General features: G+C 32.2%; 2 protein-coding genes across 2 annotated transcripts; one reads left to right on the forward strand and one right to left on the reverse strand.

Moving 5' to 3' along the window:
- The first annotated feature begins 5,894 nt into the window (after positions 1 to 5,894).
- LOC133187987 (fibropellin-3-like) lies at positions 5,895 to 22,090 on the forward strand. The gene is made up of 9 exons (XM_061323377.1): positions 5,895 to 6,060; positions 7,258 to 7,368; positions 9,182 to 9,292; positions 17,902 to 18,015; positions 18,403 to 18,513; positions 21,083 to 21,193; positions 21,314 to 21,424; positions 21,564 to 21,654; positions 21,766 to 22,090. Exons 1-9 carry the CDS (start codon positions 5,895 to 5,897, stop codon positions 21,920 to 21,922), a joined length of 1,083 nt encoding a protein of 360 aa, XP_061179361.1. The 3' UTR covers positions 21,923 to 22,090.
- A 7,373-nt stretch (positions 22,091 to 29,463) lies between these two features.
- On the reverse strand, positions 29,464 to 37,209 carry LOC133187714 (plasminogen-like). Its single transcript, XM_061323117.1, has 5 exons — positions 37,085 to 37,209; positions 31,342 to 31,581; positions 30,612 to 30,839; positions 30,042 to 30,143; positions 29,464 to 29,870 (listed from the first exon to the last, which is right to left on the reverse strand). Exons 1-5 carry the CDS (start codon positions 37,137 to 37,139, stop codon positions 29,608 to 29,610), a joined length of 888 nt encoding a protein of 295 aa, XP_061179101.1. The 5' UTR covers positions 37,140 to 37,209; the 3' UTR covers positions 29,464 to 29,607.
- Positions 37,210 to 61,530: the final 24,321 nt, after the last annotated feature.

Here is a 61,530-nt window from a genome sequence, read left to right on the forward strand (position 1 = left end):
TTACATTAAAAACTTTATGTATATTTCTGATTTATAATAAGCAGAGACGTTATGGTTGTTTTCTTTATGGTCATCTGTATCTGTATTTTTAATAGAGTCATTTATCATGATCATACAGAGAGTGTCATAGTTGAGTATCCTACAACAATACAATTGGACCTTTTTCAGAATCTTATCACCTAAAATTATGATACATTGCTTTCAAACAAAATGCCCATTTTTAATGATATATTTTATTAATATCCTTATAAAAATGAATTTAAAAAAAACCCAGCTAGAACTGAATAAGATTAACCTGTCATTCTGAGTTGTAAATAGAAAAAAATATAGTAAAATAATTCTCAATATTTTAATTCATTCAATCTATTCTACAGGAAGAGACTTCTTGACTGTCACGTCTTGATTTTCACTCAGATTCGTATTTCAAAGGACAAGTCCATCGGGTAACAACAGGAATGGTTTCTAACTCTGGAATATTGATTTAAAGAATTCAAATGAGTAAGCTGTTGCAGGCAACTTTTAAAAATGAACAAGTGTAGCATGATCTGGACCAAGGGTCATGGTATAAATGTCATCTGGTAACGAGATGTTGGAATCTTCTCCGGATCTAAGATAAAATTGAATGGAATGAAGGACAAGGTACATGTGTGATAAGCTACATGTATGATAAGGTACTTGTGTGATAAGGATAAAATTCGGTTTTTACCTTGGCATAAGCATCAGGCAAAGTCAACTTGGAAATGTTTGTAATTAAGAACTTAGTAGTGCCTGCATGTGAACTGTTCAAATTTAATATTGATTTGGGTCATGATTTAAAGCATTTATAGAGGAACATCAGGAAGGTTAGGGTTGAAAAGAAAAGAAAAAAAAAATGTTAAATTTCACCCTTTTGCTTGTTTTGTCAGCAAAAAGGCGTGCTTTGCTTTGGACACGATAGAGTGCAAATAAACATATCTGATTTTCACACACAAAGTTTGTCTTTTCCCATTGCATAAAATTACAGCAATTTCTTTCTTGAAACATTTCATGGAAATTAAAACAAATCATTCAAAATAGATATTAAACAAGGTCTTTACTTTTCTTTACTTTCTGTGCTTAAATTGTTTTTTTAAACAATTCTAATTTTGAAACGGATGTTTTAACAGCTTATAATAAACAATTGCATTGTTTTTGGCGACCACCAAACAATCTCAAAGAAGTACTTTGTTTTTGTTGTTGCTTATCAATCCAAGTCATATATTAAAGGTCAGTGTCATTGGGCTAAAGAATATGAAATCATAGATCATTTTAATTTCACGAATGTTCAAAAAAATATTAAATTTTTCAAAATGTCACAAAAAGATGTCATACTCTCGACATTTGAAGTATCATTTTTGGGCATACCGTTTTTGTGTGTCTTATGATTTGACTGGCATTTAGCCAGTATCAAAAGACATATGCTGAGACATAGAAATTTATTCACATTGCCTGAAGTTTTAGTGCAGGTTAACAATTATGTGTCCTGTCATTTTTTTTTAATTCACCCTTTCGATTTTTTAAAAAAAAATGCAATTCCTTTTTTCTTTTACAATTCATTGGATGTTTCAAAAATTATAATCAACAATTGCGTTGTTTTTGACGACCACTAAACAATTGCCAAGAAGGAATTTGTGTATGCTGTTGCTTATTAATCTAAGTCAGACAATGGAGGTCTAGGTCACCGGGATAAAGGATGAAGTATATGGAAATAAAGAACAGTATTCAAGCTCAAAAGTTCATTAAACAATACAAATCAGGAGCAGAGCAAACACGGACCTCGTTTCAGAAATTGGTCATACGTAGAGCATGCTCTTGCATATCGAATCAACTAAGAGATATAAATCCCGCATGCAGGTGATAAAGGTATATTGCTGCATAAGTAAGGGAAGTTGACGATTGAAAAGTTAAAGTCATCACGTTTATCATTAAGCTTTGATGTTAGATTACCATTAACCTCTTTTTCTAGTTAAATATCCAAATATGAAACATATGTGTCAGACTCTGTGGTATCTTTTATTTCAAGCTCATCAGAATACATATTATTGACATAAAAATGGAAATAACCATTGTTAATTGACGATATGTCGTCGATATATTTAAATGTCGAGTTGAAGGCCACAGCAGGTGTTCTCTTCTTTTCACCTATAAGATTTGGAACAAATTCTGCTTCATATGAATGCAAAAATAGGTCTGCTAATAACGGGGCGCAATTGGTACCCATGGGAATTGCAATAGGTTGTCGAAAACTCTGGTCTCCAAAAACCACATAGATATTGCCAATCAGAAACTCAAGCATTTTTTAATATCAACTTCAGAGCACTTGTGCGTACAATCAATATTTTTTAACAAAATAATTTTGCAAATGACCAGTGACAAGGTAAGTAAATTTACGAGCTCCATTTTTATTTAAAAAAAAAAAAAAAAACAGCTGTCAATGATGTCAAAAAGCCTGGATTTTAATTTATCGTGGAAAATGGTTGTATGTAAAGTTGAAAAGTCGTAAGTTTTTATGTTGTTGTTTATGGTAAAATTTTGCGATTTCAAATGTTTCAAAAGTTCCTTGGAATTTTTTAGTATCCACATCTGATTTACACCACTTCTCAAATATATTGTTGCACAGTACTCCTGAAGTTTCTCCTTCACCACTGTTTTTATTTTAGTGAGGAGTTAAGAAAGAGGCTTGGTAGAACATTTACTGGAACCCGCTATGTATCTCTGTAAGGATTTTTATGAAGTTTCGGAATCCAAAATAGATATGGTAATTCAAATTCATTTTGGTTTTTAGGAATATTAAAAATACATGTATTCAAAACTGACAATTGATTTTGAAGAATTTTCTCTTCAGAAAGGGAGCTTTGGGTATAAGTTAGATTACAATATGTAGAATTAAATCCCAGTTCCTCTAAAATACAATTTTAATTATGAGTCTTACAAACAAAGACAATATTGTAACCTGCTTTGTCAGCAAGGGCCAATATATACTGATCGTGTAAGCCACTAATTTTTTTTTCACTTCTGAACTATTGAACACTTAAGGACAGTTGGTTTTCATTTTGTCCCTAAATATATTTCAGGATATGTTGAAATTATGATCATGTCATTTAATTTGTAACCCTGATTGAAATGGAAAAAGACTATTTTCTTAGTTAATTATACTTTTTACGGTAAACCAGATTTATGATTAGTTAATATTACTCTTTTGTTCGTGTATGCAATTGATTAACCGGTATATATATATATATATATATTATTTTTAATAATTTCATCATGTTATTTATTTTGCATTTGAAATATATCTCTTGAATAATCCACTATTTAAATGAATCCCACGCCGATTCCGTTTGAAGGGATTTGATGCAAATAGAAGGGTCAAAGAATCCATATTCAACTTTGAATTGTTATACCAATATTTTATATCGTTTTTTTTATCCGTTTCCTTTTTTTCCTTCGATTTCTTCCAATGTACGTTTTTCTGCTAATTCTTTATATTACCTAAAATTACGCTATCAACTTCCTTCTGTCTTTGAGCCCTGATTGATCAGTTAACCTGTTTAAGTATTACTTATCAGCGCATATAAAAGGGAAGCAATATCAAAACCTCGAACGCTTGCAGAACTGTTCAATGACCGATGTTGAAATGATTATCATTCATCTTATTCCAACAGCTTATGTACTTTTCTTGGTCCATTTTGTCCTCCTTGGTAAGTTGATAGGATCAACATTTCTTTAAGGAGTGGATGACATACTGTAGACATACATTTTTTTCCGCGTGGGATTAATTATCGCTATGTACGCGGTCACAATTTTCCCGCTGAAATTTGTCACAGCGTCTTTAGATCCTAACAAGGACGTCGAATGAAAATCCAAGATCACCGCATTATTTTCTACGCACTGATTGACAGAAATTGTGATTAAACGGAATTCTGACTCCATAGAAAAAGTTTGTTAACTTCACAGAATATTGATTTATGTTCAAATTATAAAGAAACTTCTGTTTTTATGAGAAAAATGAGTGAAAAATGAAGACTCATGACATAAAACTGTGACGTGTCTTTAATGTCTGTCGCAAATGTTTTTCAATTCTTACATATAATGTTTTATGTTCATTACTTGAAAATAGAAACGCTGTAATACTCCTTATTTCCTTAAAGTAGAATGGCACTGTGATAAAGCTTAATGTTTTTATTAATAAAAAAGACCAATTATGCAAAATGTATTTTTTGCAAAGATGCTGTTGTCGTACCTGGAGAAATATCAAATGATGTCGCCAATCAGTTCTTAAACAGATATAAGCGTAGTGATTACAGATGTAATACAGATGAGCTTTATTGTGAAACTCACAAAGTCAGTTGTATGGTAAGTAAACCTAGTTAACTGAATTATATATGACATTGTTACATCCATTGCATATTCGACGAACATTTATTTATAATCATTTTTGAGTAATAAAGTGTTATATTTTGATATCATCGCTGTTAAATCGATAACTACCAATATCTTTATTTTGATATATTTATTCTTATTTTTTTAAATCCATAAATTGAAAAGTTCATATTATGTTTGAAAATTTTTGAGAGTCTAATGCATGCAAATTTATGCATAAAATTAAAAACATAAGCAAATAGTATAATGTACAAAATAGCAGATATTGATATTTAAAGATATGAAGTACTGTAGAAGCTCGACGTTTAGAATTTTTAAATCTCATTAAGCAACACAACGAGAACTCTAGGGAATACTACTGTGGCATAAATAATCCATGTACCTCGGGCCAGACATGTTACCTGTCAACTCCTTGTCCAGCACATTACAGTACTGGATGCACAAGTATGAAACTAAATCTTTACGAAAATGACAATATAAACTGACACGCTTTAAGTTATTTTTAATTACATTGAGCCAAAGCTTATACACCATACATGACAAGACACGAGAATTTCTCGGTTAAAATATATTTTTTGAAATTTTAATTTCGTCAGCAAATGACCCAGGTTATCTGATTTAACAAAATAAAACATTGCATTTCAACAAGAAAATAAAAAAAAATTGACAATTGACTATTAAGTCTTCTATTTATAACCCCATTTATTGATATTTACAATCAGATATTCAAAATGTGCAAGTAATTTGGGGTTGAGGAACAATATATGAGATTCTCTTATGGTTACTTAAATATATTCTTGTTTAAATAGTAGCATGTTACCTGTACTTATATTTATCAAATTTACATGCAGATTTGCTGATTTATATAAAGTTGCAACTTTATTTCTTACTTAGTAACGCAAATGTAGGTGAAAGATTAATTTATATTTAACTTCTGTTCAGGTAATGCTTGTTATGGACAACCTTGCCAGAATGGAGGAACATGCGCATTGGACTCATCTGTCAAAGGATACACCTGTCATTGTTTGAGAGGCTATGACCCAGATACAAATTGTAGAACCTGTGAGTTTGTCTAGCAACTAAGATAATTCCTTTTTATATGCAGTCTGGAGCTCCCATAAGTATTATTCCCTATCTACCATTAAATGTAAGAAGGGTGTGGTTTTTTGGTGTTTTGATATAAAACTTAGAATTTCATTTGAACAAGTAGTTTGTGTTTAATATTTTATTTTTTTATTTCTATGCATTTATTAAAACATTTATTTGAAGTATTCTCACATATATGAGCAGTTTATGCTTCAATTTTTTTTTTAAATGAAAATATAATTATGAAAAATCCAAAAGTCTGTTACTTTATCAAATATCAATCAAAAATATAAGGAACATTAAACCGTCCAAGGTACCAATGAAACTTAAATCATTTAATAAAATCATAATGAAAGGTTTTTTGAAGAGAGCTTCTATATCTCAAAGAACTTAGTTACCAAGTGAATATGCAAACTTTTCCTAAAACGTGTCACTCTGCTCAACAACCAATCATTACAGATATAGACTACTGTAGAAGCAATCCATGTCAGAATGGAGCTTCCTGTTCCTCAAGACTGAATGGTTATACCTGTAGCTGTTTGCCGGGATACAATGGTGTTCATTGTGAAAATAGTTAAGTACGATTATGCATGACGTTTTTACTTTTCATTCTTTTCAATTTATTATTGATTTTTTTGTCAAAATGACAGTACGTAGATGAAGACAAATTTTATTTTGTTATTGAAACGAAAATTATTCGCTTATAAAAGCTTCGTTCAACTTCACTTTTAGTGATTGGGGTTTTACCAGAATGTTTTATACTAATTTTATGCATGCAATATCGAAATAGTTAAATTAAGAGAACTTTTACCAAAAGTTAGTAACATATTTAAAAGTCCGTTTCGTATGTAGTCAACACGTTTATTTTTAAGACCAATCTTTAGAAAATAACGACGAAAAACCTTAAATAAAATGTATAATTTTCATTTATTGACACAAGTTAGAGAAAAAATGCGAAGTAGAATTTTGAATAGGACAATGCTTCTATAGGTTTCATTGTTAACAATGTTTTATTACATTTTACATACTCGCAATCGCTTATAGCTATGACGTCTCAACTGCTCAACTATGACGTCACAGCCTATGACACTTTGTTATGAAAAGATAGAGGCAAAGGAAAAATCTAAGAAAATGTACTAAACAGAAATTTCAATGTTTTGTAGATGAATATGGAATTTATTTCACTCGTGAGACAGAATTTTTGGTATTTTCACTCGTGCTTCGCACTCGTGAAATTATCAAAAAAATCCTGTCCCAATCGTGAAATAAATTCCATATTCATCTACAAAATATTGAATATCCTCTATTTATTTTGTATAATATAATTTTCGCTCACTCAACACTTCCTTTGTATTAAGAAGACGTAATTATTATGAGAAGATGAATGACCAGAAATCAGATGATAGGTTATCTTATCAAGGAATATGGTTTTGAAAGAATCAGTTGAGTCTAGAGCAATAGCATTCTTGTAAATACAAAATTAAAATCAATCACTATAAATTTACAATGAAAAGTAATCTGTAATGTGAGCCATGTGGTTAATAAACATGAAAAATATATTTAAAAGAAACTTCTTTTTTTTTTTTTAATCAAGCCAATACCCTTTGATCAAATCTAAATAAAATCCAAGTCTGATATCATGAAAAGCGCAAAAGGATACAATTGCATTCAAGGCAAGAACATAAGATGAGATCGCTTCTGAAAATGGAAACACGACTTTAAAATCAGGGAATGTAAATCTAGGTAACTTATATTTCTTTTCATATACAGATATAAATGAGTGTGCCAGTTCGCCGTGTAATCATGGTAGATGTGTAGATCATGTCAACAAATACACATGCACCTGTGATCCGGGATACACGGGAATCAACTGTCAAATAGGTGAGAGACCTGAAAAAAGGCGTAAAGCATATTGTCTTTCTTGGTATTTCCTCTGTGTATTACTCAGTTTTACTGTTGATTATACTCGATCAAGTGACGGTGTGATCCGACCTTCTGGATCACCACACCGTGGTTCATCATTCTCTGAAACTGACACAAAGCATACCGTTCTTTTGTTTTTGCATATCAGAAAAATCTTTTAAAATTATTAGGAGTAGCAAATAAACCTTGCTATAGGTAATATCAATTTATCTAACATAGATTTAGCATATAATGGAGGGGTATATAATATATTTAATCTAAAACAGTAACTTGTTTTGAGTAGGTTGATCTTATTAATTATCCATTTGGCCAGTGCGTATTTTACGATTAAATTCGATGCTCAGAGTCTCGCTGGATTAAATGATCTGCGCCTGTCAACTTGACGAAATCCGACTCCTCGAATTAAGTTACTATTAATATTATATGTTTTCTTTTTCCTTTTTAATTGATATGAGTATGGTTTCGTAACCCACCCTTTTCAACGAGATATGATCTTGTTCACTGTTGTGAATAGTGATACTTGATTTATTATTTACCTTGAACAAGATTAAACAAAGAATACAATTTTACTTAAAAATCGGAATGTTTTTGGAGAATTCAAATAAGAAGTTGACTTTTCAAGGAATTACTTTTTACTGCGCAAGAATTTAATGGAGTGGTCGATGAGTCATAACAGTAGTGGTTTTCCCCCTGTGGTTGTGAAATACAATAATTGTTAAATAATGGTACATTCCATCATGTGGGCGTTTTCAAATAATCCCTAGCTGATATAAAGAGATGAAAGGTGAATCGTTGGAATGGACATTGCCTCCTTCCAATGATTTTCTATATATTTAATCCAAATAGAATATTTTTTAAATTCAAAATCGTTGATACAGTCGACATTAGAGTTGTGGTGGGATTGTTGTGCAACAGCTTTACACGCATGATGGAAAAAGTCATTAGGTTTTAAATACATGTATTCAGAAAACACAGTGTGGAGATCCAAAAGGTCGAATCACACTCTGAAATATCAACAGAACAGGACAAAAGAACAAAACAAAAATTGATGGGTATATAGTAAAGACTCTTTCATCGTTTATCCCTCCCTTTTTCTGTCTGCTACTTGTTTTATTTTCTTTAACATTTTACTGATAGGGTTTGACATTGTTTGATTGGGATTTCTTGTTTCTTCCACATCAGTATATGGCTAAATTGCAGACTACCTTTGATTTTTGGTGGGGTCTAGGTTTTTTTGGACAAAATTATGACTAAGACAAAGCTTTTTTGATGTTTTTATGTTACTGTGACAAATATTCGGAATGCCCAATGAATAGAAAGGTGATGTTTACTCCTTTAGGCATCTGATCCCACCTTAGTGATCCAGTTGTCTATGTTTTTTATCCTTTCGTGATTTTGTATTTTTAGGATTTATGAAATTGATCACGGTTCGTTATTTTTACCTTTTCATTCTTTTAAATTCTTCTAGCTCAAACACTTCTCTTCTATGTAAGCAACTTCAAGATTAATACCGTATAAGTGGAAATTTTAGCGAGATAAAACTTATCCTAAAAAAATTGACATTTATTTTTAGCGAGAAGTAATTTTAGCGATTTTTAAATGCTAACTATAGAACCTATTACAAATAAAAGGCTATTAATTTTTAGCGATATTCAATTTTAGCAATCCCAGCAGCCTAGTTAATAATGCCAAAATTAAATCCTCGCTAAAAATTCTACTTATACGGTAATAGTATTCAGAAGAAATTCTCAATGATCATATTTCCTTATAGACATTAACGAATGTCAGAGTTCACCTTGTGTCCATGGCAACTGTACAGATCTTGTCAATATGTACACTTGTGAATGTCAACTCGGATATACTGGAGTCAACTGTGAAACAGGTATATAACTTTAAAATAAAATAAATCAGTTAAAAAATATACTTGAAATCCTCCGGGGTACATATTCAACTTTAAGTAGTTTAATCACTGATTGTTATATGATTAAGGGGAAATATTTTAATTCATTATAGATAATTTTTTTAAAATAGAAATCAACGAATGTGTAAGCTCACCATGTATTTATGGAGAATGTGTCGACGAAATCGCTAAATACACATGTACCTGTGATGTTTTGTTTGTCGGAAATCGTTGTGAAGAAGGTAATGTTTGTAAACTTGAGCAACAAAAATATTTTTTATTGTGATAATCATCTTTATAAAATAAATGAAACTTTTACTTATAATTTCCTAGTGAATGCAACATACATAATAACCATAGTGTTAGGATTATTGGGAATCATAACGACCATACTAGGATTGTTTATCATGTGGAGGAAAAAGAAGTAAGATTTGTAATGTTCTATTTTGATCAAGCAATACAAATCATATATCGTCATTATTGGAATATAAAAGCATGTTCCAGTATGATTATATTATATAATATGTTTTTCATTCTAGAAAGCAGATAGATTCCACACCGCCTTTTCCGTTTGAAAACATGAAACTTGGTCAAACGAAATCCCAGTTTCCTAGAAAAGCTGTACAGATGGGTAGTACTATCCCTCAACCAGATCCTATTTCGTTTCCAGATGGGAATCTTGGACAGCCAGAAATAAATTTCTGCAGCAACAGATAAACATTTTTCTCTATTTGACGAAGTCTTCAACTTTGTGACTTAAAGTGTTCGAGAACTGCATTTTAAAAAAAACACGTATATACTCGCCAATAAGCGCTTATACATGGAAGTCGGTGTTTTTTGTGGTTTTTTTTTTTTGTTTTTGTTTATGTTTTTGTTTTTTGTTGCCAGAATCTGTTTCCAAATTTATATATTAAACATTCGATGTATTAACCTCTGGTTCAAAGTATGTTTTTGATGTGAAATTAATATTTTATCCTTTATTAACAATATAAACAATATAACAATATATTAACAATATAAACCAATATAAGACCATTTGAATATGTAGGGTACTTGTGTTTTATGGATATGGTTACCTTAGAATTTTGACAGTCAAATATATCAGCAAAGAAAACTAGTGTTCCAAGGAATGCATGTGCCCTCTGCTTTATAGCATCATAAACAATTAAAATAAATCTAAGAGTGGTCAGCTTTTCATTTGCTACTAGCATTATACTTTTTCAGTCATTTGCCTGCAAAGAAAAAAAATCCATGGATAGCAAGACCAATATAATAGCACAATAAACTATCCTCCAAAAGATATTTCAGTCTGTCTTTACTGCAACTGTCAGTCTATAATGATCCTTTTTAAACTTAAATATTTTAAATTTTAGATTGTGGTTCCTGTATAGCATATAGTTTCAGAGTGCATGTACGATGCCATGAGCTCATAAACATGTGATATAAATACCAGTCATCAAAACTATATCACTCAAAATTAAAAAAAAAAAAAACAAACTAAGTTTAATCAACCGTCTAAGGTATTTTTGCAAAGAAAGTCAAAGGTCAAGGTCAAGTGGGCTGCAATGCTGATATTTTTCTATGATTTATTTATGGCAGATAGTGCATGTGCTAAATAGCATAATAGTGTACCTATCAAATGTCAAAAATATGCTATATATTTTGGTAACAAAGCCAAAGTACCAAGCAATATATGTGCGACATATCAAATCCATACCTCTTACAGTTCTCAATCTAAAAGGTGTGACAGGCGAACAGACAGAAAGACGCCGGGTAAAGTGATCCCTAAGTGTCGTTCTGCTCTGGAGGAGACACAAAAATCATGTACCAGTGGTCATTTGCATCAAACAAAATTACTTGCAAGCAAATCTTGTTTGTCGGACGCAGTAAATGCAAACGGCATGTTGTTAACCTGATCTGTCAATTTATTCATATGCAACATTTTTAAAGATACATCGTTATATGTGCGTATAATTATAATGATCGTAAGAATTATTTATCATGAGGGTAATCATCCTTTTGTTCCAGAGTAAAAGTTTCAAGTGAGCTTTCCTGATCAAATTTTGTCGGCGTCCCTCTGTAAACTCGTTTTTGAATTCTTCTCAATAATCAACAGGCTAATCTCCATCAAACTTGCCACAAAACATCATAGAGTAAATGGGATCTATAAAGGGCCACACCCTCTTTCAAGGGGAGATAATTAGGAATAAGTTAAAATTTAATGCGATCCTTTAAAAATTTTCTTCTAAAAGACCACCGAGCCAGAAAAATGAAACCTATCTGGAAGCATTCCCATTTAATGTAGATTCAAGTTTGTTCAAATCATGACGCCCATGAGTAGGATTGGGGCCATAATGGGCGATCAAAGTTTTACATAGGAATGTAGTGGAAAAACATCTTTTTAAAATCTTCTTTTCAAGAACCATTGGACCATAAAAGTTCAAACTTATGTGAAAGCTTCACTATCTAGTGTAGAATCAAATTTGTTCATATCATAGCCTCCGGAGTAGGATGGCGCCACAGTGGGCGATCAAAGTTTAAACAAAGCAATATATAGGAAAAATCTTTAAATATCTTCTTCGCAAGAAAAACCCATGATTAATCATATTTATATGGAAGCATCCTCATTTAGTGTAAATTCACTTTCGCTCAAATCATGACTCTCGGGGGAGGGTGGGGTCACAATGGGTGATAAAATATTTACATTGTAATATATATAGTTGAAAAATCTTGAAAAGTTTTCTTCTCGAGAACAGCGAAATTTTGATCATATATAATATAAATAGGAATTTTTTTTAAATCTTCTCAAGGACAGAAAAGCTATGAAGATTCATATTAATATGAAGTTTTTTTTAAAGTTTAGATTTATATTTTGTTTCAGAAAATAATCTTCAACACGACTGCAATTAAGTTGATACGAATATTTGAATATATGTATAGCGAATTCTTAAAAGAACTTATTTATGATTGCTAACATAAAATTCTCTTTCTCTTTTGATGATTATGATGTTTGTCATTATAACTTTTTTTGGTCAAATATAAAATGAATCTTTAATAGATGTGAATCATTTAAAATTTTACGTCATGACTTTATACCTTTGATTTTCAATTCGTAGATAATGTAAACGTAACAAATAAATATAACAAGAATTTATATGTTTGGTCAATGATTCCAGTGAATACTTGATTAATTCATGCAACATATTCATCCCATTACTTTACTATTTATAATTATAAAGGTTTGTCATACAATGACAATTTAAATGCAAGGAATGAATTGTTTTACAAAGCTGAAATAATCATCCAAACTACTTAAGCGCAACATCTTTAGGTATATTTTATGTCACCAGACTTCTGAACCACAGGTAATTTGGTCCTTTAAAAAATTTCTTTGATTTTATTTAATCACATATTTTTATAAACTATTTCCCAATAAAACTGTAAATCATTGTGTCCTTTAGTAGATAACTCGTTAAAAATTATACCTGATACTTACTTCACAGACTTCCTTTGTTATGCTGTTGACCCAGATTGATCAATTGACCTCGTTAAGTTAACTTATCAGTAAGTATAAAAAGTAAGCAAATGACGAAAATTTTATATTTTATTGCGTAGTTCATTGACCGATGTTGAAATGTTAATTTTCTTACCAATTCCAATTTCATATGTATTTTTACTGATCCAGTGTGCCCTTTGTGGTAAGTTATCACTTACAATTTCACGAGTTTTTAACACGAAAAGTTCAGAAACTTTAAATGATAACTGTGCATGAAATATGCATTTTTAAATAAATAATTATAAATTCAAATATCAAATAATAAAATTGATATTCCGTCTTTGCTGATTTTTACCGATAAAAGGTTTTACCAATTGATATTAATTATAATAAAAAAAAAATGTAAAATCAATTTAAAAATGGATTCCATCAGCGATTTGTATATTGCATACTGCAAAGTTTTCATACGTTATCTGATTTTTCTTGCCGCGAGGAACCTCTACATCCCGGCCTCATCAGCCAATGTAGAAAGATTATTCAACGTCGTTGAAAAAATGTTCCAGAGTGGATTGAGAACTTTTAAATTGCTACCGAAGGCGCTCTGTACTTATATGCAAGAAAGAGATTCATTTTGAGAGAAAAGTGGTAAAATTATTCCATAAATATACGTACGTAACAAACGAAAACTTTTGATTTTTTTCTTCATCTTTTCTCTTCAAAATTATTGAATTTTTTTTTTCGTCTTCTGGTTTGTTTTGGAGTATAATTAAATATTCAATCTCTCTAACCATCTCGCAAACATTGATTTTGTATGGATTTCATAGTATACAAATATTGACTGGGGTTGAGGGTAACATTGATTATGTTAGCCTGCAAGGGGTGAGCGGAGGGCAATATTTTTGTCCCGGGCGGGCTAACATAATTTTGCCCGTAAACACACACAAATATTGTTTTGTTATATGAAAAACAAATCAATATAATAGTATTCTGATTTTATTCAATAACATTCGGCAACTTAACTGTGTCCAATGCACGTTGATTGTATTTGTAACGAATCTTCAAGTTGCCATGATTGTGTTACTTGTCTTTTTTTTATGTGACATTATGTTTTTGGAAGAAGCGACGGTATTATACGTCACAATAAATCAGTTCACTAATCAGAATCAAAATCAATAATATAGTGGGAAAACTCTCTTTACCGGTCAATAATAACAATTAAATAACAGTCACTATCTTTCGGAGAAGGACTGTTAAAGAATATAGAGACTTTCCTTTACTACTTTACTAAATATAAAAAAAAATACTGCATACAATTTTAAATACTTTTTGGAACTCAAAAATATATGCATGGTATTTCAAAAAAAAACGTATCCTTTAAGAACATTTTGTAAATTTGTTTCTGGTACACTTTGAACCAATAAAGATGATGTTGATGTACAATACAACTTCCTCCTCTAAATTAAAAAACGCGCTTAATTGCATCAATATTTCCAATGCTTATCAAGTCTAACTCGCTTTTATTGAATTTTATTGACGTAAATCTTCTAGTGTCTTAAAGTATTAGAGAGAAAGAAAAATATGCAAAATCCATTTTTAAGCAGAAACTGTCGCTGTACCAGGGGAAATACAAGATGATGTTGCCAATCAGTTCTTAAACAGATATAAGCGTAGTGATTACAGATGTAATACGGATGAGCCTTATTGTGAAAGAAGCAAAGTCAGTTGTATGGTAAGCAGGAGTTATATAACATTTACTGCACTCGTTAAGAGATTCAACAAACACATTCTTTTTTTTTAATGCTAAAAATCCTTTGCAGTGATAATGTGTTCATTAGAATAAATAGTTATAAATAAAAATATTGTTTTAGTTTTATAATTTTGAGATATTTCTCGCTAATCCTTTAATCACATGTATGGTGAATCAGAAATTTTGATCCGAGTAAAAGCTTAAAACACATTTCAAGCAAAAAATTAGAGAGAGAAAACTTCGTGTATATTTTGAAAGACTGCTTCTTAATTTGAATTCAAATTGAAAAAGTAATATACCGGTATGTTACTTGATTTGTAGATCTTTCTGACCTAGTTTATACTTAGAACAATACAATTTATTTGTTTTCTTGTCAAAAATTGATAAAAATATTAAGTACTGATAACCATCCAAATTTATTGTTGTTTAAATTTTGATAAAGCAACACAACGAAAACTCCAGGGAATATTACTGTGGCCGCAATAATCCCTGTACCTCAGGGCAGACATGTTATCTGTCAACTCCTTGTCCAGCACACTACAGGACAGGCTGCACAAGTATGAACATATAATTGCATTTACCATAAATGTTTACATCACTTTATACACGTATTTAGTATTCATATGTACCCTTAATGGTTATACCACCAGATATCAATTAACAGATCTAAATCTTACACTCTGCACAGCCTCTTTCTTTAATCTTTGCCAAAATATGCAGTGAATGAGAAATTTGAGGAGAACTGTTCAACAATATATTAGAGAAGTGTTGTTAAATCAGATGCAGATAAAAACTCCAAAGAAGTTTTAGAAAATTTGAAGTCACAAAATTTTCAAAAATCAATAACATCAAAACATATGACTTTTCAACACTTTATACAACCATTGCCCACTAGAAATTAAAGTCCAGGCTTTCTTTCATAAAAACAGCTCCTTTTTCAATGAAAATGGAGCTTGTTAATTTACATACCTTGACACTCGTCATCTACAAATTAATTTTGTTAAATAACTTTTTGTTTGTACATACTCCGAATTTGATAATTAAAAAATGCTTGAGTTTCTGATTGACGATATCTATGTAAATTTTTGGAGATCAAGTCATCTAACAATCTTTCAGAAATCCATTAGTACTAATAGCGTCCTGTTATTAGCAGACCTTTTTATGTATAATTCATATATGAAGCAGAATTTATTTGAAACTTCTATTAAGAGAAGAAGCCTCTTGCTGTGGCCTTCACTTCGTCATCAAGATATAACATGACATTTTAGAAATCAACAATATTCATTTTCATTCCTATGTTGATTCGATATATCCCTTTGAACGCAAAATAGATACTTCACAGACTGACACATCTGTTTTATATTTTGATTATTCACTAGAAAAAGACATGAATGGCAAACTTAAGTATAAGAACTTCATGAAGATTTCAGCTTTTCTATCGTAAACGTCAATTATTTTGTAAGAATATACAATTATCACCTGCATGTGGAGTTTATGTCCCCATTAGATTCGATACGCAAGAGCAACCTCTACGTACGAAACATTTTTTAAACGAGACAAGTTATTGACAAAAACAATTGACGTAACAAGAATATCAACAGTCCCGTTTAAAATCATATTCTATGGCCGATGACCTAGTTAGCAAATACAGTCTATCGTTAAGTCAAATGTTGACAGACATTAGGCCATCAATTGTTAGGCCATCATTTTCACATTGAATCTACGGATTTTTCCGTTTTCCCGTTCAGGACAAGGAGCACACAGTGGATATAACCTGTCAACAGGGGATGTTTACTCCAACATGGCATCTGATCCTACTATGATGTTCTTGTTATTTGAAACAGAGATCAAAACTAAAGTAAAAAGAAAACACGGTTTTAGCATATAATGATCAAGTTTATTGTTGTTAAGAGCCATTACTTTTGTTAATCATGCAAACACCTTTGTACATATATAACTAAAATATGTACAGATAGCCAGCTGGATATATTTCATTCAAGGATCAATTAGAATAACAAAGAATGGACTAACAGGCCAGTGAACAATTTTCCCAAAAGTAACATTCCAATATCAGTATTCGTAGTTATATTTATCTATATGCCTGAATTCTCCAAATTTGCATTTTAAACATTAAATTGATTATTCGCAATTTCTAAGATGAGCCTTCCGTTTTGGCTTAAACAGAATTTTTCCTGTTTAAGTACAGATTTTTGAATGAAACTTTACCTTAAAGTCCTTCAGGTCTCCATCTAAATAGAATTCTGAAATTTTTATAGATTCCGATCTAAGGATTAATTTATTATGTTTTTAATAGGAGCATCCATCCCGTGTCAACCGGTCACACCCGCCGTGTGCTTATTGTCATGGCCGGGCAAACGGAAAAGTTTGTCAGTCAGCGTTCGACTTAGTGATAGATTGTATTTGCTGACTAGGTCATTGTATCGACCATAGAATTTAGGAAATGTTGACTTTAAACGAAATTGTTGATATCCATTTTTCATCACCAAGGTCTTGTCAATAGCTTCCCTTGTTTTAGAAATTGTCTGTACACTTTTGCGTTTACTTTAATTCAACTTGAGGAATAGTTGTATACAGTGCTGAAAAGTCATACGTTTTGAGGTTATTGATTTTGATTACAATTTTTTCTAAAAGTTCCTTGCAGTTTTTTTAAAAGACGAAAACCAAATCCGATCCAGTATCTTATTAAATACTGAAGTGGACCTTTGCAGAGTGGGAACTTTGTGTAGTACTTTAATACTCATTAAATTTTGATATTTGTTTGTTAAGGATAAATTCATATTGCACTTTTTTAGGTAACGCTTGTTACGGACAACCTTGTCAAAATAGCGGAACATGCACCCAAGACTCATCTGTCAAAGGATACAACTGTCGTTGCTTAAGAGGATATGATCCCGATACTGATTGTAGAACACGTGAGTTTAATATCTATTCAGAATTGACATGCGACCGAAAACCCACATACGTTACATCCCCTTACCGGACTTTAAATAAAACAAATAATATATTTCTTTTCTTCACAACTCGTACATAAATCAACAGGTTGTGCTTTTAGGATTTTAAAAATTGTATTGAGAAAAAAATCCAACTAATTTTTTTATCTTTCATAATTCCAATATTTGGTACATGTATATAAAATATCAAGTACACTTACTGCCTTTTCAAATACATGTCTGACAGAGCGTATAAACTTTGAAGGCCCCATTGAAATTTCAATCATTTAGTATATAACTAAGATAAATGTGTCCTATTGATTCATGATATCTCTAAGAATTCGTCAGATATCTGAATGCAAAGCTTTTTTTTTAATTTTAACAAAAACCTTTACAGATATAGACTACTGTAGAAGTAATCCATGTCGAAATGGAGCTTCGTGTTCATCAAGACGGAATGGTTATAACTGTAGCTGTTTGCCAGGATACAATGGTGTTCAGTGTGAAAATAGTAAGTATGATTGGGTAAATAATAATCTAAACTATATACATATATGTTCGAAATAAGTAGTATTAATATCATAAAAAGTATCCTATATTAGAACAAAGTGAAAACTGAAGGTGAAATGAAGACGACGATTAATTGCTTCAAAAGACTTTAAAAAGCACCACTTTTAGTGACTTTGGTCTTCGGAGTTTTAGTAGCCATTGCTCATAGTAAATTGATTCAATTAGACCTTAAATTACAGAAGTTAACATGGGCAACTAAATGAACTGAAGTATTGTACAACATTATGTAAACCAGCAGTTGCACCAGGAATCTTCATAATCATAGACAAATACATACATTCATATTTTTGGAGATGTAATCTTCTTAGATTTATTTCTTTTTATAAAGATATAAATGAATGTGCCAGTTCTCCATGTATTCATGGTAGATGTGTTGATCATGTCAACAAATACACATGTACCTGTGATCCGGGATACACGGGAATCAACTGTCACATAGGTAAGCTAAAGATAAATGTAAAATGTATTTTGTAAAATTCATTATTCCCAAATCAGAGAATCAAGGGTGGCTAAAGTCCTTTTCGTAGTCTCTCAATTCTAATTCCTGTCATTTCCTCATTTCTTTTTTCTATGTTGGAGATTTTTTTTCAAGATTTGGTATATTGTTGTATATTGTTCCTGTTCTAAAAATTAATAAGGAAAATTTTGAATAAAAGCAAAACTAAAAACAACAAAAACAACAAAAACAACAAAACAAAAACAAAAATGCAAAAACGAAAACAAATTATGCATTTTGCAAGAAGCAAAGTTAAAGACTGGGAAATAATTTTTTTTTAAAATTCATTTTGGCCTTCAGACATAACACTTATACGAATTTGAATGCAGGAAAATGTATGCATTTGTGACTTGTATTTTATATTGATAAGGAATTATCAAATACGAAGTATTTTAATATACCGGACTATCAAAACTACAAGCCAAAATAATTTTTTTTTTTAGATCAATCTGTAGCTGGCGATAACGCAATCGCTATTTCACTTTTTAACGAAAATCAACGGCAAATTTCAAATTAGGCATTTTGTTGAAGATTGTGCGTCCAGAAAATTATTAATACCTGTAAAAATAATTCTATTTAGTTATAAATTACATTTAAATATCTCCGAAAACCAATTTGTTGCCTCTCACTTTACAATAACCGATCAAAGATTTCTACATATCACATCAATTTACCCCATTGTTATATTTATATTTAACTGTAGAAATCGACGAGTGTTACAGTTCGCCATGTACATGTATCCCTGGAAACTGTAAAGACCGCATCAATATATATACTTAAAATTGTGAACTTAGTTATACTGTTATCAACTGTAAAACAAGTTATATCTTGTATCGCATCTTTACTGTATTGAACATATTGACAAATAACCAACAGAATCGGAATCTAGTTCTATCAACTTAGGAGTTTCTCTCATTATCTTTATAACTCGCACGTGTCTCGCAAACTTTTTCATTAAATTTCTCCCTCTAATTTTTATTAAGTCGCCCGAACAATTCCAGGCGACATATTGCTACTGCTAGACCAAAAATTTTGTTCTCTAATGTTCTAGCGGAGTGCCGGTAGAATCTTAATGAATCTTCACAGATATGTTAATCACCAACTTTCAATGTGCAATTTGTATACGGGGTTTATATCTCTCAGTTGATTCGATACGCAAGAACATGCTGTATGTGTGTGCAATTTCTAAAACGAGGTAAATTATTGACAAACAAGTTGATGAAACAAGAATGTCAGCAGTCTCGTTTAAAGTCATCATTTCGTAAGTTCTATGGTCGATACAATGACCTTCTCAGCAAATACAGTTTATTATTGAGCCAAATGCTGACTGACGTTTTTCATACTAATTGTTAGGCCATTATTTATACACTGAATTGTCGAAGGATTTTTCCGTTATTTCCCGATCATGACAAGGAGCACACGGCGGGTGTAACCTATCGACAGGGGATGTTCACTCCTCCATGGCACCTGATCTCACCTCTAATGTTTTGGAGGTCCGTGTTTGCTCTGCTCCTATTCTGTAATGTTTAATGGATTTTTGAGCTTGAATACCGTTCGTTATCTCCATATATTTCATTTAGATGCTAAATTTTAACTTTGGCAAAGAATTTAAAATGTTTGGTCCAGAGCTAAAATATCTATGAAAATAAATTATTTTCTGGATTTCAACATATAACACTAGAATGTGTTAAGGCTTAAAAGCTCCCATTTTATAATACATTATTCAACCATGATGTTAAGAAACCAGAAATCCAATCACATTTATGTCTTCCACTTCAGAAGAATTTATTTTCTTATTTTATCAAAGTAAGAATAAGTGCACATCAGTTGTGTATATTGTAGATATTGTAATTCTGTCATTTCCAGAGAAATAGATTTTGTTTCCATTGTAAAACTATTGTTGAAGACGAAAAACATTTTGTGCTTGATTGTCCTATGTATGAACATGCTAGAAAAAAGTTCAAAATTACTAGATGTCAATACCTTATTTTCTTTAGTAAATCCAATTAACCTTATATCTACAAAGCAAATCAGAGACTGATTTAATGTTAGGAACAAGCTTGCTACAGATTAATATTTTGTAATATGTCAATGAATTCCATGGAAATTTAATATTTCTCTGTGACTGCTCAGCCAAAATTTTTTGAAACTTAAAAGGATTGTACTCTGTCAAAGTGTTTCTTACCAAAACAATTGGAATCGGTTGCACAAAATTTGTAGCAATGTTATGGAAATAGCGAATTATGTCACGTGACAGTTGTGTAGGTACGTCGTTTTGGACAACGCTGTGCTTACTGTGCTTTCAACTCCAATAATGCAGTGTTGAGATAGGTTTGTGATGACATATGCTATTACTTGCAGAACAAAAAATTATGTTTTATTTCTCTTCAAATACTTTAACCGTCTACTATATCTTTGTGCTGTTACATAATTTGATCAGATAAATATTTTCCTTGCATCTAAGTAGCTTCAGTATAAATATTCACAGTCATCAAATATTTTGACCTTATAGACATCAATGAATGTCAGAGTTCACCATGTGTTCATGGCAACTGTACAGATCTTGTCAATATGTATACTTGTGAATGTCAACTCGGATATACTGGAGTCAACTGTGAAACAGGTGGGTGATTTACATGTAAGATACATAAGAGAAAAAAGAAATTTGTCAACTCTTAGTGAAACGTATTGAATGATGTTGATGATCATTTTTCTATTATATATACATTGTATAATTTTGAAGAAATCAACGAATGTGTAAGCTCACCATGTTTTTATGGAGAATGTTTCGACGAAATCGCCAAATATACATGTGTCTGTGACGTAATGTTTGTCGGAAATCTCTGCGAAAAAGGTAGGTTCATTGTAAATATCAGTTCATAGTAAAAAACACAAAAAAATATATTATTACAATTTTGCTATCAAAAATTGCGTTTGATGGAATAAATATTATTTTAACTCTTATCATGTCAATCTTCAAATGAATATTTTAGTGAATACAGCATATATAATAACCATAGCGCTAGGAATGCTGGGAATCATAACGACCATAATAGGATTGTTTATCATGTGGAGAAAAAAGAAGTAAGATATTTAATTTTCTAAACTTGAACAACCAATGCAAATGATATATACCAATATTTTGAATACGAAAGTTATCTCCATATATGTTTTTTCTCCATTAATTTATTTTAGAAATAAGATAGATTCTACACCACCTTTTCCGTTTGAAAACATGAAACTTGGCCAGCCGAAATCCCAGTTTCAGCGAAATGCTGTACAGATGGTTCGTACTATTCGGCAACCAGATCCCGTTTTGTTTCCGGATGGAAATCTTGGACAGCCAAATTAATTTAATTCTGCATCAACAGATAAAGGCTTCTTTCTTCTGTACATGAATAAGTTTTATACTCGTAGGCTTAAAGATGCTCGTGAAATGCATTTTAAATATTGATGAAAGGAAAGTTATTACTTTTTAGTAGTTTTCTTTTAATTTTGACACTGTCGAGACATATAAATAGAGAATAATCTACATGTATGTACTTCGTATCATGTGTATTAAATAAATCAGTCTTTTATTTTATTAAGTGATTGACAGCTAATGCATTTTTTACGTTTTGGTTGTGCTTTTAAATCATATTTTTATTAGCAGATATTTTAAAATTTAGAATAAAATAAAGCTCATTATGGGAATTTTTGTGTAATTTTAAGAACTTTAAGCATTGTAAAAAATCAAACTCTGCTTAATTTAAGTAAATCTTGCTACTTAATTAATACATCTACGTGGAAACATGTTTGAAAAAGGTTATGATAACAATGAGAATTTTTTTTTCTCGTATATCCTATGAACAATACAGATTGAATACAGGGCAAAGGTACGGACCTCTGGAAATATCAGATATAAACAGATGCACAGAGGGAATAAGTGTACCCATATCGACCGACCACGTCCGCCATGAACCCTCCAGATTAATAAGGTAGACTGTGTGGATTCACAATTGGTACGAAAGATATTTTTATTTGCAAGCATACGTTATAATAATGATAAATTTCTAAAACGAGGTAAGTTATTGACAAACAAATTGATGAAGGGCTTCAAATATGAATCTGTGCTCAGGACTCAGGGCTATTGAGAAGTGAGGGTTCTTAATCGTGCCAACGCCTACTGTGATATGAGACCCGGTTTTTAATGTCTCATCAGAATAACCGGTGACTTTCACTTCTAATGTCAGGCGCTTTGCAAAAGAACAGTCACTACCTATGTTTACGTCTGAGGCGACGTACGCGAATGAGAATCGAACCCGGTCCTCCCTATCACGAAGCCAATGTCCTTATAACCAGGCACCCACGACTGGTTTGATATTTGACTGGAGAATGTGCTTTGTTTAAAAACTCAGTAAAATAATTCTATTGATACTGATTTATTTGAGTAAATGTAATGTAAAAATTAAACATACATAGTTCGGGAATGTAAATATGTTATACTTTAAGATCTCTTTAAAGAAAATGTATGATTCAATTTTTACGCAAGATCAATAGAATTATTGAAATGAATCACAGATGAAAATGTGACATAATGAGGAAAATTGAGCCAGTGGTATCAGGTATTTTGCCTATTTAAAAAATCAATGAAAAAATTAAAAGAATCAGAAATGACGTCATAATGTACATAAGGAATGGATACACCTTTTATATGTATGTCCAAATATCACGTCTCTGCTGTTAATGAATCAAAAGTTACTTTGCATTTACTTTAATAACAGACGGTCAAATCACATGTAGACAACATAAATACATTCTAAATGGAGGCTCCCGAATAACCAGTATATAGGATGTCTATTTCTATGTCTATTTCGATGTCTATAGGATGTTTATTTTTACAAAATATAGGGGAAAAAAATGTCATATCTTTTAAATTTTCTTGAAAAGATCATCGATTATTGACATTATAGCGATTTCATTCCTTTTTGTCTGATTTGTCCTAGAAGAAATAAGTTAAACTTGATTTCAAGGAACTCCAGCATACTTTAAATATCAGCTTCACTTGTGTGTAGGAAGAGTCATATTTACAAAGTAATTTTGTTGATTTCAAGTACCTGCTAAAGAAAACAACCTTTCTTTATGTAGCAAAATATTGATTGAAGGCCAAAAACTCAAAGTTTAAAACAAAAAGTGCAACATCTATTTCAAAAAAGTTGCTTTGCAATTTATAAATGCATTGCAAAAATATATGTAAAAGGTGAAGATAACGAACAGTAATTAATCTCATAAATTCAGTAAAGAAAACGAATTGTGTATGATGGGATCATGCATGATGCATATGTTCAATATGCAAATGCGCACTGGGTTAAAATGTTCCATTTAAATCATTTGAATCATTCAGTTGTACGCTTAACTTTACAATAGACGCAAGTTTTCTTTTATAAACAACCGTCACGGTACATGTAGCTCAGTTGGTAGAGCGCTTCTCAGTGATCGAAAGGTCGTGTGTTCGAATCACGGATGTGACTGACCTAAGTCGATAAAAAATAGGTAGCAACTGTTCCTTCGCCAAGCGCTCGGCACTTCCTTCGGATGAGACCTTAAAAACCGAGGCCTCACGTTACGGTAGGCACGATAAAGAACCTTCACTGCTCAATGGTCCTGAATGCCGAGTCAAGGTCTAAATTTGAAGCCCTTCACCGATATATGGTGACGTCTCTACATGAGTGAAAAATTCTCGAATGGGATATTAAACAACATACAATCAATTAATAAATCAATCTTTTATAAACTTCATAAACGTCAATTTCTCATAATGAAGGTATTTCAAAAGATTTTGTTATGCTATACTTGTATTTAGCGTGGCATAATTCCAACCTAATTGTGACCTTCAACTATTGGTTACGGATCTTCTGAGGTATGAATTATCGACTGTGAACACAGCTTATTCTCTAAAAGAGTTTTGATTCAAGTTGTTTTTTTTCTCCATTTTTTAATTCGATTACAATGTCAACACTGAAGAAATCCGCAGCCAGACTTGAACAAAGGTTAACAGTTCAATTACAAAGTCAACAGGTTAGTACTTCAGATGTAGCGGTAATCTCGAATGTGTTATCTTGAAGGCTGCCTGAATGTATCCCAAAATCTTAAAAATAATAATATTATACAGGGGATTACTGTACGTGTACTTAAAAAAGCAGGCTTCATATTTTAGCGAAGGTCCTTATAATATATTTTTATGAAGTGGTAATTGAATAACACAGCAACCTTATTAATTGGTCGGGCAAAGTTAAATACAAAGACATTAGGGATGATATTGATAATAGTTTGAGTCTTAGTAAATTCATACAAAAAATTGAAATAAAAGCGCCCATACTACATTGACTTGACCATAGAAAATTTATATGTATTTAGCAACTCACAAATAGTATGTATGATATCCACAAAGAAATAAAAGCTCGACTCGACATCAAACTTGCAATAAGAGTCCCGAGTGCCACAGCAATTACATGAATCACCATTGCATCATTTTTGGCCTATCATTAAACCGGACACGGTAGCCTAGTGGTAGAGCGCTCGCTTCGTGATCGGGAGACCCGGTTCGATTCTCTTTCGCAGCGCCGCATCAAACCTAAGACACACATAAGTAGTGTCTGTTACTTTGCCAAGCACCCGGCACTAGAAGTGAAAGTCACAGGTCTTTTGGATGAGACCTTAAAAACTAAGGTCACATGCTATGGTAGGCTTTGGCAAGATTAAGAACGCTCACTGCTCGATGGCCCTGAGTGCCGAGTAAAGGTCTAAATTTGAAGCCCTTCACCGGCATATGGTGACGTCTCTATATGAGTAAAGAATTCTCGAATGGGACATTAAACAACGTATATACAATCAATCAATCAATCAATCAATCCTAGTGCATTGACTTTACCAACTTTAGGATGCTTAATTATGTTAGGAATTATTTCCTATTTTAAGTACAAGAGTGATGATATTTTTAAGAAATTATTTTTTAAAGTTTACCAATTTTGATTTTTATTTCAATGAATATAAGCTAACTATATATAGGTATATTGAAAATGTGTTGCTCAGTACAGTTGCACCTGTGATGATGTATTGTTTGTGAGAATCCAAGATAAGGACAAGTTACATAAATGTGTGTGAAAGTAATTAAAGTCATATATGGCGTATTTTTGATAAGTTCAGACAAACTAAAATTAAAAAGATCTTTCTATTTGTTTTATTACTTTATATTAAGATAGAATTTTCCTGTAAATTACACAATTTAAATCAATCGCATTTCATAGATATCAGAAATTTAAAACAATAACTGATTTATTTACCGACTCCCCATTTAAATATCAGACACAGTTTAAAGTCAATTTAACTATAGAAACGTGGGGTTATTCAAGTTCAAAACCGGTGAAAATTTTAATTTGAACGTAAATCACAAATACCATGATCATATACACTCAATCTCGTATTTTTATTTTTATCAGATACGCCATATATCGCTTTAATATTCGTAGAAACTCACTGTCTTACCTGTCATCGATCGCATTATTTTACAGTTGCCTCTATTATATAGAGCTGTTTTAAGGGAGAAACGTTTGAATACATGCATGATTGATTTCCTTGCGTGTATATAGACATTATTTATTTGTCTACAATGTACTCTAGAATAGAGCTTTATATCCATCTTGAATTTTGAATGTAGTTTGTAGGAAATTGTTATGCATAAAAGATTAAATGATATATTACATAAATTCATTATATTATCTTTGTAAACTTTAATTTTCAATATTTTGATATTTTGAATCGATTAACTCTTTTAATGAAGAACATAAATATCGTCAAGGAGTAAACATTATCTGGCTACAATGATAGACATGTTTATCATCAGGAAAAAAGTAAGACAATTAACTTTTTAAAATTTAAGTATGAAATTTACATAGAAGTAATACATCGATGACTTAATGTACATTTGTTTGTTAACATATGATGTTAATAATTGGTTTGGGTTTTATTCTAAAAGAAAAAGAAGTATGTTGTATCTTCTTTTCTATTTGAATAAAAAAAAGATTTGGACAATTTAATCACCTATCCACTTCCAATGAACTAGTCTAGATCCTTAACAATTGTCATTTCATTTTTCTTCATTATTGCATTTTACTTCTATTTCAGAGACTTTTTTCAGGACTTTTCCTTTTTTAATGTATAGTCTCTATAATAAATTTACACAGGATGAAAGGTGACTGAAAGTTTACTGAATGGTGACTGAATGACAGAGTTCTGCTTTTCGATCACATCTCCAAGCATTTCAGTGCCATTTAGTTGACTAATTGGCAAAGTTTCGTCCTGCTTTAAATAAAACAAAAAATATTAGCTGATGTCCAGTTTTAAAGATTTTCTCCCTTGACTAGAAAATCCGAATTCTGAAATTAACACACTCTCAGCGGAAACGAACTTTCATGTTTCTGCTCTGGATTCAAGCCTTTTAAGCTGATTGAATTATGAAAGAGAGCTATTTTGAAAAAAAAAAAAGTAAAGTAAAACGATTTTTGGACTTTTGAGCTTGGATGCTGTTCGTTATATCCATATTTCATTGCTCTAAAAATGATAAGGATGTACGTTACTGTAGTAACGTAAATTAGGACTGACCTCTAATGTCCTATTGTCACAAAATAACATCAACATTTGTGAGCAAAAGTAAGTCGCTGTTCTGCTCTCGATTTGTTTGAAAAAAAATTCTGTAAAAAGAAATTATTGAATCGTGACTTTTTAGCTGAAATATATTCCTTTGACCCCTATTTGAATACGCATAGGACTAGGTTTCCTCAGTTGAGTTTGAAGGACTTGAAAAACTTCAGTTATAATCTGCACGTATTGTAAATTGCCTTCCATTTTTCCTTGTAATTCTTGAAACAGAGAAAAGAGTGAGATATGTATGTGTAACAGTAATCGTTCTGTCTAACAGAGAAAAGTGTTGGATATGCATGTGTAACAGTAATCGTTCTGTCTAACAGAGAAAAGTGTTGGATATGCATGTGTAACAGTAATCGTTCTGTCTAACAGAGAAAAGTGTTGGATATGCATGTGTAACAGTAATCGTTCTGTCTAACAGAGAAAAGTGTTGGATATGCATGTGTAACAGTAATCGTTCTGTCTAACAAAGAAAAGTGTTGGATATGCATGTGTAACAGTAATCGTTCTTTCTAACAGAGAAAAGTGTTGGATATGCATGTGTAACAGTAATCGTTCTGTCTAACAGAGAAAAGTGTTGGATATGCATGTGTAACAGTAATCGTTCTGTCTAACAGAGAAAATAGTGAGATATGTATGTGTAACAGTAATCGTTCTGTCTAACAGAGAAAAGAGTGAGATATGTATGTATAACAGTAATCGTTCTGTCTAACAGAGAAAAGTGTGAGATATGTATGTGTAACAGTAATCGTTCTGTCTAACAGAGAAAAGTGTGAGATATGTATGTGTAACAGTAATCGTTCTGTCTAACAGAGAAAAGTGTGAGATATGTATGTGTAACAGTAATCGTTCTGTCTAACAGAGAAAAGAGTGAGATATGTATGTATAACAGTAATCGTTCTGTCTAACAGAGAAAATAGTGAGATATGTATGTGTAACAGTAATCGTTCTGTCTAACAGAGAAAAGTGTGAGATATGTATGTGTAACAGTAATCGTTCTGTCTAACAGAGAAAAGTGTGAGATATGTATGTGTAACAGTAATCGTTCTGTCTAACAGAGAAAATAGTGAGATATGTATGTGTAACAGTAATCGTTCTGTCTAACAGAGAAAAGTGTGAGATATGTATGTGTAACAGTAATCGTTCTGTCTAACAGAGAAAAGTGTGAGATATGTATGTGTAACAGTAATCGTTCTGTCTAACAGAGAAAATAGTGAGATATGTATGTGTAACAGTAATCGTTCTGTCTAACAGAGAAAATAGTGAGATATGTATGTATAACAGTAATCGTTCTGTCTAACAGAGAAAAGAGTGAGATATGTATGTGTAACAGTAATCGTTCTGTCTAACAGAGAAAAGAGTGAGATATGTATGTGTAACAGTAATCGTTCTGTCTAACAGAGAAAAGAGTGAGATATGTATGTGTAACAGTAATCGTTCTGTCTAACAGAGAAAAGAGTGAGATATGTATGTATAACAGTAATCGTTCTGTCTAACAGAGAAAAGTGTGAGATATGTATGTGTAACAGTAATCGTTCTGTCTAACAGAGAAAAGTGTGAGATATGTATGTGTAACAGTAATCGTTCTGTCTAACAGAGAAAAGTGTGAGATATGTATGTGTAACAGTAATCGTTCTGTCTAACAGAGAAAAGTGTGAGATATGTATGTGTAACAGTAATCGTTCTGTCTAACAACAAAATCACAAAATGCCTTTCCGTCTGAGATAAACCTTGAAATTGTTCAAGCTTTTAAAAATAACTCTTTTCAAAGGGAAAGCCAACCGCCCAATTTTTCTTAAATGATAATCCATAGCTCCTTGAATCAAATCTGTAGAAGGTTAGATTTTCAAATTACTCTAATAATGGTGTTTGTAGATTTACGAGTGAAAATACTGGACATTACTTTATTCACTGTGAAAATTATTATATATTAGAAGTTTCTAATGACCAGCATAGTCATTCCTAGTTCCTACAAGCCCTTTCCCATTCTATTCTTTGCACTCCATTTCCCTTCTCCCATCTCTTTGCATTCTAGAAGTATTTATTTGTTGGATTTTATATCACAATTCTTTATGTGTTTATTTTCTTTGTATTGGAGAGCACAATTTAAATATAACTTTACGTAGTACATTTTTATCGATTGTGTTTCAATAAAAAAAATTTTAAATCAAAATCATAAAATGTCGAAATGTTCAACCAAACCTTTGATTTATCTAGAAATTTACATTTATTTGGTATAGGATGACAAGAAGAGCATGTCATTCTGTGTACATCTTCAGCTTAAAACGATGATATTTTGATTGCATGTAAACAATATATTTGATAATTCTATATTCAGTCTTTCAAAATTTCACTCTAAGTGCGACTTTCTACTATAGGCTGCATATCGGAAATTCCAGTAAGGTATGTGTTATCTACCGTGAACACATCTTTTTCTCTGCCAGAATTTTGGTTCACGATTTCCACCTTTAACCGTCGTAAAACAATAGCAATGTAAACACTAAAGAAAACAGCAGCTAAAACACCAATAAGTGTAAACACTGCAATAACTAAATCGGCCGTTAAGCTTCTTTTGTTGCCACTGTCTTGAGTACATATGTTCTCAGTCTGAAGGCGACCTAGAAGTAGACGAGACTTTTATAATAAAATAGTGTAGTAGAACATTTATTGAAATTTAGCTAAAATTCGAGTGATTGGAATAGTTCTAATGATACGTTTAGCAGAGCAAGCTTTTAGCATTCCTTCTTTTTATTGCACTAATTCCTGTACACATCAAACAATGAAATTACCCTGTAATGATGGCTTTATTTCGGGATTTACTTGGGATGTTGACGATGTGGACGTTGAATGTGCAGTTGTTGAGATAGCTGATTTATTTGTCGTTGATTGCCCTGTTATTAATTGATAAATTATATACTACTAAACTGGAAAAACAAAACATAAAGCTATTTCACATTTTTATTTAGAATCTAACTCTTGCAATCAAAATAATTTTAAAATAAACTGCATTGGCATGCATTAAATAATGACATCTAACAACAAGGCTCACATTATTCGTCAAACTATTGATTGTGAATTATCCTTTTCTTTTAAAAATTGAGATGCAGAATAACATATACCAAGAAATATTTCATAAAGCCTGAACAGTACAGTAAACTCCTCAAAGAAAATCATTATCATATCCCTCTGCTTATTCAATTGATTTATATTGTATTTTTTTTAAATCAATGTTTTTTGCCTGATCCATCTAATAAAATAATGTATTGAGGCAGTAATATATTAAGTTGTTTATTTTTTTTAAGTAGGCGTTTCCGTCTCTTGATGCGTAAAGAATTTCAGAAAACATCTTGACTGCTTACCACAGACAGGTATGTTGCATCTTTCCCATCTTTTACCAGGAGCTGATGACAAACACCAGGGAAATTCTGCTCCATCTGGAGATCTGCAATAATTTTCCAATTCCCCGAAAACTGCATAAGCCTCCTCTGATTCCCAACGACGACATACATACCCCGTCTCCGTGATAGCAATTTTTCCTGTGTACATAAATCCGCTACCCTTTTCAAAGCAGTCATCATTTGAAATGGCTGGAAAAAAACAATGGAAAAATAGGGAAACGCGAATCTCTCTCTCTCTCTCTCTCTCTCTCTCTCGGTAGGGTTTTTGCTTCATGATCGGGAGGCCAGGGTTCGATTGTCGTTCCCGGCGCCGCGTCAATCCTAAAATGTAACTGTTCCTTCAGCAAGCGCCCGGCACTAGTAGTGAAAGTCTCTTGTCTTTCGAATTAGACCTCAAAAACCGAGGTCCATGCAGTAACACGGTGGGCGTTGGCAAGATTAAAAAAAACCCTACTGCCTCGGCTGTAAGCGTCATGCATAGGTCAAAATTTGGAGCATTTCACCTAATGCAGGTGCTGTCTCCATATGAGTGAAGAAATTCTCGAATTGGACGTTAATCAAAAAAATTAATCAATCAGTTTCTCTCTCTCTCTCTCTCCCTCTCTCTCGTCCATTTTTCTGTGTAAAACAACTTATGTTATTTGCTTTTTATATCTTTGAGATGCAGTTAAGTTTATGTGTACTATCTTACGACATAGTGGTATTCTACAATATTCCCATCTCTTATCTTCATCTGTCGTGTAGCACCAAGGGCCCTGTGGTTCTCTGTCGGGGTTTCTGCAGTAATTTTTACTATTCTTAAGGGTGTTATTAAACTTGTGTTGATGGGGATACTGCGAGGCCCAGGCTTGACAATCTCGTCCAGACAAGGTGTGATCCACGTTTCCAAAATACTCCATACCGAGTGTTGTCATTTTGCACTCCCTTTGTCCTGGAAAAGGGCAAGGAAAGGAATAACAACCACAATTGCTTTCTACAGTATATCTTCATTTTTATACTGTTTAAAACTGTCTTAGATGGTATTTTAAATGAGTAATATGTGAAAATAAAATAAAATTGATTCGATAAATCACAATGAATCAAAAGGTTATCTAATGCAAGCAAAGAAGCCTATTCAAGAACACTTATAAAGCCTCACGTAGTATCGTAGTATCTTTGATAAATAAACATTTTAATGAAGTTAATTAATGTGGCTAATTACTATTTCAAGAGTTATGAATTCTACATTTTTTTCTTTAAGTGTCGTCACCATCCAAAAGGAGGGGGGTGACTTGTTCTTATTTTTTTATATAATTCATTTTCTTTACCAAAAAAAAAAGAAAAGAATATAACATTTCTTTAAAGTACTAAAGTACTTTCTCTACAAGTTTCCTCTTCGTGATAATTGTTAAAAATTGTCGATACAAAAAGTAAGTGTTTGTTTTTAATTCCGGTTTTTTGTTTTTGTTTTTTGTTTTTTTTTTTTTTTTTTTTTTTTTTTTTTAATGGACTATGAGCTTGAAAACTGTTCGTTATCTCCATATTTCATATATCTCCTACAACGAAACACAGATAGGAACTAGCTAGAAAACAAAGATATGAAGTTCTCGAAAATGAAAACAAAATTGTCAATTTACAAGCCTAATACAGATGTATGAAGAAAGGTTTACTTTTTCTTACTCTTATGATAGCCGACCTATTTTATACTCTTATAATTTAATATTCTGATTGTAACGCGCAATTTGATTGGATAAAAAATTTACTTAATATTGTATAAATTGGGTTACCTACGTCACAATGACTTGCGTCAAAAACGTATCGATCCGCCTGACGTTACATTTAAATTCTGTACAATTTGATGTCATTTTTTATAGGCAATAATCTTTTTTCTTACACTAAATGAATGAAAATTAAATTATAAGGAATGATTTTAATAACTACCCAATTTCTACGGTATAAAATGGGTTGGAACAGTTTACGCTTTTTTTATAAACCGCTTCGCGGTTTATAAAGCGTAAACTGCCAAAACCAACTTTATACCGTATAAATCGGGTGGCTATTAAATTCATTCCTTAAATAATTTCTGAAAAATGTGAGAGGAAGAAAACTTGCATGTGGCCTTCCTCGACATTTAGATACTAGTCGATGAGGTTTTATTAATGAAGAATAGTTTTTCTCATTTATACATCGACTTGATATATCCCACTGAACATGAAAAGAGATGTCAGAGTCTGCACTTTTTTCATATTTGTACTTTTAACTGATTGAAGATTAGTGTCCAACTAACAACTTAACTACTGTAAAAGTAGGGGTGTTTTTTTTTTTACCGATGGTCATAATCAACGATTTTTCCTTAAAAAACGGTAGATTTTATTAGCGAGAAGTAATTTTAGCAACTTTATAAAATGTTTAGAAAGAAAAGTTTTACCTCCAATGCAGGATGAATTGTTAGCGATATTTTATGTCATAAAGGGAACAACTTCAGCTTTTTCATAGTCAACTTCCCCTATTGATTGAAAAAAAAATATTCCACTGTCACCTGCATATAGTATTTATGACTATCAACTGATTCAGTACAATTTTATTTTTCAAAACGAGGTAGGCTACTGACAAATAAAAAGATGTAACAGGCCTTTCAACAATATCGTATAAAAGCAGCTTTTTGCAAATTTTTTGGTCATTTCAATGACCTTGAATGCAAAAACAGCCTATCGTTGGGTCGCATTTGACTGACAAGGTTAATAAAATTGTTAGATCATTGTTTTTACACTGAGTTTGACTACAGGCTATTCAGTTTACCTGATCAAATACACAGAGCTCATGGAGGATATGACTGTCGAAGGGGGTTGCTTATTCCCCCAAGGCACCAGATCCCACCTCTTGTGTTTCTAGCGATCCGTGCTTTTGCCCTGTTTATTATAAGTCCCCTACCGATGAAACTGGAGGGGATTATAGGTTTCCTCTGAGTCTGTCCGTCCGTCTGTCTGTCTGTCTGTCTGTCTGTCAGTCTGTCCCACTTGAATTGGTTTTCTGCACTTTTTTCTAAACGCTTGCAGATATTGAGCTGATTTTTTGTATGTAAGTGTATCTTGATGAGTTACAGATCAAGTTTGCATTTTGCTACGTTTCAATGATTTTTGACGAAATTTAGATCTTTTCAATTTTTCAGGGTTTTCCGCATTTTTTTTTTCTAAACGCTTGCAGGTATTGAGCTGATTTTTTTGTATGTGACTTTACCTTGATGAGTTACAGATCAAGTTTGCATTTCGTTCCGCTTCATTGATTTTTGACGGAGTTATGGCATTTTCAATTTTTAACGGGAACCAGATTACACTTGCCGATAGGGGATTAGTATTGCTAATGCAATACTTTCAGAATGCTTGTTTGTATTGTTTACAGTTTTTAAGTGTTTAATCCCAGTATTTTCATTACTTTTATTTTTGTAGGGTTGTGTATATTGTGATATTACTGAACTTATAAGCAGCACTTTATGATGAAATGTGAAACTCACTGTACAGGTCCTTGACCTCTTTTGGTTCTAAGTAATGAGTTCTTTGACCCTAGCGTTAAGTATCGTTCATTAATATGAACTTTGAACTGTTAATGTTGAATATTTGACTTCAATATGAAAAATAAATAAATAATTATGACTTCTGAATAAAACAATGATGTCACTTGGGTATTGAAGTTGAATATAGCAGGAATGTAAATTGTTTACAAATAGTTCGATATAGTTATGTATATTCATCTACCTAACGTGCATCCAATAACAAAACCTAAAAAATTCATTTAAATGTAAAATATCTTTAAAAAGGATTTTGACATGCAGAGGAGAACCAGGACGTGTTGAAGTAGACTTTTAAAAAAAGAAAGCTATATGTAGAGGAGGCTCTTGACACGAATTATGGTAACAACAAAACCACATCTTGCCTCACAGTAATAACTACGAAATTATTAATGAGAACAAACCTATTTGGTTTGGCAAACGTTTATCATACATGTAACACTTAATGCTTTCAAGAACCTTGTTGCATTTGGTGAAAATATTAAAATAGGGCATGCTTTTTCATGAATATACTTCTAGAGTGGTATCGAAAACATAAAATGTGAAGATAACGAATAGTGACCAATCCCATAAATCCTGTCCAAAAAAATGAAGAATCATGAACAAGACTAAAACAGGTACCATGGAAACACCAGAGATGGGATCAGGTGCGAAGGTGGAAAAGAAAAACCTCGAGTTGACACAAAACATGTACATAGATGTATATCATGAGGCTCATCACCCACAATGCTCACCAGAAACACACTACAATCCTGTTTCCTTGGTACTGACTTTTACAACTTAAGAATGACTATTTGGTGCCTTGCTGTTGTATACGACATCTTTTAATATCCCTTACATTCATGTTATGCCAAACGTATTGCACCCTGTTCTACCTTACACCAATGGCAAAGAGTCCATGAGATAATCAAAGCTAAATATACAGAACATATTAGCTCTATTGATTTTAAAAGCGTTCAATTCATACATTTCTACATATTCATATTAGAAATTGAATGCATTTGCATACAAGGATGATTTGTGTAACGTTCGATTGATTAGTTAACTGCTTCTGGGAAGTCGAATGTGAAGAATTAAAAAGATGGCGGACATATTTAATTTTGTCCTAAAACATTTTTCACCTTTTGAATTCAGATAAAGTGACCTTTAAGCAAATGTAAAGAATTTTAAATAAATCTATAAGAATAATAACAAAATAATTCAAATTTATGAAGGTTGCGGGGTTATAAAAACTTGACAGTGTGTCTGTTCAATACAGATAGTAAATTATAAATGGTAATCGGAGTTATTGCAGCCCGGAGGACCGGGCTGCTCTATACATATAAGTTTAAGAGTTGGTATATGGGGATTGAGGTGGGAGAAGTTATTCAGAATTAAAGGTTTTCTAAACATTAAAAAGATTGTTAATCAGATGTTCTTTTCCTTTATAAATTACGAGATACACAATATATTTACTTCCATAAAGTGAATCTGTAAAAATATATATGTTTTTCATATTTAATATATAAAGATGCTTATCATTTACTATCGAAAAAACGACAGGTCCCTTTTTTTAGAACATCGAATTTTACTTATCGCATAAAAACGTAAAAATGTACTTTACACAGTTCGTGTTTTATATTCTTAAAGTGAAAGATATTTTTGAAAATAGGTGATGCATGTGTCTGGTTTCAAATTATATTTTATGCAGCCAACATTTACTTGAGGAATTGATAAAGTTTAAAAGGGTGTCGTTTTTGTTTGATTTTCATCCGACTATAAGTTTTCAAAATATTCTCGACTATCGTCTCCATCATTTAGACGCATGCCTTTTTCACACATATCGAAGCGGTTTGATGATAAAGACTCATTTCCATTGTTTACTTTATTTATTTCCCGGGCGACAATTGATGGTTACATCAATGTTTTCTTGTCAGATATGATATGTGCTTCCATTCTCAACCTAGAATAAATCGTCATGAAACACTGAACTACAACTAATTTTTTTTTTCTATAAATTATAATAACATACGCCTTAAGGTAAAAAAAAAATAGAGACTGAACTTGTTTTCTCATGAAAGTTTTTCAAATTATTATTACTAAATAAAATGGTCAAGGTAAAATACATACGTGGTGTACTTTAGAAATAATAGATCTGTCCTAGAACTATTATTCACACTTTATTACTATAGGTAGGTAACAATTATACGATTTATACAATAAGCAATAGAAAAAAATCAGTCTAGTTATCCTCAAGGCTGGAACAAAATTCAAGGAGTTATTATTTCAATAGTTACCCCTTATCCTGTTAGGAGAAGTTATATTGTATAAATTGCATAAAAGGGTTGAGAAAAAAGCTTAAATTATGGAACATCTATAGAATGAGGAGTGAATAGCGGGTTCTTAAGTATATTCATCAAATTCATCCACAGTACAAAAAATGTATACATTTGGAGTTTTTAATTTTAAGAGTATCGTGTCATCCTTTTTCAAGATTTAGATTATAATCATATAAGATTTCGAGTATGTAGAGAATTTTGTTACTGAGTATGTAGAGAATTTTGTTACTATTATAGTTATTGTGGTGCAAAATTTAAGAATGTATTCATAGCATAAAGATTGTTAATAATAAGCAACATAGGCAATCTCACTTGCAGACATGGCCACAAAGACATTTGTTTTGAATAAAGACCATGTCGATATGAAACGTGCTGTATATATTAACTTAAATAATTTTATTGTGTTCATGGTGTATTTAAGTTATTTATTGCATAAATAACGCTATGTGCAAATTTTAGCATGACATTGTGGACAATATATCCAGTGTATTTAAACCTTTAATCCCAAAATAATAATTTGATGCAAATGACATGATGTCTCTTATGACTTACCCTACTAAAATGTTACCTACCTGAGCACATGCGCCCCATTAAAAGAAACAGTATTATCCGGTTTCTTGATGCCATATTGAAAGATATTTTAGTCCAGTTTTAAGAGGAGTCAAGTAATGTTATTTGATGCGTAAACACAATGCTGTGTATGTTTAATTGTGATATGTAAGACCTTTATAAAACAGTGGAGCTAGAGATGATTAATCATGTAACATTCTTATTAAAAAAAAAAACTCTACTAGGCAATGTATTTCACAATTCACTTTTAATTTAAATATGACGCAACTTATGGTTCTTATTTATTCAACTTAAAGTCATTAGGAAATTTTGTCGTAAAGTTCAATTGCACTGATCTTAGCATTTACAAGCACTTAAAAAGAAATAACGAGGATGTAGTTTCGGATAAGAAAAATGAATGTATTTTTGAGACAGGCATCATCGGAGATTGACCAAAACAGTACAGCATATCTTTTGTTTAGTCATATATATATTCGCCGATCAAAGGTTGTAAATTTAATTAGATTTTATATTAAGGATCAACGCTATGGTATGTAACAGGCTATTACAGATGTCAGTACATTCTTCCAAACAATTTTTTCTTCAAAATTTAAAGTTTCTGTCAACTAATGGTAACTACAGGACATTTCTCTACACTTTGAATTTTCTTTTTTCACAGCTTTACAAATTTGATTTCCAGATTTCTTGAATCTAAAATATATAAAATTTACTTTCTTTGAAAAACTCGTATACAGTGTACCTATAGACTAGTATTTGATACCTGAAAGATAGTTACATCTTTGATTTTATTTTTATTAACACAATTCATTTTACACGAAATACATTCCAGTAAATACATGTACTTTTAAATAAAGAATATAAATAGTGTTCAAGTTTATTTCTTCTTTTAATCTTTGTTTAAAAAGCATTTCTTTTTGGACACGATAAATAAGTACAATGATATTCTTTACATTATAACTTATTTATACATGCTATGGAACAAACGCTTTACATATTATTGCAGGTTGGCGCTCGTTTCGTGTTATGGAGATTCGGGTTCGTATCTTTCGCGGCTCCGCTTCCAATGTATGACGTTTAACATAGGAAGAAATTGTTTGTTTGTTTGTTTTTTGTTTTTTTTTAGGGGGGGGGGGGGCAAGGTCCCGTGTCTCGGTAGGTTTTTGGCACGACAAAGAACCTTACTGCGACGACCGTAAGTGCGATTCATAGGTCAAAAAATTGTGGCACTTACCTAAAGTATGTGACGTCTCTACATAAGTGAAGGATTTTCGAATGGGATGTTAAGTACATGAAACACACAATTAAGCAATCATTTTATTGTTTTCTCTTAAGCGAAACGAGTATAATAAAGCAAAAGGCATGATCTGCCTACCATACTTGCATCATTTGTTTTTTTTTAAATTTTCTGGCATAGAGCCAAAGAATTAATTTAAGGAAATCCCCCCTCCTGTGATGTCATAGGTTTTAGCAAAAACTGTTATTAATTTGAATACATACCCAATAGAAAAATATTTTTTGAAAGAATGTTTTTCAATGAGTGTAATGAAAAATATTGTAAAGTGAAAGAGTTAAAAAAATGAATCTTTTCCTTATTTAATCAATTATTTAATCCTTAAAAAAATGTTGCTAAGGCCAGTAACTTTTATATATATATATATATATATATATATATATATATATATATATATATATATATATATATATATATATATATATATATATCTTCATTCAGGCATTTTCTAAATTAGACTTCCAATGTAAAATGGTTTCACTGATATTCACAATTCAAACATATTTATAAAGTAACAATTATTTTGGAACTTTCAGCATCAGAATCATGTATATGAACCAGTGTTTACGTAATTTTTAAAATACTATTTACTAAAATGTACGATTTTTTTATGCTGACATATACTTCTTGTTTATGTATGTCTTACGTCTTAAAAAATATGGCAACATATACATTTTTGGTGATTATTAATTAATTTAAACTACTAGCATATTCAGTGAAAATAAATGCAGTTTTTCTATTTTGAACCCATACATTTGTGAGTACGGAAATACCTTAAGAAGTAGACTAAAAAATTATTTACTGTGTGATGATATATATCATTTCATGGTTTGAATATCAAACTAAATTGATATATCGACAACGCTTAATCAATATTCAATATTTATTTTCATTCATACGTTGATTCATTAAAACCCTCTGACATCGAAATCTGCAGAGTTTAACACCTATTTCATATTTTAATTGTATAATTGAGATTGGCATTGATGGCTAACTAACAATAAAACGTTTGGGGATTTCAACTTTTCAATCATCAATTCCCCTTATTTCTGTAGCAAAATATTAGCACCTGCATGTGAGAGGTAGAGATATTCGGTTTCAGAAATAAAGTAGACCCACGAAACACAAGTGGTAGGTTCAGGACCTTAGGAGGATTACGCATCTCCTGTCTACCGGTTCCATCCGCATTGATTCCTCTGTAATCCGTAATCAAACTGGTATTTGAACAACAGCCTAACAATAGGTGTGAAACATAATAGTCATAATATCATCGATAGACTGTATTTGAAAAAAAAGGTCATTACATTGCTGACTTTAAACGAGGTTGTAGAAAACACTGAGCAATGAAAAAGTTGAAGATAACGAACAGTGATCAATCTAACAAAAAAAAAATCTACAAATAAAAGAAACTGTGGACAGTACATAAAACACGGACCCTAGAAAATTCAGAGATGGGATCAGATGCGTAAGAGGAGTAAGCATTCCTAGTTGACCGTTCATGCCCGCCGTGAGCCCTATGTTTTGATCAGGTATTTTGAACATTCCGTAGTCAAAATTAGTATAAAATAAAATTCCTAACAATTAGTATGTAACATGTCAGCCAAAATACGACGCAATAATAGGTTAAATTTGCTAACAAGGCTATAATAATGACCATAGAATTTACGGATTGCTGACTGTAAACAAGATTGTTGAAATCCCTGTAACATCAACTTATCTGTCAGTAACCTGCCTCTGTTAAAAATGATCGTACTCAAAACATGCTCTTGAATATCGCATAAGCTGGGAGACGTCAACAGATATGCAGGTGATACGGGAATATTACTACTTAAATAACATTCTGTCAGTAGCATGCCTTGATTTAAAAATTATTTGTTCTAAGAACATTCTGTGTGACCGGTCGGCAGGGGATGCTCACTCCTCCATGGCACCTGATCCCACCTCTGATGTTTGGAGGTCCGTGTTTGCTCTGCTCCTATTTTGTATTGTTTAATGGACTTTGAGCTTGAATACTGTTCCTTATCTCCACATCTCAAATCAAATCAGTTGGGAGACATGAACACCATATGTAGGTGACTGTGGAAATAGCGATAGCTGACAATCGAGTAGTAGAATTTATAGGATGTTAATGTCTCCAGTTGACAAGCAGGATCATGTTCTACATACGATCGGTTTCTCGATCTAGACGTCCTTTTGACTAATAATTTGATGTTACAGGGGCATCAAAATCTCGACTATGTCCACAATTTGCAAATATTATGGTATTCAAAATGACACTGTCTGCAGATATAAACAATATGACAAATTTTTCTAACAAACTGTAAGGCTTTTGTTTTCTGAATTGTCTACAGATTACTCTGTTTACCTGACTAATCCAAAAGGCTCCCAGCAGGTGTCACAGATTGACAGGGTTTGTTTGTCACAGATTGACAGGGTTTGCTTGTCACAGATTGACAGGGTTTGTTTGTCACAGATTGACAGGGTTTGCAGATTGAAGCATATTGTTTAATAAAAAAATGTCTTTACAGAGTAGTAGCTTACGTACGTGTAGTATATATGTACCAAAGAAAGCAGAGTAGAGAAGTAGAGTACAGTTATTTATCAATATTATTTACCAACTGGAAATCTTCAATCGTTATATTTACAATAAAATATAAACATGATAATCAAATTTTCATAGACTAATTATACCATTGGTAGTGATATACAATTTATTACATAATGCAAAGAACATTTTACGTCTGGAAGGTTTACTTAGTAATTTTTTTTATTAAAAAAATTTGCAGAGATATAAAAAAAACTTTTACTGGTTAACTATATTTCCTTCCGTAATACAGTAATTAGGCTTTCTAATTAGAAAGGGCGTCATAATTTGACCTTCATGAATGCTCTTCTTTTATGGATTCTAGAAAAATAATTTAAATTTACCCTGAAGGACTATTTTTCCCTTGGTTTTGGATATCAATTGCACATATATTTGAGACCTCTCTGAGAGTTTCAATATTGCAATGTTCATGATGGTGAAGATTTAATATCCGATTTCAGGTGTTTTATTTTCCCTGTAGAGAATATTAAAATATTTATCATTCCAAGAAATGGAAGAAAGAAAATACATTTTTATCCCCAAAATTGAAAAAATGGAAAATCATTTTTTTTATGTAATCTAATAGAAAAGATTGATGATTTAGTTCTGCTGTTTTTATAAACTTTTCAAATCTTTATCTTAATCTTTTTCCTCATCCCTTTTAATAAATGAAAATCTAAACAGAAATGATTTTTTTTTATACCTTGCCTCATGAAATGGTCGGGTAAATATATTTCTGCATAAGAAGACGTAAAAGAAAAACGATTTTCGGATTACAAGTGTAAAGTTTACATTGTATTAGGATTTTTTTAAATTTTGATAAAATTTCATACTTTGTAATTAACTCCCATTTCATATTCTTTAACGTAGCTTTTAAAATTAGATCTGACAATTGTTAAAACACAAAATCCAATCCCGAAATTGTGAGTTATATTACAAATTAATATATATTTGGCCACGTGAACAAGGGAAAGAAATGTCGTCCTTCAACTGAAATCCGTTTAGTGCCTTATGAACGTAATTACAATGTGTATCTTTACCCAGGCATACTGTCTCATTTTTATCACTTGATAATGGGGGGTAGAAGATCATTAGAAGGGTAATATCTTTTTGCATGCAATTGGGTCATTGTGTAAATTTAGAAGCTAGCTGAGTGATCCATTTTATTGAATATTAAAGACAAACTTTACAATTCACCATAGTTGAATACCCCACTTGTTTTCAATACCTACAATAAACAGTTTTTATCTCTGTTTTTAGCATTAATCACATCTGTTGTTTTTTAGCGTACAAAAATAATTGGAATGAAGACATCTATGTAGAGGATTGAATGAAATATCCAAATGATAAATCATCAATACGGAGATCTGCAGCATTAAAACATTTCCCTGTTACTTATCCTGATTGTACTAGCGACGTGATGACAATCAGTTCTAAATTGCAGTGAGAGTTAATGAAACAAAATAAATGATAGATCATTTCAAAACTGGTAACACCCATGTCCTTGTTTGTAAGGCTCATTATCACCATTAATTGCATTTCAGAGGAAAGTGTATTTAATTCCATAAGTGGTAATCCAACTGATACTCATAATTCCTTTTAAAGAGGAATTATAGGTATGTTTAGATATTTTCAATATTCAAGGAAAAAATCCAGAAAATGTTCAACCAAGCCTCATTTTTCAATACTCAAGAAAATATTAACAGCAATAAAGGATAAACAACGTATAATAGAACTGTTAATAAAGTGTGGAGACTAAAAAACTCCAGACTCCACAATCAAAGAAGAGTTTCACTCAGCAGCATCAAAACGTAGGGTTTTTCAACACTCTAAAGCAGAACTCATTCAAAAACTTCTTCGTGAAAAGGAGAAACCCCTTGCGGTTGCCTTCAAGTTGACATTCAGATATATCGACGGCGTTTTTACGATGCACAATATTTATTTGCATTCATACTTTGATTTGATATATCCCACTGAACTTGAGAAATAAAAAAAAACAGAGACTAACAAACCTGTTCCGAATATTGATGGTAAACAATCAATACACTTCATGGCAAATGCAAGGACTCAATATTTCATATTGTCAACTTTCTTATTTCTGTTTCAGCTGCAGCATACCAATATCATCTGCATATGATGCTAATGTCACCTAGTTAATTCGAAACGCAATAGAATGTTCTACATACAATTAATTTCCGAACTCAGACAGTGTATTGAGAAGTACATTGATTACAAGGGTATAAACAAACTCTTTAAAACTCAGCATTTTGCAAATTCAGTCATCGTCACAATGAACGTGTTTGCAAATAGTCATGTCGAGAGGTCAAATGTTGAACTTTTTAATAAAAATTGTTAGGTCATAATTCCCTTCCTAGCTTGTCTAAAGATTACTTCACATGACAATGTGCACACGGTGGTGGGACTCAAAGACAAATTTTAAATTACGCCCTGGCACCTGATCCCACTCCAATGTGCTTGCTTTGTAATGTTTAGAGCTGTTACAGAGAGGGTACTTCTAGCGTGTTTTTTTTTTAATTCCTAATTTTGTTTGATTGTTTTCGTAATAAAAATATTTTTGCTTCAAACTTTATAGTGCAACTATCACTTTGAGTAAGGTTCATTAGAATTATAATAAAAGCGTTGACACATTCGTTAACATGTAATTTTTTATGTACGATCATGTAAGGTTTTCCCCTTTCCAAAAAAATGTTTGAGTTCTTTGCAAAACTTATTATAATGGATTGTCTTTGAATCTCTTATTCAGCATCCGATGTGATATTCATACTAAAATCTCAATAAGCTTAAGGCAAGGGGTAAAATGTAATCTTTGTGCATTATTCAGAGAAGACAAACCTTATATGATGCGCATTTTGCTGTAATTACAGCTTTCCTAGTTTATCAAGAGTGTTTATTTACAAGTTTCCATACATTGTATGTACATAAAAAATCCGATACTACTTTTCTAATCCAGTAATTTTTCGGCATAAGTAAAGTTTTTGTTGTAGTAATTTCTGTCATAAAAACCCTCATTCAACTTTCTTTTACAATAGTGGTTAGAAATGCAACATCCTCTGAGATTGTTTTTCCAGAAATCTAAAGTTTATAAATTGACCTGAGACTTTTCAAACGACTGACACATATCTTCACGCAGTGGATATTTGTCTGTGTTTCTCATCACATAATGGTAGGCAGGAGGGGGTTCGCTGGGGTAGTACCTTCTCGCATGCAATAGGGTAAGAAATTTCTTGCAGTCATCGTGTGTATGTAGTAAGGATTTGCCACTGCTTGTGAGTGATCCGACGTCATCGGAGACCGATGATGTTGGTGATAAGGATGGCGAGGACTGCAGAACAAAGCTACCATGATCTGTAAGTAATAAAGAAAATAGTATACAATATAGGTTATTTGAATTCATTATTGAGAAGTACATTGTTTATATTATTATATTATGTTTATATTATTATGTATGTGTGTGCTGTAAGGATTGGGTAAACTAATTGAAAAAATCTTATGTAAAGCATACTTACTCCATAAAGGGAGGGAGATATTTACGTATAATTAATAATTTATGTCCAGTCAGATAAGCTATGACAATATAATTTGAAGTGTCTTCGAACTGTGAACTTGGGTTGTATTCCATACATAAAGCAAAATATGGCATAAGTTTACTGCAAAGTAACAGAAATAGATTTATTCACAGCCGTTAAAAGAAATGATCGAACCTCTATCACTGCTTATTACGAGACCTTGGTCACTCCCAGAAGTGTTGCTACTGTTTGCGGATGCCTGTACTTTTCTACATAGCTTTCTTCCAAACACACTGCATATAAATAGTACTGCAGCAATGGAAAGCGTAATTCCGACGATAAGGCCCATAGTGCTAAGAAAAATCAAAGATGTCTGCATTATCTCCAGTAGTAGAATCAGAGATGAATATTAAAAGAATTTTTAATTTGTTATTTTACCAAATTCAATCTTAAACTTTTTAAGAACAATTTTCGAAGGATCGTGATTGTTAATTACAAGTTTGCTTACTTACTTAATGCATACTTAAAATTAGAAACATTAAAATTGATTTGAAAGTTTGATTTTGACAACTGATATATAATCCTATTTTCAGAATATGTTTGATGAAATGATGACGTCATATGGTTCTTACAGAGATTAACTTGGGCTAAAAGGACAAGATAGGCTAAGTCCCCATTTTTGGCCCCTAGTTTGGGATGTTATTAAGAATGATGCAATAGTTTATCAATAAAAACCTCTGCCACAAAATGAGTATTGGTTCTAAGTTATGGGATACACAGAGGTCACAGGAAGGTCAGAAAATATGTCAATTTTCGAATTTTTTCATTTTTATGCAAATTTTCATCGATTTTCCAGTACATTTTGTTTCAGAAAACATACAGCACAAGCTTGCCTATCTACCAAATTTATATATTTTATACACTAGTATCAGATGCATCTTATGTATAAAAATCTCAGATAGGCAAGCTTGTGCTCCATGTTTCCCAATGTAAAAGGTATCTCAAATTTGACGAAATTCATCCAGAATTGAGGAAATTCGGGAAAATGTAGTACTTCTGCACCCTCTTGTGGCTTCCGTGTAAGCTTTGAATCAAACTTAATGCTGGTTTTAAGACGAGCATCATTTTAAGTTCTTAACTACAAACTATCACAATTTTAACTGTGTTCTGATTTTTTACATCAAATAGGGGGCCAGATTTGGCCATTACCATACCTTGTCCTTTATCTTTATTTCTCGGACAAAGTTATGTTGATTCTGGGAGAGCAAAAGACAAAAGCTCTCTTCTCTTGTGAAAAGGAAAAATCTTTAACTTAATCTATTGAAGGAATATTTTAAAAATTTCGGTATCAAGAGAGTTTGAATAGGCTTTATTTAAAAAAAAAATGAAGTATGAACGTTCTGAAATTCTCATTGGTAGGAAACATAGATCAATCAATGAGTATGGACAATAATTGACATGAATTCTTTTCATTTTTCGATGTATATATTATACGTAATGAAGTCATCTTGAAAGTCATTACCAACATCAAACCATATTCCTATCTTATTTCACATAATCAAACATATGTAAAACTATACAGATCATAAATACGCCAAGAAAATTAAATTAAAGTGAGTTTGACTTTAATTCACCAGTGAATTTATCATTATATACTGAAAGGAAAAAGAAACGCATATTTTTATTGATCTACTATAATTGCGCTTAATCATGGTTAAAATAATTTTGAATTTATTTGGGCATTAGATAATGTCTAGAAACAGATAGAAAATCACTCAACCAAGACTCTTGGCTGCCCGACGTGAGCATGAGTAATTTGCCATTGAGCTTCAGTTATAAAGCCATATTGCTGGAATTTGGGATGTTTGTTTTAAAAACGTCCGGTGAGAATTTGAACAAATTTTGACCCTAAAAGATACCATGCCTTACTGAAATTCTAAGCGGTCTGATTATTGCGTAATTAATGCAAAGACTCAATTAGAATGAAATTGCTGAGTAATTTAATATGTCTCAATCAATTGTATCGCGGATAGAACGAAGCCTCGTGTTGGAAGGAAGTATTAGAGGAATTTACGTTTCCCCCCAACCTGTTAAAGACGTTCCAAGACCCAGATGTCTTCAGGAGACAACTGAACTTTCGGACAGAGAGATCCGTTAAATCCACTGACAGAACAGGTTTCAAATTGCAAATGAAACTGGTAGTAATAGTCTGGACGCCGTAGTGCGTGCCAGAATTAGAGAGAAAACGGGATGCAATAGTCTCACAGAGGCAGGCCTCAAAGCACTCAGGCCATCCTTTTACCACGTTCCACATAAAAAGATGGAACTTTTCAAGGGTATGCCTAAATTCCTTGTCACCAACAACATACAGACACAGAATGGTCACTACGTAGTATAGAATTGTCTCCAGTTCGGCAACTATCGGAAGTAATGGATCTATGAATTTATCTTCCTTGCATATCCGATTTCACACGCCACCAATGAGATGGGGCAAGCACTATGGAGGAGTGAAATCTCATCCCTATTCGAAGAATAAACCGTCTGATTAATTCTATAATAAAAACGATACTAGCTGCTCTAAATGCGGGTGAGGACACACACGGTATTGACTTGAAATTTTGAATTTTAAATTCTGACCCCTGCTCTCTGCATTTAATAATTGCAGTGCAAAAATGTTTGATTCAATATTATGCTTTGAAATATGAAGATAATGAACAGTATTCAATCTTTATAGTCCAATGAAATTATACAATTTTGGAGCAGAGCAAACACTGGCCTCAAAATTTAGAGGTGGGATCGGTGCCATGGAGGAGTGAGCATCCCCTGACTGGTCACACCCACCGTGCGCTCCTTGTCATGATCGAAAAAAAAAACGGAAAAATCCGTAGACAGTTCAGTGTTTAAGTAATGACCTAATAATTAGTATGAAAAACATCAGTCAGCTTTTGACTTAATGATAGGTTGTATGTGCTGACAAGGTCATTGTATCGACCGTAAAACTTGCCAAATGATGACTTCAAACGAGAATGTTGATATCCTTGTTTCATCAACTTGTTTTTCAATAGTTTGCCTCGTTTTAGAAATTGTCTATAGTACAGCATGCTCTGTGTATCGAATCAACTGCGAGACATAAATCCCATACACAGGTGATAAGGGTATATTGAATAATGACAATCATGAATGAAATTTTACTTAGAATTGTATTTGGCTATCATTGTGTCGTATAGTAATTGTTGGTTATCTTTTATATTTAGGTATGCGTTTCTTTTTCCTTTTAGTATATATAACAATAAACTAAAGAAAAGGGATTTCAAACGTACGCTCCATCACTATCTTCTACATCTGAAGTGTAAACATAGGACTCTTCATCAAACTCCATACAGCAGTATTTCCCGCCAGGTGAACAACAGGTGTATCCTTCAATACATTCCTTGGTGTTTTTGTAAACTTCGTATACCACTCTTCCCTGGTATCTGTCATAGTAACCCTTTCTTTCATACCACTCACAGTCTTTACTTAAAGTCTTATCTTACAAAATATAAAAATTATAAACAGTGTCAATTTCTACACGTATCTTTAAGCAAACAAAAAAAATTACACTTCTTAATATATTTCCTTTCATATTTTGTTTGAAATTATAATTAAGTAATGATCATAATTGTACTTCAGAATAATTATCATTGAAAAAATGAAATCATTTTTAAACGTATTCTACTTTTTTATGTTTCAAAATTAATTTAATTTTGATTAAAATCATTTAATTTGTAAACAGAAAATACACCCTTCTGTGTAAGACGTTAGAATAAATACAGCCTTTGAGAATATTTACTTTTATTTTACTAAAATAAGATTTTTGAACGATTGGGTTAAAAAAAATCTTGATCAAAATATGAAATGCTTGTACACAAGTACTGAAAAGCCAGTAATATTTTTCTTTCTTTTTTTTCTTTAATGTATTCATCTTCCAGAACTCTTTTAAATGTTCTTTTAAAAGTTTTATTCATAAAATTAACCATTATCAAAATTTTATAATTGATTAAGTGATAAGATTTCTTCAATTAATTGAGGATATAATAAAAATGAAAGAAAATCTCAACAGATCCAGTCTCTACATGTATGTCCTTTTTTATTAAGTAAGCCTAAGCGAGGCCGATTTTTTTCATATCTTTTAAATTCAAAATATCTAGTCTGAAAGCATAATTATATCTTTCTTTTTTTTCTCTGTAGTGAATAAGAAATAGCCTCTTTTGGAATACAAGCAGACAGTACAAAAATTTAGTACAAAATTCGATCAAATTATTTTCAAAATTTTAATAAACAAAACTATCAAAAATCTATTTGGAATTCTTATGGTCACGATGGAGACTTACCAATAAATAGCATGAAAAATATATGCATCATATTACCCCGTTTCTGAAATGTTGGAATCGACATATAATTCCAAATCAACAATAAACATTCTTCCGGAAGACATATTTTGTACATAAAAAACAAACGAGATTTAGAGAGATGGTATATATACCGGTAAATTTTCCATTGGGAGAATGAGGATATTTTCTCCTATTCAACCTAGGATTTCTGACAATACACCAAGTATTGACTGGAAAAGATTTCGCTACATACGTCAAGATAGCGGTCAATCGCTTCATTGCACGTATATTGATTAATGTTCAAAGAAAAATATACAATGGGTGCAGTACTACTACGTGTAGCACTGACACTTTAGTCCACCTGAATTATTAACTTAAGTGATCACCTGTTGTCTTCGTCCGCGCAAGCATCCTCAAGTAGTATAGATTCAAGATACTTTCAATTACGGCCCCTGGGTAAGGCGGGACCACAACAGGAATAAAAATATTAGTAGTAAACATCTTTTAAAATCTCTACTAGAATCATAGGGCCATGATTAGTCCTGTTTATATTTATGTGAGCGTTCAATCACCAGAGATATATATTTGTTACAAATCATGGTTCCACGAGAAAAGAATTGGTCAAAAGAGGGTTTCAATTTTTTACATGAAAATATGTATATTAAAAATCTTTTCAACAGTAGTAAGGTTACGCAAAATCATATTTAAAGATATGAAAACATTTTTAAAAAATGTGTCGTTTACTTTTTCTTTTAATTTGGTCCCTATGGTTAGGGTAGTGTTAAAATTTGAGATCCAGTTTTTGTTACATGTAACACATGTATACGGAAAAAATCATTAAGCTTTATTCTTTTTTAGAACGACTAGGCTAAATAAGTTATATATCAATACTGAAGAATCCCCATGTTGTGTGGAATCAAGTTCAGATAAGTCATAACTCATTTGGTCTAGGGTGTAGCCATACATGAGATTAAAAATTTTTCATGGGAAGAAGAGAGAACAAACCTTCTAAGAACAATGACTCAGGTAAACGTTTTTCATAAGGTTTTTTTTTTATCTGTAACGGCAAGATTGGAACAAATGAGGTACACTATTAGTGATCTTGTTTTTTTAAAACCTTCAATATCTTTAGAGCAAACTAATATTCACTCGTATTGCAATTATTGATGATGATAAATAAAAACTTTCCTGTATAAAGAAAAGCATGGATCAATTTATTGATAGCATAAAATGGAGCCTAGGGTTTTGATTCTGGAGGCCAATTAGCAGGCCATGAAAGAAGTTTGACTGGTAGCCTAGGTAATGAATGTATAAAAATGACCAACAGTGTGACATATCAGAAAAGATTCTCCAATAACAATAACGTATATTCCCACGAACAGTAACTTTCTAATACTGTATACAAATGTACCTTATTGATTTTGCTTACTGATTTTTCTCTTACGAATACTGCAGTATCCTTGCACTTATATAAGCATGTTGTCTTTAATTACACAACGCCTGTTAGTCTCTCCCATTGTCTGTTCACTTAAATAGTATTTCTTCCTCTGTGAAATTTTAACAACAAAATGAAAGCATTTTTCCCTTCAAAACGAGATCAGATCTTGTGGGAAGGTAACACAAGGGAGTCATAAACGTATCATTAGAAAATAAATACCTACTTAGATAGAGGTTTAATAGTCTCCAAACCCTATCAATCTTTTTTGAAAACTAAATTCACTCGTCAATTAATGTCGAATTGTGCTATAAATCGGTAATTTTTCTGACAGAAATTACGTATTACGTAAATATTTGAGCAACTGACAAAAGAATTCTAAAACATTATAAACTCTTTATTGTTTACCTTTATATATACACTGTATATATTTTACTATCTAGTGACTCTAGCTACATATAAAATCTGTATATGCAAAAACGATATACAAATTAATAACAATAAATACACAATGTTTCCTTCTATAATATTAATCAGATATTAAAATCTACATTTGTGTATTTTTTCATACAGAAAATCTTTTAGATTGCTCGTCGTCGTTTTCTTTTTTCATATCGTTGTCCTCAGTCTCAGAATCATCATCGCTGTCATCCCTATTACCAGCATTAGAAGTGACAGACAATGCGAACAGGGTATCATCAAACAAAAAAGTTTTGTGACCTGTAAATACAGTACATAATAAATACATATGGTATGGAAACCACACTCATATTTGATTTACTATTTATATATTTAAGAAAATAAACTGGCTGTTCTTTTAAAAATTACAATGATTTAATGCAGAGAAACTTGGTGCATTGCACCATGGATTAAAAAAGTAAAGTAGAAACATTTGCAGGACGATATTTTTTAAGATAATTATGGTTAATTTACTTGATGTAGCTAGGAAAGCTATCGTTGTTTGTGATGTATTTATAGAAATTTCCTGTTCTTTTTGTTCCCTCAAAGAATTATTATTCGAACACCGCATACAGAAAAAGACCACGAGACATATCAGGCAGACTCCAACGGCGATAGTTAACCCAAAGATAAGGGCGACCCAAGCCCTACAAAAGAAGCTTCATTTGAAAATATGAACTTAATCAAGAAATTAACAAACATATAGCAAAGATTAGGGCGCCCTAAGCCCCACAAAAATAGCCTCATTTAAAATATGAACTTAATCAAGAAATTAACAAATAAAAGCAAAGATTAGGGCACCCTAAGCCCCACAGAAGAAGCTTCATTTGTAAACATTGACAATGAGTAATGAACATACATGAGCAAAGATTTGCATACTTATTTCCACTGTTTATTATACTCATTTATTTATATCTTTATTCATGTCTTGCAGGGTATCGACCTTTTCCAAATCCAATGAAGCCGACAAAATGAAGTGACATTAATAAGAAATCTTAATTAAAGCCGTTGAAGAGCTCTTTTACCACAGATTAATGGGAACACGTGCATGACAAATTATGTGTACACGTTTGCACGTCTTTTTTTTAGTATTAAACAAAGAAGATTCCTATACTGAAACGATACCTGTAAATTTTGAAGTGATTATAGAGGGAGGAGATGACAAATTTTAAAAAGTGAAATAAAATTACTTGAAGAAGGCAAGTGTTCGATTTAATCAAGTTTTTTCATCAGATAAAAAATGCAGCCGTCTTATTTTAAACATTCCAATTTCATCTTATCAATATTATTTAAACATACGCCTTTTATGTTGAATTATTATTTATCAATATCTTCTTCCAAAGCATATAAAGTAATGTTACAGTATATATAGGACTGTTTGGATGGTGAACTTTTCTGATTTTCAGGGTCGACAATCTCGTCTGCCGTACAACAATCCTTTTTATCAACTGTGAATATATACGTGCATTTTAATATAAGTGAAGATGATTTAAGCTTGTTATCGCCTTTTTCCTTTATATATACTATTTTACGTATTACCAATCAACTTTAATGCATTAACATTAACATTCAATGAACGTGATGCAGAAGAAGGAACTGTTCTAGGTCTTTTCTTTTTAATACCGTGTATTGACATCCTTTTATGCGTAATTGCTTGAGAGTCATTAAAGTATGGTTTATGATGATTATATCAATTTTTACCTATTTTTTTATCAATATGTTTTTGAAACTAACAACGTCGTTATTGTACAGATCAAGAGCAAAATATGTATTACCAGAATTTTATGAGGCTCCATTAAGTACCCAAGTCTAAGTGCTATAAGCAATGTAATAAAATCAAGCTAATACATGTAATTCTCTTGCAAATGACTTGCAGATATAAAAAGAATACAATTCGTTAAATTTTCTTATTCAATATATATATATATATATATATATATATATATATATATATATATATATATATATATATATATATATATATATATATATATATACAAACCTTTAATTATACAGTATAATGGAAAGGATGAAATTGACAGAAGTGTTCAATCTTATAAAAATCAATAAACAATACAAATCTGTGAACAGGGCACAAAACACGGACCCCCGGAAATTCAAGAGGTGGGATCAGGTGCAAAGGAGCAGTTAGTATCCACTCTTGACCAGTCGTTACAGTTTCAGAACTGTAGTTTTTTTTTTTTTTTTTTTTTTTTTTTTTTTTTTTTGCTGAGTATATTAGAAAAAAAAAACAAGCCATGTTTAAACTCAGTTACAGAATTGCCTCTTTAATGTAAAAAAAAAATGTACATCGACCATTCATACTACATTTCAGAAAAATATACTCACATTGTCAGAAGTTAGCCTCATGTCCTATGGAACCCAGTATTAACACAGAGCTCTTTCTGTCCCTGCATTGTGATGATGGACAAATACCCTAGCGATAACAACAAGACATTGTCACAAACGAGAAGATACTATAGAAATGTATCCCTGACTATATCTCACTACAACTATCGATTTCTAGGCACTTAACACATACAGAAAATCACAAAGACCAAATAAATGTGAGTGGTATTATAAATACCTGTTCAAATGTATTACCATTTATATAAGAAATAATCCTAGATACATGATACACTCAATATATATGTAACCCATGACGTTTTCCGTTTGGATTATTTTTAATGGAAAAAGGCATCCTGATCGTTTTATTGCAATACTTATGTTTATTTATAAAAACAAAAGTACATAAAGTCTAAGAAATTCATTTCCTTTTCTTCTAAGCAATTTTTTTTTTCAGTTACTGATTGAGTATTTTTCACGCACTGCTTAAAAGGAGGATTTTTAATAATGGTTGCATTTAACATTTCAATAATTGAATTACAGGAATAAAGATTCTCAAAATAAATCATAAATTTATCTTTATAACTGTATTATTTTTCTTGGTTAATTATACTTTAGATGTGCATAATAAATATAACATACCATTGCATCTCAAGGCCATACGAAAAAATCAATGCATGTATCAATAGAGTAGAAGTAGCGGCCTTCAGCTGCTTAGTTCATGGCAGTTACATGTAGCTATTAATTATAGGGACAGGTAAAGATGTAACTGCAACTACATAATTATCACGGACAATCTCAGCGACAGAAAAAATATACTTTTGTTGAGTTTCACTCTTGCCATATCTTTTAGAACATATCTTAGGTTGTACTCAATTAGCTGTCAATGCTTTTTCTGCACCGTTTGTATAAATCAAGATATCTAGCAATGACTACAAATAAAAACAGAAAGGGACTTTTTACATTATGTGTGTACAAGTCAGATATTAAAATTACATTTTCTTAGACGATGTTTTTCATTTTTGGGTCACCTGAGTCTCACAATCATCACTCAATTGGTCGTAAACTTTTGAACATTTTTAGCTTCTTCTCTGGAACCACTGAACCATTTTCAACCAATTATGGCATATACATGTAGCATCTATGGGTAAGGGGAAGTAAAATTTGTGAGATTTATGGCCCCTGTCCCCCTAGGAGCCTGAGGGATGGGGCTAAAACCATCAAAATTAATGTAACTTTTAAAAATCTTCTTCTTTACTCCTTGACATCAGGTAGTCAAACTGTTGGCATGATTGTAATTAGCAATGAGCCCCCTACCAAAATTGTGAAATATATCCAAGGGTCAGGGGTTCTGGCGCCAGGGCGGCGCTCTAATGATTATATAGAAAATTCAATAATTCTTTGAAAATATTCTCCTCTGCTCCTGGGTATTAAGCCGATGAACTAAGTACATAGTGATGATGAGGAAGAGTACCTCTATCAAAATTGTGAATTTCATGGCCCCTGGGGCAGGGGTTTCGTGGGGGGGGGGGGCTTATTTATATTCAAATTATATACTAAAAATGAACTAATTTCTTGAAAATTTTCTCCTCTGCCCCTTAGTATCACCGATAAGTACATAGTTAAAATGAGAAAGGTTTCATCTTCCATAATTGTGAATTTCTGGACCCCTGGGTCAGAGATTCTGGTGCTTGGGTGGGGCTCTATTTTTAATTAGCAAAAATACATTAATGCTTTGAAAACCTTCTTCTCTAAGCAAACAAACTAAATGCATTAATATATCAATGTAAATGCATTAAATATTACTATAAGTAAATGTGCCTTTTCTTTGTTTCTTGGTATCTAGGAGGCAAACAGAGTACGCAATTGTTTTAAGTGAAGCAAATGAGTTACTCCCCTTTGCTAGATTGTGTTAATCAAGTAAATCCTTGCAAATAATTTAATTAACAGGTTAATTTATTGAATGAAATTACAAGAAAGAATGTTTTATATATATATATATATATATATATATATATATATATATATATATATATATATATATATATATATATATATATATATATATATATATATATATATATATATATATATATATACATATTATATATATATACATATTATATATATATATATATATATATATATATATATATTGTTACGTTCCGATAAGTTTACCTGTGAAATTCGGATTAACTGTTGTTGACAAGTTCCGAATAAACGGACCCTGAACCCGATGTGTATAAACTACTAAAATATTTGTCAATGAACAATGAACGAAAGAATTGAACAATGATTTATTATTTGAACTTTATCAATTTGATTTATGTATTGTAATTACAAAGCGTTATGTTGTATATGTTCTATATAGGTACAACGTTATTAAGTAAGTTTAGTGGTCAAAACCCGCTAACTTACAAATTAGATATTGATTGTGACGTTATTGGTATCTGACGTTTATACGTCATCATAACAACTTTTGTCTATAAAAGACAGCTGTTTTGTGTTTAGAAGTCAGTCTGTAGTGGGTAGCGACTCCGTATACTTCGAGTGTTAGACAGTGGTATGTACAAACAGTACCAAGTCTATGTATACGAAATCATTAGTGAAGAGTCATTCAGAGTAGAAACGTTCTGGATTGACCATTGGTTCGTCATCTTTGTATTAACCAAATAACGTTGTACCAACCAGGTTTATCATTGTGCTTATAACTGAACCATTTGATCGTCTTAATAAATATCATAAACTTTACAACGTGTTATTCGTCACGGTTCTAGTGCAGATATTATAGTGAACTAAAAATTGGTCATTTCGCCAATTATTCAGTGGACCAAAAATTGGTCATTATTCCGATTGTATATAAACTTTGTGGATAACCATTTCAACCTTGACCAGTTACCAGTAACCAACAGCGGCCCACGATTAACTGATTAAGTAATAACCTTATACCCTCGGTTTCGTTACATCGGTGGCAGCGGTGGGATACGCTGTTCAAGAAAATTGTGACACTTAAAAAAAAATGATGTCAAGGAACGACGAAGTTATGGAGGAAAATGACCATATTTCAGGACCACAAGAGCATCGATTTATCGAAGGTACTCCAAGCAGAGAAGTACTTTTGCGGGTTAATAACAACGACCAAATAGGAGATGGCAGCGGAATAAATTCATGTACACAGGACAGTTTACAAACAATTCTGAATGAATTAAAAACTTTGAAGTCGCATATGAATTTATTACAAAATCAAGTGAGACCAACATGTGCTGACAGCCAACATGTAGACCAAAACAATGTGCGATCTTGTACCAATACCACGTCTGAAGAGGACCAAATACGGAACAAACATCGACCATATAGAAATACATCTCTACAAAATTTATATGACGAATCTCGTGATTATGAAGATTCAGGAACAAGTTGGTCGAACCCGATGGTATCACGCAGCTTTACTAACAACGCTAGAACCAACGAATTGCAGCCGACCATGCGCAGCTTTGAGTACGATGTACCAAATTATGGTCACACAAGACAAGTCCATGATCACAGATTCAGGCGAACACCAGAACCAAAAGGGAGAAAACCAGCAACATTTGATGGTGCCATGAACTGGAACGACTACATAGTTCATTTTGACATGATCGCCCAATTAAACTACTGGGATGAGGAAACAAAGGCATTAGAGTTGGCTACCAGTCTACGCGGCCCGGCATTAAGCGTGTTGAGTGATCTACGACCAGAATATCGATATAATTTTCGTCACCTTGTCTCCGCACTTTCAGCGAGATTTAACCCAGAAAATCAAACAGAGATATACAAGACACAACTAAAGTGCCGTATACGAAAGAAAAACAGAATTAATGCAAGACATAAAGCGACTTGTGAGGATGTCATACCCGAACGCACCTTTAGGTTTCCGTGACCAAATAGCTAAAGATTCGTTCATCGAAAGTTTAAATGACCAAGAAATGGAATGGGCAGTGTTTCAAGGAAGACCTAAAAACCTAGAAGATGCAGTGCGACTGGCATTGGAATTTGAGGCCTTTCAACAAGCACGGGGGAGGCGAAATAAAGTTGCAGTACGTATGCAGAGAGAGGAACCAATGAACATAGATGGAAACGAGGATTATACACATCAAGTAGCTATGAACAGCCAAAACAAAGATAAGAAATTTTACAAGAAAGGTCCCTGTTTCTACTGCAAGAAAGATGGTCACATCAAAAGTGAATGTAGATTGCTACAACGACACCTCAAAGACGAAAAACACAGAAACCAAAGAAAACCAGATTACGCGGAAAACGTGACGACCAAGGAACCCGAGAACCAGGGAAACGCACTGTAGTTGACGTCGGCGGCCTAACGTCAACTACACAACAGAAAGGGCCACATGTTTTTGAAATAAAGGGTTCCAATAATAACTCATTAACAATTGATGTGTTTGTTAACAATGTTAAAATTAACTGTATTATTGACACTGGCTCAACTATCACAGTTATTCACCCAAAGAAATATTACGAGATAGATAGATGTGTAAGACCTAAATTATCACCAAACCATAATAACTTACGAATGGCAAACGGTGAACTAGTGGTACCAGAAGGTCAGACAATGCTTCATATTCGTGTCAATGGGGAAATTATACAACATAGAGTGGTCGTCGCTGACGTTGAAGCACAGATGATCTTGGGTTTTGATTTTCTTAAAGAGCATAACTGTCAGTTACATTTGGGTGAAGGAACTCTTATCTTGGGAAACAAGAAATTATCATGTGACCTTAACATTGAACAAAGTCATGTATTTCAAATTTCCGTACAAGGAGCTTTACTACATGATAATAGTGATGGACTAAGCCGTCGACCATGTGCACCTTGTAACTACTGTGATAAGAAGGAGACAAACGACCAGACCAAAGAGGACGATGATAATCTAGTATTAAAGTTAAAAGAAGACCAAACCGACACTCGAAATTGGTACATGACAAAGACAAAAGAAGACCCTCAAAAGGAGCAGAATGCAGATCCAATATTAGCCAAAATAATAAAGTGGAAGACAGAGGACAGCAGACCAAATTGGCAGATAATAGCAAACGAACCAAAAGAGCTAAAGACATATTGGTCACAATGGAACCGGCTGATATTAAGGAATGGAATACTCTTCAGGACATGGGAAGAAAATGAACAAACGTTTTACCAGATGGTGGTACCAAAAGCACGTGTAAAAGAAATACTTAAGTAGTTACATCACAATCCTACGGGTGGACATTTGGGAATCTCCAAAACTACCGAGAAAATAAGAGAAAGGTTCTACTGGGCATCTTACAAAAACGATGTTGAGAAGCATATCAGAGGTTGTACCTTTTGTGAAGCAAGGAAGAATACAGCAAGTGCAGCCAGAGGAAAACTGGGTCAGTATTTAGTTAGGAAACCACTGGAACGAGTGGCCATAGACATCCTTGGTCCTTTACCACGGACTGAGAAGGGTAACAAGTATGTTGTTATCATTTCGGATTATTTCACCCGATGGATAGAAGCTTATCCGGTGAAAAACCAAGAGGCAATAACCATTGCAAAGGTTTTTGTAGATGAATTTATTTCAAGGTATGGAGTCCCACTCCAGGTTCATACTGACCAAGGCAGACAGTTTGAGTCGACATTGTTTCAAGACTTGTGCAAGATGTTACAAATAGAGAAAACAAGAACAACCCCATTCAATCCAAAGAGTGATGGCCTAGTAGAGAGATTCAACCGAACGCTAGAAGATATGATAAGCAAGTATATACAACCTAACCAAAAGAATTGGGATGAAGTTTTACCATTACTAATGCTTGCCTACCGATCGTCAGTTCATGAGACTACAGGATACAGTCCGGCAAAATTAAATTTTGGTAGAGAGTTAAAGCTACCTGTTGACCTTGTGTATGGGCACAATCCAAGGGAAACTTGTCATGAAAGCTACCACGAGTTCGTTGACGAGATGAAAACCAACTTAGAAGACATCCACGAGAAAGCCAGGAGAAAAATGATACTCGCGAACGAGAACCAGAAACGAAAATATGACACCAAGGCAAACCAGATTCAATACACCCCAGGACAACATGTGTGGATTGCATCAAAATCAAGGACCAAAGGAAGATGTCCCAAACTTCAGGTTCATTGGAATGGACCCTATGTAGTGCTAGTGCTGGGTCCGATTTGATATACAAAGTGAAAAAGTCTAAAGCCGAGAAACCAAAATATGTGCATCATGACCAGATGAAGCTGTTCCGTTGTGAAGCAGATGAGAATCTATCTCTGTAACGTGCATCTCTAAAAGATATTAAAAAAAACTTCTTGATTGACTAAGCACCCCGAAACGAGGACGTTTCGACTTAAGAGGGGGGTATTGTTACGTTCCGATAAGTTTACCTGTGAAATTCGGATTAACTGTTGTTGACAAGTTCCGAATAAACGGACCCTGAACCCGATGTGTATAAACTACTAAAATATTTGTCAATGAACAATGAACGAAAGAATCGAACAATGATTTATTATTTGAACTTTATCAATTTGATTTATGTATTGTAATTACAAAGCGTTATGTTGTATATGTTCTATATAGGTACAACGTTATTAAGTAATTTTAGTGGTCAAAACCCGCTAACTTACAAATTAGATATTGATTGTGACTTTATTGGTATCTGACGTTTATACGTCATCATAACAACTTTTGTCTATAAAAGACAGCTGTTTTGTGTTTAGAAGTCAGTCTTTAGTGGGTAGCGACTCCGTATACTTCGAGTGTTAGACAGTGGTATGTACAAACAGTACCAAGTCTATGTATACGAAATCATTAGTGAAGAGTCATTCAGAGTAGAAACGTTCTGGATTGACCATTGGTTCGTCATCTTTGTATTAACCAAATAACGTTGTACCAACCAGGTTTATCATTGTGCTTATAACTGAACCATTTGATCGTCTTAATAAATATCATAAACTTTACAACGTGTTATTCGTCACGGTTCTAGTGCAGATATTATAGTGAACTAAAAATTGGTCATTTCGCCAATTATTCAGTGGACCAAAAATTGTATTATTCCGATTGTATATAAACTTTGTGGATAACCATTTCAACCTTGACCAGTTACCAGTAACCAACAGCGGCCCACGATTAACTGATTAAGTAATAACCTTATACCCTCGGTTTCGTTACAATATATATATATATATATATATATATATATATATATATATATATATATATATATATATATATATATATATATATAGAAACAAAATAAAAATAAATATTTGGCTTAAATGAGAAAAGCATGCTCAAATTAAGATTCTTGCCTGGAAAGCAGTATAAAAGATTGGCTTAAAGATTTTTTTGTATATATTTAGCAAAAGTTGAAATTGTTTTCAGTATGGTTACACTGTAGTGATCTGTTTGGCAGCTGATGAGTTAACAGGTAAGGTCATGGTTGACAGGAGACTGGATAAGGTTGTTTTACACTTTATCAAGGTGAATAAAGAATCACAGAGAGCCAGGGTGACTTCTTGTGATTAGTGACAAGTGGCAAATAGCAACGTTGCATAGCCAAGTGTTTGTGCACTGAATTGCAGCACTAGGCAAGTTAAAAAAAAAATATCTGTATATATTGAATACCTTACACAAATTGTTCAGGCAAGTGTCCATTGTATTTGTATATTGTGTATTCATTATCACCCCTGTAAGACTTTGAAAAACCAGGTATAATCCCAAGGAGATAATTGGGTCTAGCACGTTACAATAAGCAAAGGTATTTTCACCAGATTTTTGAAATTCTTGGGCAACATTGATTCGTTCTATCAGATAATATTGTTCTATACTTCTGTAGATCCTTTACAGTGTTGTATTATACTCGGGTGACCGTTAAGGCCCTTGGGCCTCTTGTATGATGATCCTGAGGACGTTGCCTTTTTAAAATTTACAACATTGCACAAACACCAATGACAGGCCTCAAGACCATAAACTGAGAACAGACTTAAGTCAAAATTTCAATTGAATTAATCAAAAAACTATTTCATAATGTGTTTGTATTTGAATATTAATGAAATTTTTTAAACACATATGAAAAATAAAACTCAAGATATTCAGTATCAAAATTTTGACTGAAGTCTACTCTCACTTTAGGTCATGGGGCCTGATGTAAAATAAAACCTTCGTCCCAATTAAAAATTCTAATGACCGGTAAGCAATTATTTACGTTATTTCTATTAATATTTTTCTTTTGAAACTGACATTTTGATCCTTGCTTTACGAATTGATCAAGCATTCTCCAGATATCATACAAGAAAAACAGCCTTTTAATAGACTTCCCTGGAAATCAAAGAATACGCTAGTTAGAGACAGAGAAGACAATCGTTTGCTTATTGCGATGACATATGCTTTGGAAGCCCTGCTCTTTGTCGCGATTTCAA

This window comes from Saccostrea echinata, unplaced genomic scaffold (assembly GCF_033153115.1).
Source record: "Saccostrea echinata isolate AGI-Se365-2 ecotype Australia unplaced genomic scaffold, CSIRO_AGI_Sech_v1 ptg000015l, whole genome shotgun sequence".
Classification (NCBI taxonomy): Eukaryota; Metazoa; Mollusca; class Bivalvia; order Ostreida; family Ostreidae; genus Saccostrea; species Saccostrea echinata.

Excerpts from the sequence above, each read along its gene's own strand:
- LOC133187987 (XM_061323377.1), top strand. The coding sequence starts at position 5,895 with ATGCAAACTTTTCCTAAAACGTGTCACTCTGCTCAACAACCAATCATT. Across the intron at positions 18,016-18,402 it reads TGGTGTTCAGTGTGAAAATA|ATATAAATGAATGTGCCAGT; the intron begins GTAAGTATGATT and ends CTTTTTATAAAG. Across the intron at positions 21,425-21,563 it reads CGGAAATCTCTGCGAAAAAG|TGAATACAGCATATATAATA; the intron begins GTAGGTTCATTG and ends TGAATATTTTAG.
- LOC133187714 (XM_061323117.1), bottom strand. The coding sequence starts at position 37,139 with ATGGCATCAAGAAACCGGATAATACTGTTTCTTTTAATGGGGCGCATG. Across the intron at positions 30,840-31,341 it reads TTGTAGAATACCACTATGTC|CCATTTCAAATGATGACTGC; the intron begins GTAAGATAGTAC and ends GTTTTTTTCCAG. Across the intron at positions 29,871-30,041 it reads AATAAAGCCATCATTACAGG|GTCGCCTTCAGACTGAGAAC; the intron begins GTAATTTCATTG and ends GTCTACTTCTAG.